Source organism: Phragmites australis, chromosome 8, assembly GCF_958298935.1.
Source record: "Phragmites australis chromosome 8, lpPhrAust1.1, whole genome shotgun sequence".
NCBI lineage: Eukaryota > Viridiplantae > Streptophyta > Magnoliopsida > Poales > Poaceae > Phragmites > Phragmites australis.
Genome location: NC_084928.1, coordinates 27,161,310 through 27,233,398, shown reverse-complemented (window position 1 = coordinate 27,233,398; position 72,089 = coordinate 27,161,310). Strand labels below are relative to the sequence as shown.

The following is a 72,089-nucleotide window of genomic DNA, read 5'->3' as shown; positions in this document are numbered from 1 at the left end:
CATACTCCATACCCTCTTAGAAAGCAATATGCTAACCAAAGCTCCATCCACATAAACAATATATCATTCACATGTTTGAACCAATCAACTGATTGCCATTCCATCACATCATTACGCTACATGCCATGAACTTCTTGATGATACAAGGATTCCCACCATTTGAGATTGCACTCATGAGGTCACGAAAATAAAAAATATCCCAACACGTCATTTGCCCACACTGAATAATTTGATCCTCCAAACTTCAGCTTCATGAAGTGTTCCTTGCGCATTAAGTGTCCTTCGTGCATGTTTCCTACATTTAAATGTAGCAACATAAGTTATGCATGGAAGACATATGGAGCTGAGGTGCCCCCAAAGTCCAACATAGATAAAATGGTTACAAAGTGACAAATTTAGATCATAAACATGTTTAACATGAATTTATATTATTTTAATACACATAGAAAATAAATTCTACAATAAAACATAGTAGAAAACAATTTCTAGAATTAAATACATACTTGCAGAATTTAATCATGCTTAAACATGTGAATTACAATATGTTTAAAGCCTTAAAACATTGAAATATAGATTCCATGGTTTTGTTTGCAATATTACATCTAGAAGGACCTATTTTTCATTTGCTAGGGACTTACGCATAAATTTTGAGGAAAAACAAGGGTCTATAATTTTGGCTCCTAAAGGACCTATTTGCAAATTCCAAATGTCTTTTTAGAATTTTATAGAACCTTGAGGACCTTTTTGCAAAATTATCGATCAGATTAGGCTCCCACCCCCGATCCAGGATAATTTGGTCTTAATGGGCCTTCGACTCATTAGGATACAACCTATGTGGGCTTGGCCTACCCGTGTGGCCCACCATCCCGTCACTGGCTAGGGTTTACAACCCTACCCACCAGGAGGTGACAGTGACGGTGTGTGCATGTGGCCACTATCAGTGAGGAATGATAGCAGCGTCTGACCAACCCACCTGGCTGAAGGCGTAGTGTGTGGTGGCGGCATCGCCCACGACGCCTGTCCCATCGGTTAACCCTCAGAGCAGAACGTAGCATCGACAGCTTCTACTCGCTAGCCAGCCAACCGATCTACACGAAGGCATGATAGCAACCCGGTTGTACGCCTGCCGCATATTGGCTAGCCCTAAGGGCATGGCGCAGCGGTGGCAGAGTGTCCCGACGCCTGCACACACTGCCGCCTGCCCAAAGGTGTGATGTGGCAATGGTGGTGCAGCTCGGTTCCTGCACATGCATGCTTGTTCACTCGAAGATGCGTTGTGGTGTTGTTGACACGGCTGCACACACATCGGTCGGTGTTCCCTTAGGCATGTCTTAATCTAGTGGCAGCGCAATGGCCCAACAATTGCCTACCATTAGCGATGCTACCATCCGCCATTGCAGATTTGCGATGGAGCTGACGGTGGCGCCGACCTTCGGTCTCGCCTAGGAAGTTGATATTTAGGTTGTGGCGGCCTGCCTTTTAGCGTAGCTGACCAGTTGCCTCACTGAGACGTGGGCGGAGGCGGCAATGCTATCGGCGTCGACTTGGTCGTCTTGCATGGTGGGTGGTGTAGCCGGTCCCATGGTCCGCGGCAATTCACCATGGCAGGTGGCAACTAGGGAGGCACACCGGTGAGCTCGCCAAGACAAGACTAATTCGGTCGACGCCCTATTTTCTTTTCTAAAAAACTTTAATAAAAATACTAAATTCAAAATGAATTAGTACGTGGGAACTTACGTGATTACGAGCATTCATGCTGACAATATGTTATAATAATCACGTTACCGTGCACTAATCACGCAAGAATTTCAAGTAACAACACATAGAAGACGTACGATATAGTCCGGTACTAGTACACATTATTGATGATTATGTGCACAACTTAAGAACCTATTCTCTTCTTGTATAGGAGAGAAGGGACCTCTTTTTACATGGATGAGCATATGAGACTAAATCTCCTACCACAAATAAGCCTTATGGGCCTGTTTAAGCTAAGTGTCCATGTAAGTAGCTCATTATATAGACATGCATTATAACACTAGCATTTTCTATAGCAATCGTGCTCTTCCCAATAGTCCTTAATAACTAGTGAACATTCCTCATCTTTAGTCTTATGTTAGGTAGGCACTAGCTAATTAGAAACGATTCCGTGGAACTTTCATATACTAGCAATTACATAAGTGTTTCACACGTGTGGAATCAATTCAGAAAATATTAGATTTCTAGGTATAAAAGATAAATAATAGAATTTGAAATATATGAAAAACAAATATTGGATGTTTAGGTATGAAAGATAAATAATAGAAGATTAAATGTATTTTTAGAAAGAGAAACGGAGTCTATCTTTATATAGTGACTGTTTAATTAATTCAAATAAATAGTGAAAATCAATCAGATCTACTATAACGTATATTTTATAAGAGTATAGATAAAATACACAATCACCTTAATTCATACATTGTGAATACACTGACCCAAACAAAAATCTCTTCTGGAGAAACATATTACTCCAGAAATTCGTCTAAAACATTACAGAAGCACCGTTCCCACCGACCATCCTCAATGCGGGCCTTTTTATATGGGTCAAAAGGTTAACATGGAAAAAATGAGCTCAATTAACGCGTTGCGCCATTGATTGGAGATCGAACTAAGGCCTTCGGTCCGAACTTCCTTGCTTCTTCGCTTTGCAAGCACATCATATCCAACAAAAGCCCAAAAAGGTATTTTAAGATCAGAACGTACGACGACCACGTTCTTCTTGCAGAGAATAAATAATCAGGTGGAAACACTGAATCCAACGCGCTCTGAGTTCCGACTCTTCCTTCGTGCATTGCGTCTAGGAATCAAGATTCAAGATTCCCGGATGAGGCTCTCGTAGATCTCCCAGTGAATTTAATCGAACTCAGCCTTGCACCATCTGAAAACGAGGAATTTATCCAAATTTTATCCTCAGTAATTACTTTACTGTTCAGATGAACCTCATCAGCGGGAAGCCGGGAACGTCGCAGGAAGGTGTGCGCTACACGCCGGTTGCACGGCGCCGTAGATAACGGGGCAAAAAATTAAAAATAGAAAATATACATCATTCTATTTATTAAAATAGATAATATAACGATATATTTGTAAATATAGCACTCGTATTTAGTATCTTAAACAAACCGTGACCGTATATCCTCTAGAACAACAGTATGAGATTGCTAGTTCATACGTAAAAGATTCATAATATATGATTTCAGACCATTTAAGTCATTAGCTAACTTAACCGAATTTTTTATGTGCTGACAGTCCTGAATTATTACAAGCCTCTCATACACAACTACAAAAATGTTCTCTATTATAAATATAAAAAATCATACCGTATCTGCTAAATAAATATACATATAATAAAATAACTATTTAGATATATATACCATACATAACTAATTACGCCCCACGATAAATAATAAATAAATTAACGAATGCAAATTAAATAGTACAGTGCTTAACAATGCTAAATATTTTAGTAATTAATAATACTAATTAAATGATTAATATTGAATTCAAATGAAATAATTAATATTTAAAATTAAATTAAAATATTAATTAAACAAGCTTACACCACTATCCATCCATCATACAAATCGCATCAATCCCTGACCATATCTCTGGCCATACAGCTGTTCGGTGTGTACCACTATTTTAATGGATGAAATTAAAATAATAATTAAAAAATGCACACCACTATTAATTAAAAAATTCAATATTGGTGCATTGTGATTTTAATCGAATCTTTTTTCCAATCCAAGCTTTTTAAAATCTTTCTAAAATTTATTTTTTTTCCTTTTTTTTGTTTTTCTCTCATTGCACCAACACCCTACTTACACATATGTAGAACATGCATGCACGAGACCATCACCCAACGCCACCACGAGCATAAAATGCCACCACTAGGCCATCATATTGTTAAACTAATTAAATAATCTAATTATACTGACTAATCAAATTCACGCTAATTATTATTATATAAATTCACGTTAATTACTATTACACTGACTAAGTAAATAAACAAATTCAAATAATCAAACTAAGCAAATAATTAAACATATGTAATTGAACAGATTAAACGATCTACTTACTCTGATTACTATTATTGATGTAATTATTAATTAAATATATAATTTAAGTACTTACTGTAACTCGCGCTACTGCTCCTCCTCATCTCGGGCTGATTCTTTTCTCCTCACGTTGCTGCGCCATTCTTTTTCGAAATCCATTTCGAAAAATAACTACTAATCCTACTCCTCACCTTGCGCTACTTCTCCTCTCCCCGTGCTGCTGCACCTCCTCATCTCACGTTTCTTCTCCTTTGCTTGTGCTGCTGCTCATCTCCTCTCTTCTCACGTTGCAGCTTCTTACCACCCCGCTCTCATCTTATAGCAAACACACGGCAGCGCGGGGGCTAAAAGCCGCGGGGACAAAATATGACGTGAAGGGACCGACAAAACAAAAGCGAAAGCGAAAGCACCGAAAGCACAGATAGACGCAACGTTCATTGTATTTCACACCTTAGGTGCTGAATACAAGCATATCCATTGTTTTTCGATGCCTCAGGTACCGGAATCGATTTTTCGGTGTTTAAAGTACCGAATATAGATACTAAATTTGCAAATACGCTGATATATTATCTATTTTGACAAATAGGAAGCATATGGTGTCTATTTTGTTTTTTGCCCAGATAGCGGGGAAAATATTCGGGGCAAACCCTCTTCTCAGTGGAAACGTGAAAACCCCTAAAAACATATTTAGATGCACCGAAAAATTCAAAAAAAAAACATCACAAATGTACATGAGGTGGTGACACACATGCATATAAAATTCAAGACTAAACTTGATTTAGTTCATGAGATATGAAATTGACAAATCGGGAAGATATGCACATTTCTATCATCTAACTATGTTTTTTTAAGGAGTTTTCACGTTTCCACCGAAAAGAGGGTTTGCGCGGAATATTTTCCCAGATAGTGGAGCTGGCGCACGATGGAACGAATGGAACCCCGTTGGGCTGTCACTTGTCAGCCTCCTCTGCTCCGCAAGTTTTTTTATTTTTATATTTTTTTATTAAAAACTTAAATAAATAAATTTCTCGCAGGAGAATTTGCAAAACTAGGTGCCTGCAGCCCTCTCAGGGAGCTGCAGCCCTCTGAGAGGGCGATTAGAGGACCTAACCGCTCCCTGAGAGGGCGGCAGGCCTAACCGCCCTCTCAGAGGGCGGCAAGGGGGCTAACCGCCCTCTCTGGGCTGAGGGAGCGGTTAGGGCATTTTTTCCCTCTAAAAATGTAATTTTTTGTGTAATTGAAGAAATAAAAAGGAAGGGGTGTAAGTAAATTAAGAGTTTAAATTTGGAGTAGGTTATGTAATAGTCAGATAATAAAAAATCAGCAATTAGTAGTCGCAGTATTTTACGTGGGTATGGGGTGCGAACGAGGACAAACATAATATTAAACATAGGATGAAAACATTACAATACACTGTAACCGCGATGACACGATGAGGAAACAAAGGTAGCATGTACGGTTCGCACTAAGACCTACTTATTAGTGCGCCGATCCTAATCATAACATGCTTTAGGGAGGGAAAGTATGTCGGGTTACATTAGGTACTCTCTACTGAATGCATCTAGGATACTTTCCCTTTCGGAGGGCATCGGGACCTGCCGCCTTAGCACGGCGGGCTCTCTCCCGCTTCCTTTCCCTCTCAGCCTCCCGAGCCTGAGCCACGGTACGGTCGTGCGCCGCCTTCCTCATACGCTCTTCTTCCTCCCGCTTGAGGCGAAGTTCCTCTTGCTGTTGCTCGTACTCCCAACGTGCGTACTCTTCCCTTCTCCACCTCATGTTCATGTCGACCCACTACTTATGTGAGTCATTTTGCTCATTGTCAAGCCACTGAATAAAATCACAGAGCGGTGGAGGGGACTGAACAAATGGAACAAGATGAGCAGTTAGTAAAAGAGGGTGCGAAATCGGAAGAGATGAGGTGGATATCTGTTACCGTACCGGTCGATAACCAGTTGTTGCATGTCGAGGCTTGTCATACTCGTAGTTGGCACACATGAAGAAGCGCAGCCCATAGGTGTATGAGATGTCCTGCGACTCGCGGAGCTTACAAAGGTCACCACATAAGCACATTGGTGGTTCGAGACCTTCAGGTATGGTAGTCCCCCAATATTTCTTTGGTGGGCTTGATGGAGCTGAGGAAGACATTGCACTTGAGAGATATGAGAAATGAGTGATGCTTCAACGTAAGGAGGTTCGACTATTTATAGTTGGGGGAGGCAGGAGCACTGGATTTGCTCTTGAAGAAAGGAGTGAGGGCAGGGGCGTAGCTGGTGGCAGGAGCATCGGATTCCATCTTGAAGAATGGGAAAGTTGTGTCATTGATCATGGTCAAAGATTCCACATTTATTAGTACCCGTGTTGTCATTTATTGTTTGGAAAAAGCTGGGTAGTGTTGTCACGTCTTGTTTAAAGCCTGCGCAAGGAGGCATGTGTTGTCAAGTCATGGTTAAAGTTTAGTAGTGTGGTCACTTCTTCATTGAACGTGTCTGAATACGAAATGCATTTACGACATGCTAAGTCGACCATACAAAGTAAACGTGTCTGAATACATAGGAGTACATCACGAAGCGAATATGCATATGTAAGTTACATAAAATGTAAAATTCTAGTGCTGCCTCCCTCGTTGCCGTCGCCCGTGCGCCCCATCATGGTCCCGATGCCGCTGGCTAACCCTCACGTGACCCCTGGAGTAGGTGAGGGGGTCGGGTGGACCGACGTGTCTAGTAGGCCTAGTAGGGACCACCGGTGTCGAGGCCTCGTCCTGCGTGGGCTGTGTCCGAAGGGGAGCACTGGAAACCTGGGAACGCTGGAGGACGTCGTAATCAGGTGTGCCCCCGAAGAAGTCACGGACGAGGTCGTATGCGGCGTCCGGGCCAGCCTCATCCTCCTGACTAGGGTAGGAGGACTGTGAAGGCTACGCATGCGTCCATGTGTACTGGCTGGAGGGGCCTACGAACAAATAATCACGTTAGATACGAATAATGTGGTATTGAAAGTAGTAGTAAAAATTGTATAATTGTACCTACGTGGTACGACGGTGCAGCAGAAGAAGGCCACGCTGTCGTGCCGTAGTATGACTTGTACGTTGCGGGCGGGGTCGGGCGTGCCGTAGAAGAAGACGGACCGGCCTCGTCACCGAAGTAACCTGAGCATAATATTAACTTATTTTGCTGAAAGTATTACAAACTAGGATGAAGGGTGCCGCCAGTATCTGAGGGTGGATGCACAGGGCTCGATCTACGAGGCTGCGTCGAGACTTGTGCAGGCGGACCTAATGAAAGTTTAATAATAAGTAAAGGATATTGTTCAATATTATTCAAAAGTATAATTCGTACCAAGTTGCTCCGAGCCTCCATGACGTGGTAGAAGCAGTCGTGTGGGTGCCGACACGGATGAACGACGGTGCACGTCTGACGGCCGAGACGACTCGGCGTGGACACCACTGGACCTGGGAGGCACCCCTGCTACATCTGTGGTAGATCGGTAGAAGGTAAGCTTCAAGGGACGCGCTGTCTTGTCGAAAAACCGCTTAATGAAGCTCGCAACATCCGACGCACTTAGGTGGTGCCCTTGCCAGAGGCGGTCCATGGCACCAGCTACATCCATATGTACATAATAAACGATATCTGCCTGCGGATACGAACAGAAGTAAACAATTACAGTATACGGTTATATTCGTTCAATATGGACTACTGACTTCAAAAAATAACTTACTGCTAATGCGGCGTCCTCGTCCCAATGCACCGGGTATGCCTCCATTGTCGACGCGATGTGGGGCCAGACACCCTCTGGGGTGTAGGTGACACGTGTGCGTGTACGTGGAACGTACCACTGTAGGTACTCGTTGAAGTTCCGAGCCTCCTCCACGACATCCTGTAGCACTTGGGCCTATGTTGCCACGTAAGGGGCCAAGCGCTCTACCCAGAGGTTGCCAGCTGGCTGGCCTTTCCGTGTATACCTGCATTTGAACCACGGTAAATGTAAGTCACAGTAAAACGAAGGTTGCGAAAACTATAATTTTGCATATGTACCTGTGGACTTGCACGGGGACGGTACGGATGTGGACAAGAGGGAATGCCTGATGACGGCCAAACTACCGCATGACGCGGTGCGGTGAGTACTCTTCGACGTAGATGTCGAAGATAAGCGGCGCCTTCGTGAGCCAGTACTCCTCGTCATGGGTACATAACGGTGACAAACCCAATCCTGCACGCCCCTGCACGGCCAAGATGCTGTATGACTCCCATACCACGTCGTCCGGACGTAGCCTGTCGAACTGGGTAGAAAATGCTCGTACACGCTGCGAGGCTGCTCGTGCGCCCAGTGTGGCTACGTGACAAACATCAATACAAATCTTTAGAGGGAAAATGAATACGAAGGAAATTGTTAATGTAAAATACGTACCCAACGATGGCACCACATCGAGGCCATAGTAGGCGCGTCCTCGTTCGGCTCACCGTACCATTCCTCTGGGTACGGGGAGCGGTCCACCACCGGCCTGCATATGGAGAAATGCTCGTATGACCATAGCTGCAGAAGAAGTGGACACCCGGCGAAAGTGGCTAGTGGCTCTTTCTTCGTGCACGCGTCGCAGAGCGCCCGATACGTCGCAGCAAGAACAACGGATGCCCAACTGAACTGCGGTACATCCTCCGCATCAGCGTCCGCTATCAACCGGGCGTACGGCACAAGCGTCCTGGCAACCAGGTGGCCTTGGCCACTAGTGAACATTACCCACCCAAACAACCAAAGCAGGAAGGCCTCCAAATGCCTGGAGACCGCGTATGCGTTGGCATGTGGGTGTATGTACGCCGGCTGCAAATATGATTGGTGTCAAAAACGAGCATTACTACATACTATATTAGTATTTGATAGGTTGTATGGTACCGTACCTGGAACTGTAGGATCCACTTCTTCGTTGGCCCTCGTGCATCGGACAAGAACTCAGGCACGTAGGGGGGTGCGTCCGCCTTTCGCTCCACCGGGCCAAAGCGCTGATGCATGTCGCTGATCCAGTCAGCCTGCATATCGATGACCCCAACCGCAGCTCCCGCGCAAGGAAGGCCTAAGAGGTAGGCTACGTCTTGCAAGGTTGGGGTCATCTCGCCGCACGGGAGATGTAATGTATGTGTCTCCGACCTCAATCGGTCGACCAGTGCTGCTATCAGCGACCGATCAAAGTAGAAATGACGGGCCGCAACCTCGGGGTTCTCCATCGATCGGGCCTCGACCAACCGGCAAAGCGGTAGGAGTCCGGCCGCTGCCAACCTATAAGTGTTGCAGTATATCAATAATATGGAACAACATCAGTGATATGGCGATTTCGTATCAAATTATCGAAGTACCTGTGCTTCCATCGCTCGTCTATCGTCAGCAGCTCTCCAGGGCCCCGTGGTCGAAACACTCCTAGCTCCGTCTGGTGCTCGACGGATAAGAAGCTGCGATACTTCTTGTCCACGGCAGGGTCTAAAAGCTCGGGGGTCGCAGGGTCAGCCATATCTGCATTTGAAAGACATGTACATTAATACATTGTTAAATAAATACAGTTACAATATACTTTGAATGCAAATTAACTATATCACTATATGCAACATTAACGAATATTAAAATGGTACAAAACGAGCACAACAAACGAGCATAACGCACATAAAACTCACCTAGACAACAGGTGCATCACCTGATGCATTTTTGGGACAATACTTGTACGTGTGACCTATTTCATTGCACTGACTGCATCGCTTCATCCTAGGGCCAGCCTCGGATTCATCCATATCGTTGCGAATCCGACGAATTTGTCTTTGGCCAGGTGCGTTCTTCATCTTTTCCAAATCAGGCACATATATTCTTGTAGGCCCTGGATTACTTGTAAAAGTGTCAACAATGCCGTAACCATACAGCTTCTGGTTCCAGGTGTTGAGCATTTGATCTTTCATAAAATACTTTGACACATATTGCCTGGGAAGCATATGGTGCTCCGCACACGCAGCTATGACGTGTGTACAAGGTTTGTGGAGTAATTGTGGCTTCTGACAACTACAGATGCATGTCCCACTCCTTAGCACACACTTTTGAACATGCCGCTCACGTCTACCCCCCTCCGACCCTTATCCCGACACAGGACACTGAACCTGTGCTCCGCAGTGCCCTCTTGATTTGCGCGATGCATGTGGGCCTTCTTATTAGCCTTCTCCATGTACTCACATAGCATCTGTCCGTAAAGCATACGATTGTCCTCCATTACAACCTTAGCAGCTGCATACCGATCAATAAAGTACTTACATGTCCCATGCAAAATGCCTTCTACAATTTCAACTAGTGGTAGGGACCTCATTCCTCGCATGACCCAGTTATAAACCTCTGCAAGATTTGTAGTCATTACTCCGTACCTTGCACCACCACTGTCGTACAACAGAGCCTATTTTTCATTTGGCTCATTACGTATCCACTGTGAGAAGCTCCTAATAGATGAGCCTGATCTCCTTACAATCTGCGAAGTATCGGTTGGAAGAGGTTCGAGAGCTATTGGTTCATCACCGTTAGGTGCAGCCTCCGCAGTTTGTTTTAGAGTCAGTTCATCAAGTCTTGTCCATAGTGCATTGAACTTACGTTGCTAGTTTTGACTACACAACTTCTTGAAAAGCTTCATTAACTCTTTGTTTTTAAACTGTCTGTAGAAGTTCGCACCCATATGATGCATGCACCACCTGTTTTTGAGGTCGGGCCACTGTGCTGCTACACCCCGTCGCACGCTACCATGTTGCATATCCAGCAAAGCCTGCAACAATCCTGCATGTCTATCATGAATGAGACACATATCTGGTTGGTTAAGAACAATTGCATGTTTAACCCGCTCTAGGAACCAATACCAACTGTCCCCGTTCTCACTCTCCACGAAAGCAAACCCTAGTGACAGGACTTGGTTGTTACCGTCGACCCCAATTGTAGACAAAATCTGCCCTTTGTACTTCCCAGTCAGGAATGTTCCATCTAGGCATATGATGGGTCGGCAATATCGAAATGCTTTGATAGTTACAGCGAATGCAAAGAAAGCACGCTGCAACACTCTTTTTCCGCTGTACTCCACATCAGTAGAGGGGTAATGCTTGATATCATAGTAGCTGCCTGGATTTCTTCCACAAATTATGGCTAATTGACGAGGTAGATTGTGATATGAATCTTCATATGTTCCGAACCATGAACCTCATCTTAATAGCCTTTTGTTTCGCCCTCCATGCCTTCGCATAGTTTATTGTGTACTGGAATATTTGCTCAATAGCACGGATTATTGATTGTGGCTCATACCTTAGGTTGTCCACAATCTCTCCGTACATAACATTTGCAATGAAAGCAGAAGACAGGTTCCGGTGGCCGAACTCTATTTCTTCAATGTGACAATTATGTTCTTTAACTATTAAGCATTGCCAGTAGTCTACCTATTTCCCTCTGAATGCGTGCACCCGCCAAGGGCACTGAGGCACCAAGCACTTCACATCGTTCTCTCTTTTACTGGATTTAACAACCTTAAATTGCCTACGAAGAGACAATGACCAGAATTTCACTGCATCAATAGCTTCCTCTTTTGTAGGGTACATAGCACCCTGTGACACCTCGTTCTCATAGTACTGCCACAGTGTCCGGTCAGCCTCGCTAACCACCAACTTCGAAAATTCATGATCCCACCACTCTGCAGGAACTGGAGCATTACCCTCCTCGTCAGATGAATCCCCATCGGCAAGGCCTTCCTCCAACTCTTCATCCTCCAAATCCATATCTTCAATGATGCTAGGGATGTGCTCCCCTTCATCAGCTACACCCATCGGTTGCAGCTCTGGAACATCACCAACTTCCTCCCTGGAACCAACATTAGCCGCCTCTGATTCATCTTCCACTGCCTCACTTGGTCCTGCTACTGCTTCCGCAGAGTTCACCTCATTTTGATCTTTCAGGTACGCCTCAGCTAACAAAACAAGTGGCAGGCCACATTCACAACATATATCTATATACTGCCTCCGAGTTGATGTGGCTTCGATGGGAACAAGCTCACCAAAGTATCCATGACTAGCACGGCTGAGGACAGCTTTTAACTTCAGCTCATGTTGCTGCGGATCCAGTTGGAAAAACCGCATGAACCATTTGCACACACCCACAATGGTCCTCTCATTAGCTTTACTAAGCCCCTTCATGACATGATGAAATCCAGACAGATCTACACCATTAGGACCGTACCTAATTTCACCCTCACCATAATATATCTGAAAAATTAATTTATCTACCATCCTTGGAAATACCCGCAAACATAACCAATGTTAAGACAATAAACTATATTTCTAATTATCGGATAAAATAATTTCTAAATGCTATCCTAGGTTCGTAAATTATCATATACTGCTATCTCCTACGTCCACAGGTACAAACCCAATATAGTAAAAATAATATACTAAAAATAATATTCTATATTGCACTGCTATCGTACCATTTTCTAAATAAATTTGATAATTTTCTAAACCCTAGGTCATACATGTCCAAAACCTATGTCATATACTACTACTGCACTAATTAACAACAATAAAAAGGAAAAAAAGACTTACCGAAATTATTCTTCAAATCCGCGGCCCAAATACAGCAGGGCTTCGCCGACCTCTCTTCCTCCCCTCTCCTCTCCTCTCTTCTCCTCCCTCTTCTCAACTTTTTCTTTTTTCAGATTATAATGAATTTTTGGCCTATTTTTCGGCCTTTTTATAGGAGAGGGCGGCCGGGCGAGCAGCGTAGCGCAGCGGGCGGGGAGGCCCCTTACCGCCCCCTGAGAGGGCGGTAAGGACCCCTACCCGCCCCTCAAGGGGTGGTAAGGGAGCGGCTCGGGCGGGCAAGCCGTACCCGCCCTCTGAGGGGGCGGTTAGGCCTACTGCCCTCTTAGGAGATGGTTAGGTCCTGTAACCGCCCACTCAAAGGGCTACAGCCCCCTGAGAGGACTGCAGACGTCTAGTTTTACAAATTCTCTTGCGAGGAATCTATTTACTTAAATTTTTAATAAAAAAATATAAAAATAAAAAACTCCTGCTCCGCACGCCAAAACAGACCAGGTTCCACCGTGAACCGCCCACGAGAGGCACCCCGCCAAAGCCTGCCGCCCGCGCGCCCATGCCCACCAACCGCGGCCGCGTGCCGATCCCCGATGCGCCCCACCCACCACGGTCGGCGCCGGTCAACTGTGCCCTCGTTCGGCCATTCCCCGCGCGCGCTTTCTGCATATAAACGCGCTCGCCCGCCCCACACAGAGTCACAGGGACTCGTGCACCAGGCACGTACGGCAGCAACCGTCGCAGTGACGTGCATGCGCCGAGGGCAGCTAGCTCGCACGTCCGTGCACGCAGACAACACTTAGCCGGCCGGTCCGTCAGGTCAGTTCGAGGTCGAGCAACAGAATTGGCGTGACCAGGCCGGCCGGTGGGGGTACGTAGATGGAGAGCGCGATGGAGAAGGTGTGGGAGTCGGGGCGGCGGATGAGCCGGAGCATCGGGCGGGGCATGGGCATGGAGGCCTGGGGCGTCGACGAGGCCTTCATGCCGCAGCAGTGGGGCTCCCGGGGCGCCGGGAGCCGCAGGAGCCGCGTCGACGACGACGAGGAGGCGCTGCGGTGGGCGGCCATCGAGCGACTCCCCACCTACAGCCGCGTCAGGACGGCCATACTGTCCTCGTCCACCGAGGCCGAGGCTGCCGAGATGGACGCCGCGCCGCGGCAGCAGTACAAGGAGGTGGACGTGCGGAAGCTCGGCCTCGGCGACCGCCAGGAGTTCATCGAGCGCGTCTTCCGCGTCGCCGAGGAGGACAACCAGCGCTTCCTCCAGAAGCTCCGCAACCGCATCGACAGGTACTCTCTTCACCTTCACTGCTAATCTTCTGCTCCACACGACCCTCGATCAGCTTGCGTTTCTTTTGCTTAATTAGCAATGGTGGATTATACACAGTTCCCTGCTGTAAGCTAGCTGCTCGTGACCTTTTCCGATTTAGATGGAAACTTTGCTGTGTAGGCTAGGCTCTCTGTGCACACACAAACGTGCTAATTTTTGAGTGGCCATAAGCACAAGTATTATCCGTAGACAATTCGAGAGGGACCTGGCTTTCCAAGTGTGTACTGTGAACACGTTTCGAATGGCAGCTACACACACAAAAAAAAAGAAGAAAGAAAGAATATATATCATGTACCTTTATCAGATATCGCAAAAGGAAAATAGTCTTGGATTCAAACTATTTTCCACCCTGCTTTCAGAAAGAAACGACCTTTTGCTCTTCATGCATCGATTAGAATATGGTTCGAGGGCCCCTTTGTTATCATTTACTTCTAGAATATTATATTGTGGTTTAGCACGCGCCGAGAAAGCGATTTTTGGCAGATGGGAAAATGGGCACCGAGAAAGCCATTTCTTTCTCCCTGGCAATTGCGAAGGGTTTAAGAGGCAAATGAGCTGGGTGCCAGTGGATATTTTTTTTTCTTCTTTTTGCTGAAAATTCTGCTTAAGTTTGTGAAACAAGACACGCTGCTCAATTTTCCCAAACGAAAAACAAAATTGTTGCAGAGTGGGCATCGAGCTGCCGACGGTGGAGGTGCGGTTCGAGCAGCTGACGGTGCAGGCCAAGTGCCACGTCGGCAGCCGCGCGCTGCCGACGCTGCTCAACACGGCCCGCAACATAGCGGAGGGCGCCCTGGGCCTCGTCGGCGTCCGGCTCGGGCGGCAGGCCACGCTGACCATCCTCAAGGACGTCTCCGGCGTCGTCAGGCCGTCCAGGATGACGCTGCTGCTGGGCCCGCCGTCGTCCGGGAAGACCACGCTGCTGCTCGCCCTCGCCGGCAAGCTGGACCCGGCGCTCAAGGTCTCCCTGAGTACTACTAGCAGCTGATTCGCAGCTGAATATTAATGGTGTTCCAGTGCACGGTTGGTTATGGACTAAATTAAATTCCATAAAATTTGCGTGCGCAGTCCACCGGCGAGATCACGTACAACGGGTTCAGGTTGGGCGAGTTCGTGCCGCAGAAGACGGCGGCGTACATCAGCCAGACGGACGTGCACGTCGGCGAGATGACGGTGAAGGAGACGCTCGACTTCTCCGCCAGGTGCCAGGGCGTCGGCACCAAATACGGTACACACACACACACCCCCCTACTTGCAATGCACTGCACTGCACTGCACTGCATTGCTTTCATCCAATCAATCGTGGATTGGCATACAATCTGACGATGGAATTAACCATGAACAGATCTCATGACCGAGCTTGCGAGGAGGGAGAAGGAGGCCGGCATCCGGCCGGAGCCGGAAGTCGACCTCTTCATGAAGGTAGGGAGGGACAGAGCAGAACATTGCTAGTTGCGTTATAATCAGAATGCACAAAAGCTTTTCGCGGCAAAACGCCAATTAAGAAACTGGCCTGAAGAAGCTACAAAAATTCTAGTTACAGCGTTTAAATCATCTGGTCCCAAAATCCCAATAAGCCGGGCATGGGCATCGCCTGCTTCTAACCACGGAATCCTTTCCTCCGTAAACGACGAAACATGTTTTTTTAGGAAAACTGGAGGGACTAAGTCCCTACAGGTTATATATATTTATAAACTATGAAACATATTGCTACAATCAAAATGAAATGGGAATTCCGTGGAACTTGCAATTATCCAATCAGGGATAGATAGCCAAGTATCCGTGAAAGGTTCATAGCAAGTACTTTAATCATAAGCAGGAAGTCTAATAATCCGAAGACATGATGTGTAATAATAAGAATACACCCAACACTGCTTTGTTTTGAAGTTTACGTCTCTTTCTTTTACGCAAGTTCTGATTTATTCATATCCATGTGTTACCAGGCCACTTCAATGGAAGGAGTTGAGAGCAGTCTCCAAACGGATTACACTCTCAGGGTAGGAGAACTACGACTTTCTGAAGTTGTTATCTCGCATTACTTTACTTTTCTGAACTTTCACTTTCATGGGGGGTAAAAACGTTTATTGAAATGGTCATGGAAAAGAGAAAAAAAATCCACAATGGAAGTTTTTTCTTTTGACAAGGACCTCTGGGTTGAGCGCTTCAATACCGAGTAACTTCTTTCTATTTTCTCACTCAAGATAAAAAGAATCACCTTTTTTAGGGGAAAAGAGTTACTTTTTCCAACGAAACTGACGGTACCATCGAGTCATTGACACCAGATTCCAACCACGACATTTTCCTAAGCATTAGGTCGCCAAAAAAATGTTCTTTTTCCACTGCAACAACCCAAATGCTGCTTCCAATCAATCATGGGGAAAAGGAGGTGCAGACATGGTCGCACACGTAAACACTGCATGGCCTTGTGGATTGTAGTGCCATGGTTAGGTGAAGAAAAGAATGGAACGGAGACATTTCTCCAAGAATTTCGATCACCGAGTCCACTACTCTGACACACTAGCGAGTAGTTGAGGCTGAGCCAGAGAGCAGTGACCAGGATAAGTCCACTACTCTGACACACTAGCCTTTGGTTTGCTCACTTCTCCTCCTTTTAATCACTATAAAGCCAAGGCTGCTGCTTCTTCACATGCTTGGGGCCATACTTCCACTCCTGGTGGGGCCTTGTTGCAACCTTGGGGATGGGGGTTGGTGCAACAACCTGACCTCACGGCAATGGCACACTGGCATCACAGGATCAGCCCACCTGTGCGCACGCCCACGACGTGTTCGTTGAAATGCGCAGCCAAAGGTTTCTACTGTTCCAGCTTTACTCTGTTCATGGGCAGGAAGGATGGATGGTTGGTGAAGTTTGAAAAAGGAAGTTTTGTCCGGTAACAGTAGCTTTCAAGACGATAACCGTGGTTTGAAACTGGCTAATGGGGCTTTCAAGAGTAGTCGATGTAATTGTCTTGATTGCGATGGGTGCAAGCGCAGTGCTAACGGGATGTTTGGCCGGATTGTTCTTGAGAGCAGATACTGGGGCTGGACATATGCGCTGACACCATCGTCGGCGACCAGATGCAGAGGGGGATCTCCGGCGGCCAGAAGAAGCGCGTCACCACTGGTAAATTGCTTCGCTCAGCGTTATGTCATGCTCATCACATGTTGATACTGAAAAAATAGTGGGGCTCGTTATGCCTGTTTCTTTCTGGTTTAGGCTTATAGCCTGGTGGGTACAGATGCCCGAATGGACAACGAATTTGGATTTATGTGAAAATTAGAAGGTCTTTTATTTTCTCCTCTGCTTCAACTCTCTTGCCGTCCTTCCGAAGAAAAAAAAAGGTCTTTTCATTGGCAACGTATTTTGTAAAAATTACTGCATTACAGGGTTACACGAGTGAACGTGATAGTTCGAAAATGACCAAAAGTGCATGGGACAAAATGCGACTGAAAATTCCTGTACGGACCGCTGATTAAAAAAGGGCTAATGATGATGGACACAATAGCAAGCTGGTTTTGCTTGTTGAAGCCGTTGTTGATTGGTAAAATTCCTGCATAATTCAACGGCGCAAGTACATTCTGGAAAGCAACTCAACGTTCAGTTTGCGAAATGAAGTGGCAACGCATAAGTATCATTTGAAATTGATTAATATGAAACCACGAGATTTTCTGAACATTTTCAGGATGCATGGTGTTTGAAATAACTGTGCTCATTTGGATAATTGGACTGCAGGGGAGATGATCGTCGGCCCGACCAAGGTGCTATTCATGGACGAGATATCAACTGGATTGGACAGTTCCACTACCTTCCAGATTGTCAAATGTCTCCAGCAGATTGTGCACTTGGGCGAGGCCACCATCCTTATGTCCCTCCTTCAGCCGGCCCCTGAGACCTTCGACCTATTCGATGATATTATCCTACTGTCAGAAGGCCAGATTGTTTACCAGGGACCCCGTGAATACGTCCTTGAATTCTTTGAGTCCTGCGGATTCCGCTGCCCTGAGCGCAAGGGGACTGCAGATTTTCTTCAGGAGGTAACCTTGAGCACTGTTCTAGTAATCACTTGCTATGTCTCTGAGTTTTACAGTTTATGAATTACATAGAGCTTTTCCTTTGGCTACTTTTCAGGTGACATCAAAGAAGGATCAGGAGCAGTACTGGGCTGACAAGCAGAGGCCGTACCGATACATTTCAGTCCCAGAATTTGCGCAGCGGTTTAAACGGTTCCATGCTGGGCTCCAGCTTGAGAACCACCTCTCGCTGCGGTTTGACAAGAGCCGTTGCCATCAGGCTGCTCTTGTATTCTCGAAGCACTCGGTGTCAACCACAGAGCTCCTCAAGGCATCCTTTGACAAGGAGTGGCTCCTCATCAAACGCAATTCATTTGTGTACATCTTCAAGACCTTACAGGTTAGCAAACCTTTTTGGAAGTCTCAGTCTCACCACCTGTCAAAATTCCCAATTCTGTCAACTGACGTCATCTGTCTTTGTGAACTCTGAAGCTCATCATTATAGCCCTTGTCGCATCAACGGTGTTTCTCAGGACTCACATGCATACGAGAAATGTAGATGATGGCTTTGTCTACATTGGAGCACTGCTCTTTGGTCTGATTGTGAATATGTTCAATGGTTTTGCCGAGCTCTCTTTGGCCATAACAAGGTTACCGGTGTTCTACAGGCACCGGGACCTCCTTTTCTACCCTGCTTGGGTCTTCACGTTACCGAATGCCATTCTCAGAATCCCCTTCTCCATTATTGAATCTATAGTCTGGGTTCTTGTCACATACTATACCATAGGATTTGCTCCAGAGGCTGACAGGTACACATGAAGTAGAATTTTTTTCCTGTTTTCTGTTTCAGGAAGCAGCAGTTTATAACTGCTAAATGTGGTACTTGTGTGCAGGTTTTTCAAGCAGTTGCTGCTGGTGTTTTTGACCCAACAGATGGCAGGTGGGCTTTTCAGAGCAATCGCTGGACTTTGCAGATCCATGATCGTTGCTCACACTGGTGGAGCACTGTCTCTTCTTATCTTCTTTGTTCTTGGAGGCTTTCTCTTGCCAAAAGGTTCATTGCCTGTCTTTTCCCTATTCATTCACACTCTTCTGCAGATCAATATTGTAGCTTTGCTGACTGGCTCTTTCTTCTTTGCCATCCCACTGTTAACAGCTTTCATCCCTAAATGGTGGGTCTGGGGTTATTGGGTTTCACCTCTGATGTATGGATATAATGCTCTAGCAGTCAATGAATTCTATTCTCCTCGGTGGATGGAGAAGTTTGTACTGGTAAGCTCATTACTGTGCTAATTTTTCACTATTTAACATATATATTTTTGTTGACAAGGTGTGCGTGTGCATGTTGATAGGATCAAAATGGTGTTCCCAAAAGACTAGGGATAGCTATGCTTGAAGGCGCAAACATCTTTGCTGACAAAAACTGGTACTGGATTGGAGCAGCAGCGCTCTTTGGTTTCAGCATCTTCTTCAATGTCCTTTTCACACTGTCACTCATGTATCTGAATCGTAAGTACCTAAACTGCTTAATTCCTTGCTGTTCATCCTTAGGAAATACTTGCTAATCATAGTTTTTGTGGCGATATCTAATTCACTTGTGCTTTAATTGTTAGCTCTCGGCAAACCACAAGCTGTTATATCAGAAGAAACTGCAAAGGAAGCAGAAGGCAATGGGCATGCAAGAGAGACAGTAAGAAATGGCAGCATGAAATCAAAGGACGGTGGCCATAACAGTAAGAAACTCTGACTAAACGTCATAGCTCATAAGTGAATCTGGGAAGACAAGTGGCAGTTGCTAATCTGAGGATTAATGCTTTGATTATTTCAGAGGAAATGAAGGAGATGAGATTGAGTGCTCGTTTGAGCAATTGTTCGTCAAATGGGGTTTCACAAGTCATGTCCATTGGCAGCAACGAAGCTGGTCCGAGAAGAGGAATGGTTCTTCCATTCAACCCTCTTGCCATGTCTTTTGAAAATGTGAACTACTATGTCGACATGCCTGCAGTGAGTTCACCCTCAACTATTCTCAGCAGTTTTTCCTGTCCCATTTCTTACCTTCCTCCTCAATGTGTTTGTGAGTTCAAACATGGAAAATCAATGGAGAATTTTCTTGTTTGCCCAGGAAATGAAACAGCAAGGAGTGCAGGATGATAGGCTCCAATTGTTGCGCGAGGTTACAGGATCATTTAGGCCTGGAGTGCTGACAGCACTCATGGGTGTCAGTGGAGCTGGAAAGACTACTCTTATGGATGTTTTGGCTGGAAGAAAGACTGGGGGTTACATTGAAGGAGATATCAGAATTGCCGGTTATCCCAAGAACCAAGCAACATTTGCAAGGATTTCTGGCTACTGTGAGCAAAATGATATCCATTCTCCTCAGGTCACAGTTAGGGAGTCTTTGATATACTCTGCCTTCTTGCGCCTTCCTAAAAAGATTGGAGATCAAGAAATCACTGATGATATCAAGATTGTAAGTCGTGTCTTTTTGCCTGTCGCTAACACTACATTTAGTTGTTTGATGTCTTTTCTTAAAAGATAAAATCGTTGGCTACTAAGACAGAACGGATGACACAGTTTGTTTTGCTTGTTATCATTAAGACCACTTAGCCTAGGTAAAGTCAGTTATATGTTTGAGATTTGATAGATATGACAAGAAACAGTACATATAATTAACTTTTTTGTTTTTAAACCAAAGTTACAAATCATAATTTTATCAAACTCACATGTAGCATGTCTCAATGATTGCAGCAATTTGTGGATGAAGTTATGGAACTAGTGGAGCTTGACAATCTTAAGGATGCTTTAGTTGGCCTGCCAGGAATTACAGGGCTTTCAACGGAGCAAAGAAAAAGGTTGACAATAGCTGTGGAGCTCGTCGCCAACCCATCGATCATCTTCATGGATGAACCAACATCAGGCCTTGATGCAAGAGCTGCAGCAATTGTCATGAGAACAGTGCGGAACACAGTTGACACCGGACGGACAGTGGTTTGCACAATCCACCAGCCAAGCATTGACATCTTTGAGGCTTTTGATGAGGTGGGTATGAGTAGGTTATACAAGTGATTGTTCCACATTTCCAGCAATTAAGTGTTAACTAGAGTTTCTCACTTATGTGCAGTTGCTGTTGCTGAAAAGAGGAGGCCAGGTGATCTACTCTGGGCAATTGGGTCGCAACTCCCAGAAAATGGTCGAGTACTTTGAGGTACATAAAGCTCCATGCCAGATTAACTTTTGTTCATTTATGAACTTAGAAAAATGTTGAATAACCAAAAATAAAGTGAGTTATACTAATCTGTTGTTCAATTATGCAACTAGGCAATTCCTGGAGTGTCTAAAATCAAAGATAAGTACAATCCTGCAACGTGGATGCTCGAGGTCAGTTCAATTGCAGCAGAAGTGCGACTAAAGATGGATTTTGCTGAGTACTATAAAACATCAGATCTGCACAAGTAAGTGATATATATCCTTCTTCCTAAAACAATCTCCATATCATGATTTCTCAACTGGTCTGCGTATACAGTTATTTTTCGAGTTCAATAACTAATTCCTTGCGGAATTCGATGGTATTGTTTCCAGGCAAAACAAGGTACTGGTGAAGCAGCTGAGTCAACCAGAGACAGGAACATCAGATCTTTATTTCCCTACAAAGTACTCTCAATCCACAATAGGGCAGTTCAAAGCCTGCCTCTGGAAGCATTGGCTGACCTATTGGCGCAGCCCGGATTACAACCTTGTTAGATTTTTCTTCACTTTGTTCACTGCGTTGCTTCTCGGCTCCATCTTTTGGAGGATAGGCACCAAGATGTAAATTTTCTACCTCTCTTTGTCTTTGACCACTTGTTCCTAATGTACTAGCATCTGAATGTTTTGGCGCCTTCTGTTGCAGGGGAGATGCAAACACTCTCAGGATGGTTATTGGAGCAATGTACACAGCTGTGATGTTTGTCGGCATCAACAATTGCTCAACTGTGCAGCCAATTGTTTCGATTGAAAGGACAGTCTTCTACCGAGAGAGGGCTGCTGGGATGTACTCTGCGATGCCCTATGCCATTGCTCAGGTAAAGAAAGATCAAAGAGCTATTAGAAAACACAGTGATAACTAAGGTGCCATTTTCTTTCCGGAGTCACTCAAGTTTTATATATGCTTTTGCAGGTTGTCATGGAGATCCCCTATGTGTTTGTCCAAGCGACGTATTACACCCTCATCGTATACGCCATGATGAGCTTCCAATGGACAGCTGCCAAGTTCTTCTGGTTCTTCTTCGTGTCCTACTTCTCCTTCCTCTACTTCACCTACTATGGCATGATGACTGTCTCGATCTCACCAAACCATGAGGTTGCAGCCATCTTTGCCGCAGCTTTCTATTCTCTCTTCAACCTCTTCTCAGGCTTCTTCATTCCAAGACCGGTTAGTTGTTTCTTCAATCAAACAATTCCTGTACTCCTTTTCTGTAAGAATAAAAGAACTAATGTTTCCTTTCCTACTCTTGTTTCAGAGAATTCCCAAGTGGTGGATCTGGTACTACTGGATTTGCCCATTGGCATGGACTGTTTATGGGCTCATAGTGACACAGTACGGAGACCTGGAAGAGATCATCTCAGTCCCCGGTCAACCCGACCAGACAATCAGTTACTACATAACACATCATTTTGGATACCACAAGAATTTTATGGCGGTTGTCGCACCGGTTCTCGTGCTCTTTGCGGTGTTCTTTGCGTTCATGTACGCGGTCTGCATCAAGAAGTTGAACTTCCAGCAACGATAGGAACAAGATCTGGCGGGAAAACGGTTGAGAGTTTTTTGAACCGACTCTTCTTTTTGCCTTCCATTTTTAGGTCTATTTTTGTATTGTCAATGTACATATGGCTGTAGTTTTTATATTCCATACATCGCCAAACGTGGCGAGGTTTTATACGGTGTTTTAGCCATTTAACTGTGGAACATTACAAGAAAATTATTATGAGCAAAATTTGTTCATGGCCTTTTCATTCACTGGGATATTTTATCAAACTATTTTTCAAGGGCACGATGATAGATCATTTGTACATGGAGAACCATTTTCTTATACTTGTAACTCTTAAGTCCTTCCTAGTTTTTAACTTTATGTAAGGTCAAAAGAGGTTTTCTAGTACTCTCTCCTAGTATCAAAGCCAAATTTTTATGAAATATGGGGTAAGCTTTTAATGTTAAAAATACAGAAAAATGGAATGATTAAATATCCAATATAATTAATCATGAAAAAGGTTGTTCAAGTTCATAAGTGTTGATTAATACAGTTGAACAAATATAGAATATACATCAAAAGGATTTCATAGACTTTGTTTTTCGCGATTAGTTCATTGAGACTTACAGTACGAGAGTTTGTTCATTATTGAAGAGGATTGTAAGGTATAGACTGTTTACAGGTGTTAAGCAGTTGAGGATGAACTTGTTCTCATTTGCAGTTGTGTCAAGGAAAAGCCTTGCCCTTCTCGGCATACTTGTCAAGCTTCTCAATCCCTTGCTGACTTAGAGAGATTTGTTCAGCCAAAGCTTCCGTCACCATGGACGAACTTGCAAGTAGTACTAGTAAAATCTAAACCACAAGTATCATCTTCTCACTCCGGGATCAAAAGCTTCAACCACTCAGACATCCAAGGCTGGAACGCCAGGGGCGAAGCCAGGATTTAAATATGGGAGGGGCCAATTAGACATAGAGGGGGCCAATTAGATCAGGAATTAGATTAAACTACAATTAACATGTGCTGATTAATACTTTATTAGTTGAATGGCAGCTCTGTTAGGGGGTGCCAGGCCCCCTCCGGCCATGCCGTGGCTTCGCCACTGTGGAACGCCAATATGATCAAATAATGAGCTTCATCCGTTTTGTTCCGCTGCTAGGTGGGCCCGTGTTGTTAGAACCGTGTAGATTTGAAACGAAGTGTGGCTTTGCAAAATGCGGAGCTGGCAGATATGCGATTTTACGAAGCTTGCAGATTTGCAAGGTACATGTTGCTTTATTAAATATACTTATGAAATTATATTCCTATTGAAGTCAAATTATGTAATACTATAAACAACGACAAATCTAGCAATATGATTTTCATTTTGCTACATAGATTGTTTTGAAAATACAGACGATCAAGGTTCAGATGAAAATAATGGAAGGGGTACTTTATTATGCTAAATTTAGCAATTAACAAAGACATGTTGATTGTTCACAAAAACCAGAAAGCATCGCTTCTATTCAACAATTAACAAATATTTATTGCTTGTTTTAACAAATCAACAAATTTTTGTAGTACCGTAACAATACATATGTACAAGAAAAATTACATCCTCACCGGATAGAAAAGAGAATCTATCTCTTTCTTAAAAAAACTATCCAACTATTTTTTTTATCGAACGAATCCAACTGATGTATAAAGTTCATCAAGTGGCATGAAATGCAGAGTGCTGTACAAAAACATAAAACTAGTGCTGGAGCAAATTGATCAAACTTGAGCTATGTCCATCGCTTCGTAGTACTGGACGTTCTTGGTGCAGATATTGCTTGTGTTGTAGCGACTCTTCCTGCTGACACTGCAAAATAATAGCTACAATAAATTATACTATTGTATATATTTGTGATCATGCATATAAGGCTTGAAAGCTTATCTGTGACTCAGAAGTCAGAACACATTGAACTTCACATTATCAAAAAGTGCTCCATTATAGGTAACTGGTAGGTTTAATGCCACGGCCATTCCACCCGAAACTTACGCAATTCAGCAATGCCAATGGTTGGCAATCTACCGACACTTCATCTGTTAGTAAACTGTCTTAGCACATTGCCTCATTCATATGGTTTGATTTTTTTCCACACCTGAATCTACACTTGTTTTGTACGACCAGATCAAACGTTTTTGGAATATAGTGAGTTACTATAGTACATTCTGCTACAGGTTCCCAGTGGTAACCCGTCAGGTATTGGAGTAACTAGTAAGCAATTAGGCAAAGCTTCAAAGGTCGGGAACACCATGACTAAGCTAGAAACTGTTAGGAATATAGAGTTCTTATTCATTACGTATATGTTATTAAAGTTCTTATTATGTACTCCTTTTTTACTCTATATATTACCCTTAAGGGCTAATATTAAATATAAGTTGTTATTTCTAATATGGTATCACAACCATGTTTTTCTCCTCAGGGTGCCGCAACTCGCCCAAGAACCCTAAAAAAAAAATTTGATCGGTTTCTTCCACGTCTGATCTAATCTACCTTCTACTTGTCGCTTGGCTGCCTTGCTTCTTCCCTTGCTTCTCGGCTGCCCGCTGACTCCCTCTTGTCGGTTGGTCACCTGCCTCAAGGGATCTGCCTGCGTCGTGGCTTCGTGGTCGTCGTGCTCACAGCCCCTGCCTCCCATGTACCTGATATAGCTTACTCCTAGGCAAACTTCATTTAACATAGCTTTATCTTGTTCACTTCTATGAAATATTATTGCAAATTGGAATTCTATTTGGAAGGTTGAAGTAAAACTTTTTGGGAAGCATTTAAAGGCATCGAAGCAGTGTTTCTATCATTCTATGCTTAACTCAAAAGAAACTGTATAAAAATTAGTAACCACGCCTCATTAACGTCCTCTTGTTACTTGGACAAGGAATGACCAAAACACACTTATTTAACTTTCAATGGCATTTTAGTTTGTTTTCCTCGAACACGTAGGAGAGCTGCGTGTCATTATATTAAGAAGGAGAAAAAACAGAATACAGAACCGAACCAACAGCCGGGTTAGTTTTTAGTTACATGCACGCCACAGACTTAACCTGCGACCACAACAAAACACTCAAACTAACAAAGAGCGCAACCCTATCATTCCTGTCGCTCCCCAATGTCTAACCTCATCAAAGACGTCACTCAACAGGGACACCATATCGGGCTGAATGCCAACAAAGACGCAACGGTTACGGTGCTTCCAAATGTCCCAAGACACCAAGATGACGAGAGGGTTGAAACCCTTCCGAGCCTCCTTGGGAACTCTAGTTTGCACTTTCCGCCACCATTCCTGGAAGACGAGCTCAAACCCATCCGGCGCCAAAGCCTGCAGGCCAACGCGCTGGAGAGCCCTAAACCAGACGTCTTTGGCAAACACACAAACTGCAAGTAGGTGTTGGATCGTTTCGTCCGTCTGGTCACAAAGCGGGCAGCAGGAGGGATCCTGAAGGCCTCGGCGTGCAAGGCGGTCTGTCGTCCAGCATCCATTGAGCGTGGCCAGCCAGATAAAGAACCTGGCTTGCGACGGCGCCCAAGTCTTCCAGATCCTCTTGTACGGCTCGAAGGCAATGGCACCCATGAAGAACCAGCGATACGCCGAACAGGTGGAGAAAGTGCCAGAAGGCGAGGGCAACCACAGATGCTGGTCGGGGAGTCCCTCCAACAGGTCCGTCCCCTCAAGAGCATCCTAGATCCGTAGGTAGTCGACCAAAGCCAGTCCAGAGAGGCCACCATGGATGTCCCGAATCCACGCTCGATTCTGTAAAAGCCTGAAAGACAGTTCGCCTGGTGATGGCACACTTTGTAACAAATAGCAACAGTTGAGGTGCCATGTCCAAAATGGAGCGACCATGGAGCCAATGATCCGACCAAAACAATGTGGACCTTCCGTCACTCACCACGGTAGACACGAACACCACGAACAGGGCACGGGTGTTGGCATGAACTGAGACACCAAGCATCGCCCATGGCTGATCGGGATGTGTTTTCTGCATCCAAAGCCACCTCATCCAAAGTGACCAACCGAGCACGTCCAGGTTGTGAATGCCTAGGGCACCAAGCTCCCGCGGCCGACATACCCGCTGCCAAGCTACAGCACAGTGGCCACCATGGACATTGCGACGTCCCTTCCACAAGAAAGCCCATCTTCGCTTATTGATTGCTTTAGTCACCCATATGGGCACATCCAAGGCCAGGAGAATGTGGAGAGGAATGGCCGTGAGCACCGCACCAACCAGGACTACTCTGCCAGCGGTATTCAACAACCCCGTCTTCCAACTGGGCAACAGATCGTCAATCTTATCCACAATCGACTGCAAATCAGCCTTGGACAGCATGCAGATCGACAAGGGGACTCCCAGGTCTTGCACGGGAAATCCGAAACCATGCAAGGCAACGCGGAGCGCATAAGAACAAGGCTTGTCTCAGGGCACCTAATAGGGATCACCGAGCTCTTGTGCATATTAGTATACAAACCAGAGGACTCTCCAAAACAATGCAAGATACCTTTGGTGATATATATATCCTGGGCCGATGGATGAATGAAGAGCACCACGTCATCGGCATACATGGAGACTCGATGACCCAAATTCCTATTTGCCAGCGTAAGCAAGAGACCATTGTGTCCAGCTTTGTTGAACAAGGTGTTGAGCACATCTATGACAAGGATGAAGAGCATCGGGGATAAAGGATCACCCTGACGGAGGCCCCTTCGGTCCTCGATTGCCTCACCCGGGTAGCCGTTAAGAAGGACACAGGTGGACGAAGAAGCCAACAAGTTGCAGACCATGGCCCTCCACCGCGCACCGAACTCCAGATGCTCAAGGTTCTCGAGCAAGAAAGGCCAAGAAACAGAGTCGAACGCCTTCGTTATATCTAACTTGATGAGGATCCGAGGCTTCCCTTGACCGTGTAGGAATTTGGCCATGCGCTGAATGAGAAGGAAGTTCTCATGTATACAACGACCTATGACAAAGGTAGACTGGTTCACGGACACAATGGGCTGCAGTTTAGGCGTAAGTTGATTCACCAAGTGTTTGGTGACGAACTTGGCGAAACTATGCACCAGGCTGATCGGGCGGAAGTCGCGGACCTGCACTACGCCCGACGTCTTAGGGATGAGCACCATGAGAGCCGAGTTCAGGAGGTGGAGCTTCCTGGAGTCCCCCCTGTGCAGCGCATGAATTGCCCATAATATCCTCCTTAACGACCGGCCATCAGGATTTGTAGAATCGACCCGTAAAGTCATCCAGCCCCGGCGCCTTGTCCGGCGGCATGCCTTTGATCGTATCCCACACCTCCTCCTCAATGAAAGGTGACTTCAGGACATCCAAGTCGAAGGTGGAGTGATGGAAAGATGGCAAATTAAGGTTGAGCTAGCATTGGTGCGGCTTGCCAATGAGGTCATGGAAGAACTCCCAAATGGCTGATTCCTTATCTTCATGAGAAGTTAGCTCCCGATCTCCCACCTTAAGCATAGCAACGAAGTTCTTTCTTTTGCGAAACCGCGCATGTAAATGGAAGAAGGAAGTATTCACATCTCCTTCTCGCAGCCAAGTGAGTCGAGACCGAGAGCGAGCGATGGATCGCTGTAGAGATGCCAGTGCCAAGCAGTGGCTCTTCAAACGACGGCGCAACCACGCCTCGGCTCCAGCAGAAATTTGGAGTAGGCAATCAGGGAAGAGGCTCTCCCAATCCGCCGTGCAAAACACTCGATTGAGGTGGACCAACATCGGGAGACATGTTCATTCAACGATGTGAACCGTCGACCAAGGAGATTGATCTCATTGAGCTCGACGTCGTCCAGAAAGCGACGAAAGCGACTCATCATGACGTGGTCTACATTAGCATTGTTCTTGTCCGTCGCTATGTAAATTAGGTTGAAATCCCCTGCCACTACCCATGGCCCTGCGCAGACAGAATGCACAACGCGCAGCTCTTGTAGGAAAAGAAGTTTTTCCACATCGAGCTGGGGCCCATACATGGTGGTTAGCCACCAATGCTGCCCATTAACCCCCTCAAATTGCACTGAGACGGAGTAAGAATCGACTCGTGAGGAGATAGCATTGCCCATCCCATGCCTCCAAGCCATCAGCACGCCACCACGCGTCCTAGAGGCTGGCAGCGCAACAAAATGGTCAAAGTCAGCCCCAAGGGCATAGAGAAGGATGGAGAGGGATAAGACGGCGACCTCCATTTCTTGCAAGCAAAAGATATCAGGTTTCACCACTTCTACGACCACACGCACCGAATTGCGGCGCAAACACATGTTGAGACCACGCACATTCCACACAAGGATATTAGAGACATCCATAGGAAGAAATAAACATGCGACCACGATCCAAAACAACCATACAAAGCAACCAACACACAACGGTCAGGAACTCATCCGATCACACTTCTCCGTCGTCCGGCACCGTCCACCCAAAGAGGGCGGCCAGGGTCACCAGGTGGGCACAGGAAAGGGGTTTGGAGAACAAGTTCACATAATCATCTTGCGCCGCCTGGTTTATGCCTTCCCCATCAACTAAGATTCCCAGTTTTCTCATGAGCACCATCTGTGCGTGTCGAACGGCGTTGGCTGGGGCCGAACGATCTTTGCTGGACAGCCTAACGCTCTGCCGGCTAGGCACCGCCAGTGCATGAGATGACCTGGCCCGATGCATGGATGGAGCTGGCGCCGGGAGTACAACGCCCGTGGGCAAGGTCACCATAGCAAAGAATTCCACGACATCTGAACGAAGTGGCGAGGGCGAAATGGACGCATGTGGCACTATCAGGCAACGCCTCTGGTAGACAATGGCACATGTCTTCGGTGGGTATGTCCTCGGACACCATGTCCGCTCACCCTCATCCCGGGAGTGTGCGCCCACAGGTAAGTCCTGGACCCTAACCATGGGAGGTGGATGCACCGGAGAAGAAGGGTGAGGCAAAGAGTCCAAACACACACAGGTTTGGCTAGCCACAACATCCCCTGAAGCGAGCACCACAGGGAGAAGACCGGAGGGGCTCGCAACCAGGGCAATGGCAAACAGCTGCATACCCCGCTTCATGCGACCCAGAAACACCTCATCCAACAAAGGCGCGCGAGCAACTCTTATGGGCCAACAAGATTTGAACCAGGGCCCAAACGTTGGAACTCGGCACACGACCTGCCCAGTTCAAAGTTTTGAAAAACGACGTCGCAGGGAGGTGGCGGTATCCAAACAGTCACAGGTCCTGTCACACGGAGGGCCATGCAACAATCCCGCCCCTCGCACAAAGGTAGCGACCTGCGCACATCCTCAAGAACAGTAGGGCACCGAGATTGGGTCCTGTTCCGTCCACGCCGAGACAGTTGGGCACTGAGATGCGGGGGCCGACATCAGCGGCTCCATACAACGCAGAGAGGAAGGGCGTAGGACACCCTCATGGACCATGGGGTCAAGATGGTCCGGAGATGATCCCAACAGACCATGGAGACCAAGCAGACAAGGTTAGGCGCATGGCCCGTCACCGCCCATGACTCTCCCAATGCCCTTTGCACAGGCATCTTTACAAGCGCCAGAGACATGGCTTTTGCAGGCGCCAAAGTCATAGCATTTGCAGATGTCAAACCACATGACTGAACGGTCAGGGAACCAAACTGAAGTGGGCCTGGCAACGACCAGGAAAGCGACTTCGTCGGCAGGCGGCTGGGCCTGCTGGAGCGCTCCAACGGCGGTGCCTCAACCCGTTGGAACTCGCTGGGAAGGGACCGAGTGGCAGGACCCGAACGAGTACCGACGACCCCGCCCCATGCTCCAACGCAAACATCGCAGCTGACCGAAGGGTCAGGGTATCTCGAAAGCTTAGGCTAGGGGGTGGACCAACCCCGCTGATCGAACACGGGGTAGTTGTTGCCATCGCTGTCCCAAGCATCAGGCGGTGTGCCACCACCGGAGGAGTCTGAAGGCAAGCACCAATAGTGAACTTCTTCGACGTGGATGGCGATCTTGTAACAAAGGCAGATTTGCTTGGACTGGATAATCTCCTCCAGGCGTAGGAAAAGACTGCGTTCCTCGTACTCCTCCACGGGCTCCGGAACGAACAGATCGACTACAGCAGGAATGAGATCCGAATCACCGCACCAGGCTACGACGCAGAAACGACGAAGGTCGGCATTTTAGTTCAGTCGGAGGTATATTTATTATTATCCAATATCCAATATATGATAAGATAAAATTGAATGCAGTAGATCCTCCAACCTTTTTCAGTGGTGTATCACAAATGTCATCAGTATTTTTCCCATATGCCTGTGTTCTTAAATGAATTTATGGAGATTTCCGGTACTTTTTACAGATATCAGATTATACTCTAGAATAGGAATATATTTTCATCAGATGTGTATGGCTGTATATATATATTTTTTTAGAATCATTGCCTTAAGGTATGCATATGAAGAATCCAAAGAAAAAAAAAAAGATTAGCAAGTGAACTGACTTGGAGATCTAGGAGCTGGAGGATCTCTTAGTTTAGGCCACAAGCTAGAAGTTTGAGCTGTTTTCGGTGTTGTCTTCTGAACTCGAGTGGCCACCTTAGACCTGTATGAGGACAAATATGTGCTTATAACTCAAAAATAGTTAAGACAAAAGGCCAAAGAAACAAATAGAGTTAGCCAATTTTAGCACCGACTCTGATTGCATGAATACTTCTATTAAATGCTAATAATATGTAATTTAGGTTGAAAAGAATGATAGTCGTTAAGAAAACATATCTATATTATGAAAACATAATGTTATGAATTTTCACTATCAATAACTGAGAACACTTACAATCGATCGTTTGGAGTTCTTGGTGCCTTCTCTTGCTCTTTCAGAGTGCTAGATGTTTTTTCCTGCTCTGGGAAGAGCGTCAACTCAACCACACTGCTTATTGAACCATCGGTCTCTGTACCCATGGAAAGACCACTGTCTGATATATCGCTTAACCTCTCCTCTGAATTAGCATAGCCAAAGGAAGCTAGCTCAGGGTTAGCAGAATTTTGACCCATCTCACCTACAGAGAGCATGGGAGGTCCCATAATGCCCCTCTGCGGTCGGATATCATCAACAGACTGCATAGAACCAGATTCAGAGTGCCTGTCACTGATGTCAGAGAAGTTATCAGCATCAGAGCCAGCCCTACTGCCAATGCTCGTTACCTTTCCACCAGATGCCGTTCTTCGATGTTGGATTTTGCTTCCTAAAGAAGCTATGCCTGGAGAGGAGGATGAATGTTTTAATGGGGAATCGGCACGTTTTATTGTCCTGGCCCTTGGAGTTTGTGTCTTGAGTAATTTTAATCTGTTGATTTCCTCATCTTTCTTTGCAATTTTATGTTTGAGCAGTGAGAGCTGCAAGGTGCAAGGGATATTAGATATCAAATGATGTCTGAAGTGCTGGTCAGAAGAATGGTATTTGCAATTTTGCATTCACTTTGAAAGAAGAAAAAGAAAAGTCTAATTGCATCTCATGCGGAGCTAAATCATATTTTTACACGATCATTTTGTACAGAGGAATGATGGTGGAGTATAGAAAATAGACATTGGTAAATGGTAATCATATATATTGCCCTCGTATGAATAAGAAAGAGATAGGCAAAAGGAAAAGAGAAATTTGTCACCTGTTCCATAAATTCTCTGATATCGTTGCCCTCTTTATTGGCCTTTGCAGCACCTAGTTCCACTCCGGAAACCCTTTCAGCAAACTTTAAAGTACTTATAGTCTCTAAATACGATGAAACATCTGGGTTCATCTGCACAAACATCAAGGTTTTTGCATGGTCGCCTGCAGATAATTTTTTTTAGTTAAGTGACAACGTACCATGTAAATCAATGGTATATAGAACAATCAGCAATGGTAAGCACCCAAAGAACTTTGCAGGACTTGCGTAAGTTTGCTGTTCCGGTACGGTACATGAGCATTTTTCTGTGATAGAGAAAATATGACATCTCCCAGAGCAGACAAAGATTTGTTGATGTGTTGTGCTTCTTTGAGTCTATCGCCTGTAGCAGCAGAACGGTCCACCCTCTCACTCCCAGCAAGATCAACAAGATGTAGTGCGCCACGCAAAGTAGCTCCAGTTTTCAGATCTACACCTCGAATGTGTATAGTGACAACACTGCACAATTAATCAAATTAATCCTGTTTTGAAGAATCAGAAGAAAAACATAACTGGATTATGGAACATGACAATTAACCTGTGAGATCTGCTGCTTCTTTCGTTCAATGCAGTTGAACCCACTGCTCTGTTTGCAAGTCCTGTTCTCATTAACTCGATAACATCGGTCGTTGATTTAACAGGATGCAACGTTGCATCAGGAACAGCAAGCCCGTTGGGTTGGCTGGTATTCAAAATCCCCAGCGTGTGCAAGTTAAAGGAAAAGGAGAATGCTCTTAACATCAGTTCAATTTGTAAGCATGCGAAGGTTTAAAGGGATGTGTTAAATTTTTTAACTTAAATTTCGGAGTAATAACTTTGTGCAGAGGCCGGAATAATTTTATTCCTTCATCTAAAAAAAAGGGATGTGTTAAAACAAGATGATCATATAACCAAGTTTCTACATATGTTCACTTGAACTGAATTAACTAACTAAACTAGTTCATAGCCAGGCCTAGGTTCCAGTTGTATGTATACTGATCACATCAGAAGAGGAGATTAATACGTACGCATAACAAATAAAGGTGAGTATCATAAGCTACATGCAGAAAGTGTATGCCATAATTTGTGAATCCAACAAATGATTCCATCATTGTAATCCTACAGGAAAAAAAAGGATATTTCTTCTCTGAACCATTGCTGCAAAGGAGATCACGGATTTGTTCGTTGTATATCTCAATCATTTGAACGCTAATTTCATACATGATTGTGTCACCACGATTGTGTGAGATATGGAACAGGTCATTCAGAGCTCTGTAATTGACACCCTGTTCCTTCTCGGTTGCATTTTCAGGTCCAGTCTGCCATATTTGCAGAAAGAAAAGGCCACAATGATAAACTATAATTTATAAAAGCTCATTTTTTTATAAAAGAAGCAAATCAAATGAAGATTATTATATGTAGTGCTTCGTACCATTGTGTATGTTTTCCCCGATCCAGTTTGACCATATGCAAAAATGCAAACATTATAGCCATCAAGAACTGATCTGATTAGTGGTTGTATATCCTTGAACACCTCATCTAGAAAAAGGGGGAAAAAGGCATATGCTGTATATTAGCACTGAAAAAAATATGATCCTTGCCAGATACAATAAAGTTATAAATATCAAAAGCACATGAGATATTGCATAGGTCACATTTTCATTTGTACCTTGAGAAGCAGTGGGCCCAAGAACCTTGTTGAATTTGAACGACTTGCTCCCTTCCTTTCCCTGTCGTGTGGGGTTCCCTATAATCAGTTCACCATTATCACCAACATATTCAATCGTAGTAGATTTCTGATCCTCCCCAGGAAGAAAAGGTCTTATCCGGCAATAGACTCTTATATTTCCTGGTCAACAAATAAGCACTCTTAACAATTGATACAATTAAGGAGATGACCATATAAAAAAACTTATCTTGTTTGGACAGTCACCTTTTAGCTCCTGAATCTCATTGAACAATCTTCTATTTTCTTCAAGAGCGGCATGATAATTTTCAGCATCATTTATCAGCACATTAAGATTTTGTCCTGCAGAATTTGAATGGAAATGCAAGTTAAATGGCAATTACAGTAATTATATGTGGAATAAAATCACCAGTTGCACCGATTCTTACCAAGGCCACTAAGTTCTTCAGACCATCTTTTCTGGCAGTTTTGGATTTCATGCCTAATGGAAACAGAAGACAACCTCAAATCCTGATAGGGTAGAAGTTTTAATTTTAATTGATGACTTATGAAGCCTTAAAAGAAACACCAAGAACAAAAAAGTAATTTAACCAATCAATACCTGGATATTCTGTATTTGCAGACCTACAAATTGGTTCACCATGATTTCCTTCAGCTCCCAAGTTTCGATTCTTGATTTTAACAATTCCTCAAGATCTCTTCCTCTCTTTCTAGAACCTTTGAGCAAGAGCTCTACTTCTTTTATTCTATGTTCGAACGCTTCATTTGCCTGCAAAGCTCTACTCTCCAGTTCTTGAATATGTGTCTTATGAGCTCTTCTTGCTACTGCAAGCTCTTGCCTGAGTTTTGATATTATATTGTCACTGTTCTCCTTGTCCTTTAGGAGCTTAAGCACGTCTTCCTTGGTAGATTCTAACAGGCTTTGGCTCTCTTCATACGACGATTTCACAGCTTCTAATTCGAGCTTTAGTTTCATAATTGTATGGTTACTGCCTTCTTTTTCCTTCATCATCCTAATGATTTCATCGTTATACGTAACTGATATAGCTACATGTTCCTCTGCTGATTGATTTCTGTCATCAACCTTGCCTGTCTTCAAGCTAACCTTATCTTCCTTCTCCTTCATCAGCATAACCATTTCTTCCTTCTCTTTCATCAATCTAATTATGTCTTCCTTGTCTTTCAACAGTCTAGCCATATCTTCCTTATCCTTTATCAATCTAGTTACGTCTTCCTTGTCCTTCATCAAGCTTGACATATCTTTGACGACTAATTGTCTTTCTTCAATTTTTCCTTTCTCCATCTGTAGAGCAAAAGTGTATTATAAGCAATTTAATCAACTGTAAGTTCAATATATAGCTTCTCAAATATGTGGCGGCCATGCCTGTGAGGAGTTTTGCTTCTGCTAGAACGTGGATTCTTTGAGAAGTTGTAGGAAAGAGGCTTAAGCTTTTTCACACAAAGGGGGATAAAGTTAAGCCGCACTCTGTTCAGCAAAGCTTAATCTTGTGGTGGCTTTAAGCTGAATCTCCCTAGATCGCGATGGACTATCAACGCTCTAACGGGTTATTTGGTTACAAGCTCTTTTGCAATAAACTCGTAACCACTCTGAAGATAAGATACACACGTGTTGACTTGCTAGAGCAGGTCACCAGGTCATCCCTGAAGAAGTTAACTACTCTCTCCCGAAATAAACATTAAACTACCAAATTACCACTTTTACGCTTAGCTGAAACAGCATCTGCACATACCTAGTAATCTTTACTTAAGAAAGGTGTATAAGGTCAATACGAGTCAGATTTTATATTAATGCACGTGCTTAATGAGCCCGTACATATCAAATTAGCAATAGTGGTAACTGTGCTTAATGAAACTTCTGGAGAAAAATATCACTTCACTGTATATAGTATTAGGGATTTAGTATACATATACATCAAGATGGGCCACCTGGGCCATGGACCTTATGGGCTACATATAAATATATGTCTATTGTATACATACACATATACTTAACACTTAATACCATCCATAGTTTAACTTCATACAACACATTTTAAATGACAGTACTAAATTATCGTCTTTTTTCTAATTTTCTATGCAGTAAAATGTATTTATATCCCAGGTACAAAGAGGGGCAAAGCTTTTGTGTATACTAAAAGAAGCGCTACTTTTATGAGGATTGAAAGAACACATCCACAATTTAGATCAAATGAAAAATTCGAGAGCAAATAGCAAAACTCGATTAAACTATATGCAAAGGATAGTAATCTGAACAAGCAACCGGTTTTCAGAAGAAAAAACAAACCTTCAACTGGAGCACATGATCTGCAGCAACCTGAAAAGCAATATAGGAAACTATATAAGAAAGGAGATTGGTTATTCATATTAGAAGGTTTCAACAGTAAACTGGAACTCATATTAAGATCACCATCACCAAACTTTACATGTGCTTTTCCGTTTGTTGCACTTGAGTTTACTTGTGTTTGTCCATTTGTCCCGCTTGCTAGTGCCTCTAGCACTCTTATCCTTGATTTATATTTCTCTTCACGTGCTCTCATAAGGTTATTTTGCTGCATACAAGTAACGATCACAACAGGAATAATATGATAAATAAGTATGAATAAGTTCTCCTTACATTTCTTATGTGTTCCGCCTGAGTAGAAATGCGCCGTTCAATCTCCACTATGACCTTTCTCAGCAAGCAAGCGATATGCTGTGCAAAGAATGTTATCTTTTTATTCACGAAGATGAAATAAGTTTAAAACAAAAGGTATCGAAGTTTTCAAGTATGAAAAGAAACAACTAACTGCATTGCTTTTGAGTAGCCTACATAAGGAATTTCTTCGTTCTTCTTCTCAACGATCTCGTCAAGGATGCCATTCACAAAACTCAAAAGTGACTGGGTAGGGGCATTCTGCAAAATTGATACCATGATGCAAAGAATTAAAAAAAAACCAGAATTTGTCCCAAAATGATTATCTCAAGTACATCTCATAAAGAATTACTATATTGCACTTACATCCAAGCTGGTGGATTTCATCATCTCCAAAATTTTAGAAGTAGGCATATCAGAATAAACTCCTTGTCTCAGATGGAAGACTTCATGAAAATTGTGTCCAGAATGTCTTGTTATCGAAGATAGTTCAGACCGTGATATTGGAGATGATGGTTCTACAATAAGAAATATATTTTAAGTGATAAGCGATCTTGCTTCATATCAAGCTCCAATTGTGAGAACTAAGGATCAATAATCGTATGAATTTAATTATGTGCACAATATGTGGATAAAGATGGCGACTTGCATTCGGAAGGTGGCTTCCGAGGAGTTTGGGGTGATGAGGGGAAGTAGAAGCGAAGCGAAAGATACCTGGTGGTGGAACGAGGATGTCCAGAAGGCTATCAAGGAGAAGAAAGAATGTTTCAAACGCCTACACTTGGACAGGAGTGTTGACAACGTAGAGAAGTACAAGGTGGCGAAGAAGACCGCAAAGCGAGCAGTGAGTGAAGCAAGAGGTCGGGCGTATGAGGACCTCTACCAGCGGCTAAACACGAAGGAAGGGGAAAGGGACATCTATAAGATGGCCAAGATCCGTGAGAGGAAGACGAGGGATGTCAACCAAGTCAAATGCATCAAGGATGGGACAGATCGACTTCTGGTGAAGGAAGATGAGATTAAGAATAGATGGCGAGAGTACTTCGACCAGCTGTTCAATGGAGGAGGTGAGAGCTCTTCCATTGAGCTGGACGACTCCTTTGATGATGCCAACAGGCGTTTTGTACGAAGGATTCAGGAGTTTGAGATCAAGGAGGCTTTAAAAAGGATGAAAGGAGGCAAGGCAATGGGCCCTGATGGTATCCCTATTGAGGTGTGGAGATGCCTTGGAGACATAGCAATTGTATGGCTAACTAAGCTTTTCAACCTTATTTTTTGGGCAAACAAGATGCCCGAAGAATGGAGGCGGAGTATATTAGTACCAATCTTCAAGAATAAGGGGGATATTCAAAGTTGTACTAATTACCGTGGGATTAAGCTGATGAGCCATACGATGAAGCTATGGGAGAGAGTCATTGAACACCGCTTACGAAGAATGACAAGCATGACCAAAAATCAGTTTTGTTTCATGCCTGGGAGGTCGATCATGGAAGCTATCTTCTTGGTACGACAACTTATGGAGAGATACAGGGAGCAAAAGAAGGACTTGCATATGGTGTTCATTGACTTAGAGAAGGCCTACGATAAGATACCGCGGAATGTTATGTGGTGGGTCTTGGAGAAGCACAAAGTCCCAACAAAGTATATTACCCTTATCAAGGATATGTACGATAATGTTGTGACAAGTGTTCGGACAAGCGATGGTGACACCGATGATTTTCCAATTAGAATAGGACTGCACCAAGGGTCAGCTTTGAGCCTTTATCTTTTTGCTTTGGTGATGGATGAGGTCACAAGGGATATACAAGGTGATATCCCATGGTGTATGCTCTTTGCAGATGATGTGGTGCTAGTCGACGATAGTCGGACGGGGGTAAATGGAAAGTTGGAGCTGTGGAGACAGACCTTGGAGTCGAAGGGTTTTAGGCTTAGTAGAACTAAAACTGAGTACATGAGGTGCGATTTTAGTACTACTAGGCACGAGGAGGATGAGGTTTGCCTTGACGGGCAGGTGATACCTCAGAAGGATACCTTTCGATATTTGGGGTCGATGCTGCAGAAGGATGGTGAAATCGATGAAGATGTGAGCCATCGAATCAAAGCCGGGTGGATGAAGTGGCGCCAAGCTTCCGGCGTCCTCTGCGACAAGAGAGTACCACAGAAGCTAAAAGGCAGGTTCTATAGGACGGCAATTAGACCTGCGATGTTGTATGGCGCAGAATGTTGGCCAACTAAAAGGCAACATGTCCAACGGTTGAGTGTAGCGGAGATGCGCATGTTGAGATGGATGTGTGGCCACACAAGAAAGGATCGGGTTCGGAATGAGGACATACGTGATAGAGTTGGTGTAGCACCAATTGAAGAGAAGCTTGTCCAACATCGTTTAAGATGGTTTGGGCATATACAACGCAGACCCTCAGAAGCGCCTGTACATAGCGGAAGAATAAAGCGTGCGGATAATGTCAAGAGAGGTCGAGGTAGACCAAACTTGACATGGGAGGACTCTGTAAAGAGGGATCTGAAAGACTGGAATATCACCAAAGAACTAGCCATGGACAGGGGTGCGTGGAAGTTAGCTATCTACGTGCCAGAGCCATAACTAGACTTGCAAGATCTTATGGGTTTTATCTCTAGCCTACCCCAACTTGTTTGGGACTGAAAGGCTTTGTTGTTGTTGTTGTTGTTGCACATTACTACACTTTGACCACTAAATATGCTTTGTTCTACATTTTCTTTTTGCAGAAATAATGGAACAGCCTGCATAATTTTCCCTGTAGCCCTCAAAGTGTTACTGATGAAAGCTTTGACATGTAGATAATATCTCACCTGACGTAGCCGGACTTTTGGGGACCTTTTGTAGGTTCACTTTCATTTGTTTCCTCTCTTCTCCAAATTCAGAGTTTTGTGTACCATGACCATTCTCCTTTATGGGAAACTCCATGCTGTGCATCCTATCCTTTTCTTCAAGGCTACAATGCAAGCCTTCCCCAACATGGGAGCCAAACCGATCCCTTAGTGCAAGAAGACAGACGATCACAGCCGACATTGGGCCCTAGATGGATGCCAATAATGTCAATCGAATGAGGACTGGTAGATAAATCTTTATATTGCAGAAAGAGCTGGAAACACCAGCAATGTTTTGTCGCAATATTGCACAACAGACAACTATTGTCAGAACATCACCATCGTACTTCCAATATGGCATCACATTGGAACATGGCTAAAGTTCATATTAAAATATTATAAACTTCATCATTGGAGAACTGATTAATTAGAAAGATTGTGTCCAGCTCGACAATTAAGTTGCCGTGAGAAGTTTGCATACATAATATTCGCAGACTCTTAATTCATTTTAGTCCAGAACTAATTTCTATGGACTATGGACTTATCATCGATTTCATTATAAACTGAACCTCAGATAGCAACAGGAAGAGGTGGAAATATTGAAACATAGAGTATGTGTCATTTGGTTAACAAGCATCATGCTAGTTGAATCACATCTCATAATTTTGAGAAATCATTTTTTGTCTTGAGAATAGGATAGTAACGTAAGCCGCATCCAGCGTCCACAACCAGTACAAGTAGAAAAGGACAAGATTATTGTGTCATCTGGCCAATCAACAAACCGAACAATCATAATAATCGACCACCTACAGCGAAAACAGAGTTCCATCTTCTTCGACGGGAAGCTCTACCCACAGCAATCACTTCTAACTAAAATCTTCTTTGACTGAACATTCTACCGCACAGCAATCACTTGTAAAATCCCTATCTGCGCGTGAATGGATAATCCAAATTCCAAAATATTGTCACACAAAAGTCACAACTAAACCCAAGCAATTGCTGGTTCAATGGAGAACACGTGCACGTACCCTGTCGAGGTCCGAGGCGGCGAAACTGGGAAGGCCCATCCGCTCCACAGCTGCGACGAACCTCCCGACATCGCCCCCCGCCGCCGCCGCGGAGGCACCTCCCTGCAGCAGCGACGATCAGGACCGCGCAAAACCGAAACAGAGGCGCGGCGGTACATAGGGATCGACAACCTACCTCGTCGGGCGTAGAACCGAGCCCGCGGAGCGCCGCGCAGAGCAGCGCGCCATCGGCGAGCGCGGCCCTGAGCTCGTCGTCCGAGGCGCGCGGCGGGGGGAGCGGCAGCCCCGAGCCCGCGAGCAGCGCGCGCAGCCACGTGACCGCCTCCGATCGCCGCCGCCGCTCTCGCCTCTCCGCTGCGAACAAACAGGAAAAGGAACCAGTCCGTTGTAAACATCGCGCGCGGCTGAACAAAATCTGTGAGGATGAGGGTACGACAGCCAGCAAAGAGGGGTCTTACGGGATTGGGCGCCGCGGTCCGCGGCGCCGGCGGACATGGGAAGCCGAAGTCGAGCCGCCGGGCGCCCGAGAGGTGGGGGATTCGAATTGGGCCCGGAGGCAGAGGCGGAGGCGTTTGACCCACCCGAGGAGAGGGGAGCGCGCGCGGGAGACGTGGGCGAGTGGGCAACGTGCGGGGCGGGGAGACGAGATGGCTGCTCTTTCTTTTTAACATTTTCCTTTCTGTCCTTTTGCAATCTTTATAATTCGGTCCTATTTTGAATTAAGTGGAGGTGTCTGCAAGTTCACCATTTTTATGAACTTCTTCAAATACTCCTCTCTTCTCCCCGTTCATTCCGTAGGCCATCGCCCAACCGCCTCACACCCACATCCTACGTTCCTTCCACAAACCTCCTCGCATTGTCAGAACTCTAGTACCTCCTCATATGTAAATTTCATTTTGTTCAGGGGGAATTGTGGTAACTGGAACAAAAAGGAAAGGTGGCAGCACCGAAAGTACGTGTGGACGGTGGTTGTTGAACTGACTCCAGCAACGGCCACCGGCCCATTTCACCATCAAATGGCGCGCGGTGCCCGTGCCCGATTTGACGGCCCGCAGTTTTTCCGGCGACTCACACCTCGGCGAATCACCGCCAAATAACAGGTGTTCACGGAAACACTGGTGTATCATTTTAAAAAGAAATCTACGTACAACTTTAAGATCTGGCGATAAATTATTAGATATATGATCTAGCCTTTTATAATTAAGAAAATTTTGAAATAAATCTTAAAGGCCAAACTAAATAAGACAGTAGTATATCTTTTTAATTTCACCTTACTCGTGGAGATGAAGGAAAACTAATTTAAAAGAAGTTATCTTATTTATCCGCTTAGCATGTGTGGATGAGAAGATTAAGAGAACACGTACACTCACTTGTCTCATCGATCCATAGCCGAGACAGACAAATAACACGAGTGCGTGACACCCGCATGAATGATTCACTGAAATTAGACGTGGTGGTTCAATTGACTCTAGCCAAGGATGGAGTTAAGAGGATGCCCAGGGGCCAGTCCCCTATACATGTATTAACCACTCTCCATATGCATCTATTAATAATATAAAAATTATATATATTCTCCTTAAAAATAAATTAATAATCCAACACTTATAACCGATCAATGGCTGATCTTATTATATACTATACATGCATGTAAACTTTAGTTATCTATTAGTCAACCTATACGCTCGATTTCTAACTCATGTTATTATACTCTTGGCAACACCTCTTTAATTGAGGAATTAGACCTACTATTAATATTGGTAGAACCAACATAAATCTCATATTTTCTAGACGAGCAATATATTGCTAAAGAACTTAAAGCTCACTGGCATATAAACTCTTTTTGTCTATTATATATGTTCAAGTATTATATGTCTTTTTTAACACAAATTTACTATCTATGGTTATTGTGAATTCATGTAACGAAGTGTTTTTTTCTTGCCAAACTTTACTAAGTTTAAAACGTTTAGCCTTAATTATCATGATTTATGTTCTATTACTCTACTATTTATTGCTCTGAGTTATAGTTATTTCTAGCTATAGAGATTTTTAGTAATTTTTATAGTAGATTCATATCAAACTAGCAAAGACAATATCATAACGATCAATTGATAGATATCATTATCCATTATATGAAAGATCGTACATTTACTAATGTGAGTGAATTTGTATATAAACAAAAATAAAGATATTTTAAACTGATAATAGAAAAAAGATTCATCTCAACACCTATGTTTTATTCTTCTAAATCTGAATCAAATTTATTAAGAGACCCTATTGTCCAATCCTGCGCCGCCCTTGACTCCAGCAACTGCCACCGGCCCATTTCACCATCGCGCGGCGCCCGTGCCCGATTTAACAGCCCACCTCTTTCCCAGCGACGCAAACCTCGGTGAACCCCTGCCATGCCAGCACAAGTCAGGCCAACGACTCGTTCATTAGGATAATATTCATATGATCATACCCATGTTATAATTCAAACGTTAACCTGCAGGTCTCTTACTCTCTTTTGGTGGGCAAATTCAGATTTTAACTGAGCGTTTGTTCCTGTGTTAAATTCAGATTTGTAAGATCGAGAACGACGACTAAAGAGACGTGAATAGTCGTATAAATAAATTTCTTATAAAATTGATGACATTCTTCTATTTTTTTAACCTAATGCACCTTAAAAATACATATGAAAATAAGAGAGATAAGAACATATTGCAAGACTTTCAAAACTAACACTGCTCTTTGATGGATGAGAACTCTAGGTTTCCACTTAAAGTCATATCAAGATTCATAGCGCAAGAAAGCAATCAACTAGAACATAAACTTTTAAACACAAGAGAGCTAGCCATCAGAAAAAAAGATTCTTCAAGTTGGTGGATCCAGAGAGTTAAAATAGTTTAAGATCAATTCATATGAGAAGATTAACCCTCTAGTAACAGGAATAACACCTCTTATATGACCCAAAAGGAGCAGCACCTAAGAAAAACAAAAATCAACAAGAAAACATCAAAAACTTCACCAAAACATAGGAGCTAAAAGCAGGAGACTAAAAGGAGATGAACTCAAGAATATGAAAAACACTCTATTTATTAAGCTCAGAGGGACATTCTCTTTTGGCAGATTACAAAATATTTTTTTTCACAAAAGCTCTCACCTAAATATAAGCTAAGCACTCCTCTCTCCTTCTCCACACAACACAAGTGGAAGACTCTCAAAACTCTCCAAAAACTCTCTAAGGCTCTTTCTCTCAACCAACAGTCATACTCCTCTATTTATAGGTCAAGAGGACTTGCTTAACTCTTAAACAATTTTTTCTCTAAACTATTTTTCCCTAACAATGCACTCCTACTTACCACCGGGGATAGTTTCGTCTAAATTTTTCTCCGTCCATCCAATGGCCATGATGCCTTTATGACTTAGCTTAGCCTCAACACTAGTTTCATGATGATGTCACATGCATTCCATTCTTCCATATTTTTTAGGCCAAACCGTGAAACCATATTGCACGCTTCTCAAAGCATGACTCACTATCGCTTGCTCTAACCCCAAGAAAACATCCCGATGTCGACACGTATACTCCTTCTTGCAATCTCGACCGCTAGCAAGTCTTTCCCACTCCTGATCCCTCTAGGTCGCTTATCACTTGCACCGGTATTCCTTTCATTTGACTTTGTCAACATGACGTCTTCATCCTTCCTTCCATGCTTTGTTGGACCTTTATGTGCACGGCTAGTATCACCCTTGACTTCGCCCGACTTCCTTGATCGTTCGGCACCAAGCATCCCGCTTAGCTACAATCATCCATTGTTAGCCGTCAAGTTGCATCCATCACCTGCATAATACAAGACAAGCAAATATATATCTCCAAACCATCTCTAGTTAGTTCCAAATCGAAATCCTCAACCTAAGACACATCCCAAAAAAATCGTGAACGCCGGATGATCCGGCGTCCACACCTCCTGAATACCGGACCATCCGGCGTGTTCAACTCCTCAAGCTGGCTGTTTGGAATCCTCTCTGCAAGAAATAGTCCGGCGTATGCAATTTCTTATCGCCGGACCATCCGACGTATTCATTTCCACCAAACAACCCTTTTTCAATCTCTCTGCAATAAATGGTCTGGAGTATTCTCCGGCGTTCACATCTTCCATCGTTGGACCATCCGACGCATGTAATTTGTCACATCCTAAAATGCTAATTACGTAATTAAGCAGGCATGATCATCGTCTCATGTGTTATACGCATTTTTCTATCGAAGTGAGTTAAACATATTTCAAAAGTACGTGGCTATAATTTAGAGCTAGTTAGAAAGACCCTAAGTGCCTTGGAGTTAGTGAGGTATGCAAAGAGGGGAGACTTAGAAAGATTTCAGCAAGAAATCCCACTCATGGTCTGACCGGGCCTCACTGTGGTCTGACTGCCAAGTGTGCATCCATGTGGGCTTGCCGCGTGAACTTACCACAGTCTGACCGGGAACATTAGCGATCTGACTACTAGAGCACAAAGGCTCGACTTAAGTTAATCGATCACTCTCTCTTACTCTCTCTATCTCACATTCACTCCCTCACTCTCTTCCCCACTCCACCTTAGATAGAGAAGGAGAGCTCCACCTCGACGTCCACAATGACTGTAGATTGACGGTGGGAATCTCCCTAAGCTTCCAGAGGACTTCCCCAAGCTCCTTCCCTTTTCACCCTCATCGGAGGCGCACTCATCCAACCTCAAGCCTGTACGCCACCCCATAGCCTGATCTTCAAACCAGAGATTCTCCGAAGTGGATTGATCCACTAGGAAGCTGCTATACACTAAGGTGAGGAATCCCCTACCGTTTCCCTGTAGTTTCTGAGCTTGATTCGACCCTCATGTCGTTTAGACCTAAGTTCAACCTAGCCTAGATCCAATCCATGGGGTATTTTGAGTTTAGCTCAATGAATGTTTTCCAAATCACTTTAAAAGCACTCTATTAGTCCCATAGAGCATTTGGGTACCCTTCGTCCTTGAAGGTTTCTCTGGAGTTCTCACCGACGACCCCGCGAAGGCATTGCCAGCAAGGTCTGACGGTCTAACCATCGATAAGGCTAGTCTGACCGCCAGTTAGGGTCGAAGAATCTGAGTTGAAAACCCTATACAGGGGTTAGACCATCATTAGGGTTGGTCTAATCATTAGTCGGTGGTCTGACCGCCAGCACAATATTGGTCTGACCGCTAGAGGCCAAAACCTTATGCACGCCGGTGGTTTGACTGCCAGTCTAACATCAGTCTAACTGCCATCCTCTGAAAGCTAGATGGACTTAGGTTAGCTTATCCGAGGTTTCAAACTTTGAAACCCTAATCACTTAGCGATCTTTTGCAAATATTTTTGAAGCACGATGCTCTAGTATTATTCAAGTATGCATCATGTGCACATTTTTCCATCATTTATTATTTATGCAATGCATTCTTATTCCATTTAAAGAGCGTTACGACGATGATCCAAGCGAGTGAAGGCAATGCCAACCTTCCGGAGTTTTACGAGTGTTGTGCGTGAAGTATCAGACAAACCCCAGAGTAGCAAGGCAAGCATCTAAGAATATTGCACCCCTTTGATTGAACTATGGAGTCTAAATTGATAAATTATGCCTTATGTATGTTTGCATGTATTAAATTAAGTTTCGGGCTTATTTGGGTAGAACCTATGTTGGTTGCATGATCTCTACCTTGAGTTATTGATTATCCATATCTTTGTAGCCTTGATAACATTGAGTCGTTCAAAATGCTTAGCAATGCATAGGTCCTCGGTAGAAATCGAGCAATGGTTCATCTGTTGTTCGCAAGCTTATGACTTACTTATTGTTCACAAATATTAATTTTGATATTGACGGTTGGATGAGTGGTGAGGTTGAGGCGAGATATGACCGGTGCTAGGGGTGTCTTTTGCCCTGAAGGAGTTCCTCGGGGTAGTTCGGAATAGGAGCTTGGACACCATAGACCGCTTGTTGATCTAATAGTAAGGTAACCACATGTTGATCTAATAGTAAGGTAAGCCAAATATCATACGTCATACCGACACTTGCCTTGCAGCCCTATGACGTGTAAGAGAAAAAGAAAAGGAGAAGTAAGGTGACGGAGAGCCGAAGGTGTCTAGGACACGCTCGTAGTAACCCCGATGCCATAGGAGCATTGCAAGTGGGTGATTCCGGGTATAAAAAAGTTGACACAAGCATCCCCTTGGGTGAGCCTGTGTGGTCACTCAAACCGTATCATTCTTGTGTCGTGTGGATAAAGTTATACCCCTTGCAGGGTGTAAAAAAAAATTGAATTGCCGTGCTCTCGATCATGAGCATGCTCCTATCCATTTGCATCGGTCATAGAGTTACAAATATGGGACGGTTGGTATGGTTTTGTTGGGCATGGTTGTCGATGGTCGTTGATCACATGCGATGGTTCCATTTATATTTACATTCATGTTGTTTACATGTTTAGAAAGGTTATTTTGGTTAAGGATTGGCACTCACATATATGTATCTAGATTGCTTACTCATATGAATTTACTTAACATTGTGGTCTTTCCCTTGCTAATGGCTTAATGCATAATTCTTGGAGTCGGTTTAACTATATGTACCCTATATGGATTAAATCTTGCGAGTACCTTAGTACTCACATTGCTCTTTCAGGCACTTCTGGTGAGAAGGAGCTCATTTTTTGGCTACTTCACGCCCACCGATGTTGGTGGCTAGCTTGAGTAGGCAACTACTCTGGATTGGTGAAGCTTTTGGGGTTTAACATGAGGACATGTAGCTTCACTCTTCTTTTTTATCTATAGTTTTGTTTCCGCTGCGTAGTTGATCTAATATTTTGTATAAACTATTGTAAATGTTAGAATGCTTAAGAACTTGTAATTTAATGTTAATTACTTGCTCTTTTTTAAGCTTTGTAATGATATTATATGTTGGAAAGATATATGTTTCGATCTTGGGTACGAAAGACGTGTTGAGACTACCGGGATGATATTCTGATTAATCATTGAGGTTGTAATTACGAATAATGATCATCTTGATAATTAATTAGAGTACTATTTGGACAGTTCCTCACATAAGTTCATCAAAAACGATTTTCAACCTCTCTGCAAGAAATTCTCCGTTGTTCATAGTACCTATCGTTGGACTATCTAGCGTATACTTTAACTTTTTTTCTGAGTTGAAATGCTCTGATGTGTACACCATCTGAACACTAAACTATCCGGCACGTTCATTTTTCTCCGGGTCGGATCATCCGGTGTTTACAATTTTTCTGGACTCAGAAATAAACACGCAAACTCCATTTCCTCTGCAACTTTGGTTAGTCATGATCATAATTGCAGTATAAATATATGATCATGCAATCCAAAAATTATCAAACCAAATTAATACACCTATCAATCACTCATCATGTATAATCCAAGACATATTTCAACTTGATTTCCCAAGATTTTTACAGCAGTTGATATATATGCACCTTTGCCAAATTGTAGAACAATTTACAGCTCCAAGCAGTTGAGAGGGGGAGCAGCTAGCCTTGCTAGGTTCGGAGTCACATTACCCGTTTCGCAATACCAGTCCTTGCCGGTGTTTTTTCTACATCATTTCAAAACACGAGTATTTTTTTAATCACTCCCAGATGATCATACATTATCGACCAGCGTCATTATATTGCTGGCAGCTCATCTCAAATATAATGTAAGATTAGCACGTCACGGAGACGGGTATTTTTCTAATCTCGAGATTAGTTGACTATCTATGGCAGTTTTTCGCCGATGGAAGCCACGATTAGTCTGCATGATCGCCCTTATTTAAACGGGGTCCAAGAGAAAGAAACAGGTGGTGATGATTTATAATGGAGCAGCTGGCTGTAGTGATCGAGTAGTGACCACCACGTAGTCACGTACGGCATCGATGGCATGCATGCACGTCAGCTGGCTCCGAACTAATCTTCTAAGCAAGCAGGTTCAATTCATCGATGGATGATGATGGCTCCCAAGGAATCAATCCATTCATTCCCTGAGCAAAAGCATTTTGCCTTTTTATCAGCTAGATTAGCTTGCATGCATGAGCCTCAAATGTTATATAAGTTTTGTTATTGATAAATATACATGCTACAACAAAAATGGCTATTGATTCAAAATTGACATCAATACCTATTTTTAAACCGATAATGATAATTCATGATTATCGCTGCTGGTTTTAAAACCGACGGTGATCATACATATCACTGCTGGTTTGTGTTACGAACCGACAGTGATAGATTTTATACTTATCACTACCGGTTCCAGCTACGAACCGCCAGCAATACTTAATTTATAATTAAAAAAAATAAAAAATTAAACATTCAAGCATTAACTTAAATGAGATTAGCATTACTAATTATCATATTAATAGAGTTTATACTAATTACAACAAAAGTTGCTTTCATGCAGATGACAACGCAAAAACCCTAACGCGCGCAAAAATCTTAATGCGCACATCGGCTAACCCTAAGCTAGCTAACTATTCGTGTTCGATATGAAACTCGACCCACGAAAGAAAGTCTTCGGCCTCACCGTCATCATCATTGTCCTCGTCGTCGCCGTCATTATCGTCGTTGTCGTCCTCGGTGTCGATGTTGTCTTCCTCCTCATCCTCCTCCTCCGAGCTTGTTCGGGCCTTCTTAGCCCTCGGCAGCTCATCAATAAAGATATCCCACACCTTGTCGTCCAAGGAGGGGGATCCTAGCAAAATGCTATAGTTCGAGGAGGTCAGGGGAGCCTCATCTAATGACCCGCCCGGCGAGGCCTCCTCCCTGGATGAGGTCGTGGATGTGGGAGGCATCCTCAAATAATGCGGTGGAGGCGGCAGTGGATCCATGGATCACGCGGAGGTGGAGGCGGCATGCGGTGGGCACGCGCGCGCATGAGAGAGAGAGAGAGAGAGAGAGAGCAACAACATTTAAAGTCGCTGGGAAGCCAAGCAGCCGGGTGCCTGAAGCCAAGCTATTGCGCACATGAAGAAGTACAGATTTTTAAGTATCACTGTCGGTTTGTAAAGATAACTGACAGTAATAGACATTATCACTACCAGTTATAAAATACATGTCTTTTGGTGAGTTAATATTACTGTCAATTCATTTTACAATCCGACAATAATATTCAAACTATCACTACTAGTTTGTGTTACTATCTGATAGAGTTAATCAGTATCATTGTCGGTTCTTGGTAGCTTGACTTTTTTATATGTGGCTGAAGCTTACGAACCAACAGTGATATGTTATCACTGCCAGTTATTTTTGAACTAGCAGTGAAGAGGGCGTGGATGACCATTTATGTGGTTGTGATACATACAAAGTGAAGTAGTTGCAAAGATTTAAAATTGCACTACTATAGAATATGCTTTATATGTTGGTTCGTCACTGTCGGTTACTTACGAGCCAGCAATGATAGAGTATTGCTGCCGGTTCGTATTAAGGAACGACACTAAAAGTGCATTTGAAATGAACTAGCAGCCAAACTTGACTATCACTGTCGGCTCTAACCACAAACCGATAGTGATACTATCACTGTCGGTCCTTCTTATGAACCGATAGTGATGAACTGACTATCACTGCTGGCTCTAGCCACGAACCGGCAGTAATAGTTTATCAAGTATCACTACCAGTCCATGTTACAAACCGGCAGTGATAATAGATGATACCTTATCTTAAAAAATCTTAAAAAAATCATATCTTTTTCATACAAAGTCAGATAGGGACAAACTTTATATAAAAATTGTAGCACTTGACGAGATCTACAACTTTGTAGTTGAAAGCTTTTTCATTTGATATCATTTAGATGTAAAAATAATCGTTTGAAGTTTCAGACAGAAGAGATCAAAATGATTGTTTATGCTATTGTTATCACAATCACTTATGTGGTGGGATGGTAAGGATGTATTGCGTGAGCTGAGTGATCATAGATTCGAATACCACGAACCGCACGCACGCATATTTCGCATGAAAAATCACGTGAGTTATGACTTGCAACTGCGCGCACGTAGTGGGCCTTGTCGAGCAAAAAAAGTTTTTTTTTGTTTTTTCAGGCCAAAAAATGTCGATTCGAGCATGGACTATCACTGCCGGCTGAAGGGTTTAGCTGGCAGTGATGACCAACTATCACTACCGGTCCTCGGCTTCAAAACCAACAGTGAAGGCCACTTTAGAGCCGATAATGGCACCTTTTGTAGTAGTATTGTGAGATCATGTATAATGAAAAATTGGTTTAAGTGATGAAATTGGCAAAGTAAAGTGATTTATCATGATGGTATAGGTGTTTCGTTGATAATATGTTGTTTAGATGTGTTCATGGTAGCATAATAATATTTGTAATTTTGATATATGCAATATACTAATATGAGTGGTGTTGTGTGGACTAACATTGAGTCAAGTTGGAAAGAACTTGTGCTCAAAAAATAGTTTCATTGTTTGTTCATGTGTAGGTGTGTCTTCAGGGCAAATGTGGTCGATGACGGTGGATCGGAACTAGGTTTAGGGATGCACTAAGGTTCTAGCGATCAAGGATGTCATGCAAATGTTTGGGCTAAAGAATAGTACATGTGAAGACGATGTTGCAAGTGTGTGATTAGATGTGTCACGGGAAGAGCGGATGTACGTGAAGCCATAACACGGAAGAGCAACCAAATGGTGTCACGATGGAATGTGGTGCAGGCGCAATGGCTGATCCACAAGAACGAGGGTAGGGGGATTTGAGCCCCTATCCCTGGGCACACTTGAGAGCCCCAAGCCCCCCTATAATTTATGGGCATGGAAGATGAAGAAGAGAAGAGGAGGAGAAAGAAGAAGAGAAAAAAGAGGAGGAGAAGGAGGAAGATGAAGAAGAGAAGAGGAGGAGAAAGAAGAAGAGAAAAAAGAGGAGGAGAAGGAGGAAGATGAAGAGGCAGAGCCCCCTACTGTGTAGATGACACAATCGACATGGGCTAGGAGACCACGTTGCATGCATAGTGCATGTGTATGTGCTATATGGGTGCATATATACTTCTATACTCCCATAAAACACATGATTTGTGGCAAATCCGATTGATCTTCATCGTCCACCCGAATTGATCAAACGGTCACCGTGCAAAGTTGGATTCGGTTCCTCTTTTCAAAAATACATTTAATCTCTCATTATTTATCTTCCATTCCTAGACGTCTAATATTTAACTTTCATACATTCCAAAATACATTTAATCTCATAGTATTTACCTTCTATACCTAGATGTCCAATATTTATCTTTCATACATTCATCGCCAGGTTTCTTCAGAGGTTGCACCACCTCCCGCACTTCATCTACTATCAGACCCATCCAGATCGCACTGGGCTTAATCGATAGGACCAGCTGTCTATAAAGATAAGAGCTAACACACATCTGTTATTTGATGTGTTGAGTGCTAACACTCATCTAAAAACACCCATCGCATCCACTATTCGATTAAAACGAGAGCAATTCCAGCAGTCTCGATATATGCTCAATAACACCCAAGATCACAGCACATACCGCTTACAATATAGTTTCATCACAAGATATGAATAGAGTGCAAAGGTTTAACTTATATTGCATACCTTGTTCACAATTCCAGTTTCTACTTAGTATCAGAGTTTTTGTATGCAAGGAAAGTATTAAAAACAAAAGATCAGTGGTGCCATTGCCCAAAACGCTCTACTGAGATTAGCTCGATTAGACATCATGTACTCCTACCCATCGCTGGTATCGACAGGATAGAAATATCCATACACTAGTTTGTCGTTACCTACAACAACTTAAGGGCATCACGCTGAGTACGAAGGTACTCGCAGGACTTACACAATATGAGTACATATGAGTTTCAACTCCAAGGATAATGCATTTGATTGAATAGCAAGGAATAGCCACAAAGTTAAGTTGATTTAGTGAAAAGCACTTGAATCGATATAACGACATGAACAACTGATATTGATCGACAATAACCAAAACCTCCAAGAATGTAATCTTGTTCAACTCAAATAAGCATCAATAGATGCTTCTCCTAAAAGCTCACATACTTTCCATACCACAACGAACGTAACTCTACGATGATACCCAATGAACATTAAGCGTGCTCATGAATGAGAACAGGAAAACTCATTACACCTGACTCGGACACGTGCCTATGCTATCGATGTTTACCTAGCTCCTTCCAGGTGCCTCTAGGTGTACCTAGCCCCCATTGGGTACCTCTAAGCTACTCGTCGTCCCAATTGAAACTTCTCCATCTTGATCTCTTTTTCTTACACACCATATGGTCATGAACTAGACAGTGTAACAAAATAAGATAATTGTCTCATCCTTACCATATTCAGATATGTGGTAGTACGAAAAAGTGCTTAATCCAAATAACACCACAATCGGTGCTTAATCAATGCAAGTAGTTTATGTAACGTGGGTCTCCTCTCCCTAACTACCCCTAACTCCCACTCACATCTCGTCTCCGACTCACAAAACTCATCACCCCAACTTGTCATTCTCATGAAACAATAATTGAATCCTATAGCTCGCGAACAACGGTGACATCCACCGCTCGACTTCTACCGAAGACCTATGCAAAGGATAAGCAATTACCGCATCACTTTTAAGTTAGACCATGACACATGATATCCAGGCTACAAGGATCAGGATTAACAACTTTGTTAAGGTAGTTACTATACAGCAAATAGTATCAACCCACATTCCCGACATCAACTCACTAAATATGCATATATGACATATAGCAATTATCTAGAAAATTGACCAACTATTCACCAAAATATATGAGAGATATGATAAATGCTTGCCTGGAGCTTCACTCATGAATTTCACTAGTTCGTCTTCAAGTTCAAGCACACGACTCACCGAAACATTGTTTTCTAATTGAAGGAATGATGCAACACAATGACTATGGATGACATGCAATGAAAGATGTTCTACAGTGCATGAAAAAAGTGGAGATGTAATGCATCATGTCATGAGTTTAAAACATCAATGATTTACTTAAACTGGATTATTGTTAATCGTTTAACATTTTCCTAGATTAATTAAGCTTAAACCAAAAGTTAATCCTAGAAAGAAAGTTAATTATGTTTAACATGAGGGCAGGTATTTTCAATAAATAGGGAATATTATAACAAGAGTAACGAAGTTGGTTTCACCAATTTTGGACTTACCAATAATTAATTAGGAGTTATTAAAGCTTAAATAAATTTCATTAATTGTATAAAGTTTAGCACATATTTCATGGCTCCTAATATTTTTAACATGTAGAGAATGATAACACAAAGCTAAAAAAATTGGTTTCACTATTTTTAGAGCAATATTCATTTTCTTACACATTTTACAAGCTTTCACTGATTTAATAATATAACAATAGTTTAGTTTCGCTTTTTCTCTGGATTATTCAAACACTAGAATGCCTAAAAACTTTTTGCACTCAAAGCCAGCTAGCCACACCCATGAACTGGTGGGATTGGGGCTTGGCTTGCTATGACTCGAGTCAAATGACCTTGAGGCCATGGCCGACCTCGGCGGCACGCGCAAGAGCGTGCGGTGGTGCTACTTGCCACCGGCGAACGGCGGCGAAACTTGGCCAGCCGGAAGCACCTATGGGACCAACATGTGGCGGGGAAACTTCCTGGGCAAAGCCCAGACAGCGAACCTAACTAGAGCACGGCCGGCGACGAGCGCCCAAACTCGGCGGCTCTCAGCCCACGCTGCGGACCGCACCACCGACGGGCCTGAGGAGAGCCAATGCACGCAAAAGTAAGGAAAGGGCGTAGGGAAGCTCACCAAGGGGCCAGTTGACACGAAGAGACAGCAGTGAGGTAGCTCGACTTTGAGGGATGGAGTGAAGCTACCGGAGATGAAGAAGATGGCGGCACGACCGTCAATTCGGCAGGAAAATGTGCCAAATCAGAAAAGTCAGTCTCAATTGTCAGAAAAGTCGGCGGCCGTCACACGAGCAGTGCTCGGTTGGAAAGGGCCCATGAACAGTGACCGAAATAGAAGAAATATCTCCTTTTAGTTTATGTGATCCAATGGGAGACTTTGTTAAGCTCCAAAAATTCCAGAAAATTGATATGGAGATACTATAATTCATATACAATCAATTTTGATTGGTTTGAACAAAAAGCTTGAGCAAAATAAAATAAAATTCCTCAAAGTTGCAACATTTTCTAATTTGCACAGATTTTCGAAGCTTCAATTTAATTCAAAAAATCTAAGAAAATTCACTAATATTCTTTACATGCCGTGGACTAATTTCTAAAAATATTTTGAGCTCTAAGTTTCATAGAAATTGTGTGAGTTTCTTAACAAAGCATCATTCCTCATTAAACTTAACAATTTATGTTTAACTTTAATTATTTTAATTACTTGCTCAAAACTTAAATTATGATACTAATTATGCTCATGAATGCTTAATAACAATTTTATGAAATTTGGGATGTTACAACTACAACTCCGGGTTTCTCCAGAGGGTGTCATCTCCCGCACTTCGCCTACAGCATCGGCTTTCTAAAGAGGATACGCCACCGTTCGCACGTCACCTCCACCACTGTCTACCACGAAGGTCGTCTCCGTTGTGCTATCTTTATACCAATGTACTATACAATAATTGTTTTTGTCCCCTCACACATCTGTCACTATCTTTGATCATTCTCACAGCATTGCTACGGACGGCCAATTTTGGACGATACAGTCCTCTTCACCCACCTATATAGGTACTCGCCATTGTTCTCTGTCCTAAAATTACATGATCATATTATAAATTTTATATATACAAATATCTTTTTTGTTATGCTATATTCTTTTATTTTTTATAATTGCTATACGTGTACAATTGCTAGTGCTGTAGCAGGTGGCTACAAGATGCATGCACTTGTTAGTGTAATTAAAAATTGATGGACGTGTATTGATTATCAGTGCACAGGACCGACCAGGAGGCTGGTGTGCACCATGTGTTTGGTGACATCAACTAATGCATGTATAATCTTATATAATTCAATAGTTATAGTAGATTTAGACGATATCCACTGTTTACATGTGTTGATCAAACAATTACCATATAAAGTTAAACTCCGTTTTTCTTCTAAAAATACTATCAATCACTTATTATTTATCTTACATACTAGATGTCTTCTTTCATCTTATAATTCATCTCCTCTCTCAGGACAATCGTTTTGAGCTGCTGTACAACACCTTCAATCTGGACGATCGATGAGGCGGCCACGGCGGGGAGGTCGACACCCCTGCACCGAGGACCAGGGTGATCGGTGAATGGTTCGTGCGCACCGTGCGATTGCCGCCCAACGCCAACACCAACACCGACATTGTGCATGGCTCGCTCGAGAACGGCGTGCTCACCATCACCATCCCCAAGGACAATGACTGCAAAGGCATACGGCAGGCTCATCCCGATCACCAAATAATTAAGTCACTCTGCCTCCATCATCGCCTACATCCACAGATACGACGATGTATTATTTCATCATCCAAAAATCATTGATCATCAAACCAAGCATATATACATGCATGCATGCATGCATATAGTGCCTATGTATATGGCGTGTGATGTATGTTTGTTTGGTGTTGAAGTATGCTATATTTGTGGTTAAATAAAGAATTATCATTATTATTATATATAGTATCTATATTTCTATAAAATAGATGAGTTAGTGGTAGATTAGGACAATCTCATCTTATATGATCAAATGGTCAACAATTAAAGTTAGTCTTCGTAAAAAATTTGTGACCATCACAATAATATTATTAATTTCGTATACGTGGAAACATGCGTTGTGACAAGTTACAGGAGACCGACTTGACTTTGGTGCACAGGAGATCGTGTCCTGTTTGGACTCTGTGCATACTAAACTGATTCGCTCAGGGGCATGCATCCACAGCAGTATAAATAAATGGCCTTGGACCTGGTGTCGTGATCAATGGAGATTAGAGATATCCTTGGAGAGCATGGTAGAAGACACGGACAGAGATAAAAGATTAGACGAGATTGGATAGAAAATCTAGTATTTGGGATTTTGTAGAAATCTTTATAGGGATGTTAGGTAGATGTATCTTATGAACTTATTACCTATACAATAAAGATAAAATTTCATAAGATGACGAGCTATTGATTTGATTTCTCTTCACGATCATTTTTCTTATCTTCCGCTTTTTTATTTACTTTTGGTGGATCTTTTGATTTGATGTAATTTTTCATGATTTGATCCATTCAAAATCATCAATATCTGAAAAGTTTGAGTTGTTAAATTATCGTAATTCTTGCTTAATCATGACATTAATATTTAATCTATTTTTGTCGCCATATGTAACCGTCTACTTGCAAGAGTCATAACTCTTGATTTAAAAATCCGATTGACCTAATTCTTATTGTGTTAATTTAATAATATCTAGTTTCTACTATTAAAAAATTTGAGGACAATCGGATTGACAGATCTTACTATAAATCATTTTTAGTGACTTAATAACAGTCTGCCTAGAACGAAATATGAGATTAATTTAGATTTTTTATTAGAATAAATTAAATTTTAAATTTTGCTTCCACAATCATTCACCCCTCTTGATTACCTATTTAGTAAGTAATAGATTTAAAAAATCTGGTCCCTCGGCTAAACCGACTCACTTCTTAAAACATGTCAGTTCTAAGGGAGAAATTGTGAAGACCCTCAAGTTAAATTCTACTAGTAACTTCTACCATCTGTGAGCTCTAGAGCTTGGTTCGAAAATTTGTTTAGGCAACGAAAACTGCTGTCCATTGATTTTCCAAAATTCATGAAACCAAAAAATTTGGTCAAAATTCGGTAAGAATTTGGATAAATTCACACGATGAAATTATAAATCGAAGACAAAAACCAACCAAATCGAGTCAGCGAAAACCGGTTGAATTCCACCGAAAATCAAGCGAATTCTCTGATTCACCAATCACATTTTCCGCATTTTGAACGAATTATTCGAATACCGGTCGAATTTCCTGATTTACCGAGTGTATTTCTCAAATTTCAGTGAAGTTCAACAAAGGAAAAAATAGTTTAATCTTGTAAAACCAATAACTAATTCATCTGAGCTTTAAATCAAGTAAAACAAATTTTGTTGGTTTCCTTGTAACATGATCTACATGATAAAAATATTTATAATTATAAAAAGTTGAATATTTTCTATGAGAAAATATATTTGTTAAATCTAGTTAAATGCATAGTTAATTCTTTGCTAATAAAAAATCATGAAACCAATCTTTTTAGTCTTCTTAAATGATCCGATGTCTTTTAAAAATACATGAACTCATGTAATAGTTATTGTAACATGCGGTATTGCGTAAATTTATTGTAACTAGACTAATTAACCCGTCACACCTCCAAAACTAGTGAAACACTTTTATTAGTTTACTTATACTATGCTTTATATAGGAAAAATAATGGTAGACATGAAAAATTTAGTTGCAGTACTGTTTTTTAACATATTCACTTTATGCTTATGAACTTTGTAAAAATCATAGAGAAATTAATTAAACTCTAATGAAGTGAAACTAGTTTTATAGATCATCTTAAGGTATACCCTACAAACAAAAATATGTGTTTGCATATTAATATTTTCCTTAACGTGAACCCTACTAAATGAGCTGCACACTTTTTAAAGCATATTTTTCTGTTTTTTCAAACTTCCTCTCCATAAAATCTGATATAAAGAACATTATTTTTGAATTTTTCACAGAAGATCTTACAGTTGTCTCTAGTAATTTTAGAATTTTTTTTTATGATTTTAAGTTTTTTAATTCAAATTTGGAAACCAATTAAATTCAAAATTTGATGCAGACCGAATTAATCATTTTTCACGAATTTTCGAATTTCGACGAATTTTCGAACACTGCTCTAGAGCAACCAACTTGGAACATACTTACCGACATGTCCAAATAAAGAAAAGAAAAGAAAAGCATGGAAGGTACGTGGGCTTCTTTTGACTGGCGCCCTGTGCATGGACAGAAGCACGCGAGGCCCAAAACGCTAAACTTTGGCCCATACAAACCCCCGTCTCGAGGATCACAGTTTTCCTAATAGAAGTGGCATAGCGGTGCTCCAAATTCAAATTAGAGAGGCCTTTACATGGCCCCTTAAGGGCACTAGTGTTTCCAAGCTTTCAGTAGTTTTAATGTTGCGATTTACAAACGAGGAATGTCAGCGAGCTTATTGGGGATTTCAGTATTTCACACCGATTTAGTTGGAGACCAAACATTTCTTCAGAAATTTTCGAAAACAAGTCCTCAGTACTTGCAAGTCTTCCTCCACTGACGAGGAAACTTCTGTTGGCACAAACCAGCTGCAGCTTGCAAAGCGTTGCCATGATTGTGCTGAAATCAACATCTATTTCAGTGCAAAAGGACTGCACGATACCACTGCACATAGCTGTAAAAAAACTACAACTTGAGTGTTGCAATGATACAAAATAGCACTACCCCGTAGAACTTTGCGTAAAGTGCACAGATATTTCAGTGCGAAAGGTACTGTTAGTGATATGCTCTAGTGGGATTTATATAATTAAATGTCTATTAAAATTTAGAGTTATGATAGATCTTAATATGATTAAAGACCTATTAGTATGCTCCATATAAGAGGAGGGAGAGACCGTGGGCGTATTGATTTGACCACCAAAATTCTGGCTGCCACCTTTTTCCAAACTCCCTATAAAACCCGAGTTGGACGCGGGGCTATCACACCGATTTACGACGTTCTATCCCTGTACGTGTGGATACTGTGGAGGCACAGCTGCCATTGCTGCGGTGCTGATCGGCGACAAGGACACTACGATGAGATTGACTACTTCATCTTCGTGGTTGACGAGATCGATTACTTCCTCTTCGTGGTCGCGGTAGTGATCGACTGCTTCCTCTTCGTTGTCGCGGTGGTGATCAACCACTTCCTTTTCGTGGTCGCGGAGGTAGTCAAGGAGCGACATACCTGCTCGAAGCTAGTCGAGGAGTGCGACGCACATGCTCAGAGCTGCCTCTTCTGCATTGACGTGCACAACAATGGTTCAGTCTACTCCAACTCATTTTCCGCTACACTACACGTCTTGTGGTAACAATCTATGGTCCCCTACTCGCATGATCTCTGGGTTAAACACGGTAGAGAAAATTTTGTTTTATGCTAGCGTAGCCTACCTGTTCCTCAACAGTGATATCAGAGCATACATACGTAGTTTTTGATCTGAATTGATCACATATAGATGATATGTTGTAGTAATAGATTTGATCTATTGGTGTTCTTAAGATCGAAAATGGTTGATGCGTGGTTTGATGTAATTGGGGTTGGATGAGGTGTGAATCGGTGGAATCATATGACTAAAAGATTAGCTTGCTCTCCCACCTGGTTGCACATGCGACTTACCCCTACTGGCTGGAATCACCATCGGGGCTAATAGCGCGATCGCTACTTGGCTGAAAGAACACCAGATAGAGGTTGTGTGTGTTGTCGTCGTTTCCAGAAAACCTCATGCGATGATCAATATGATTGATCTAGTGAAAATTAAGGCATTGTAAATGACTCAGAATCGGCTTAATACGATCAACCCGATGAAATTTTCATAGCGATTTCATATATGTGATCTATGTATTTCCGAGAGATTGTTATAATAACATGTTCACATTGCGATATTAGAATTCAATTCTACGCTTAACTTGTTTTTGTGAGAATGATGTGACTGGTATGACCTTATTATGTATGCGATGCATGTATGTAATTTTGTGACCTGCGTGTCATGGTTAATTGCAGTCTAAGGTTGTCATGTTATTGTATAACAGTCTGCGTTTGACATGTGATACTTGATATTATCATGTAATTCATTGCTAGCTATTAGGTGTAGTAGCTTAGTATATGATCATGGAACCTTGGAGCATGATGGCTATAATGACATGAAGCTTAACGATGAAGATCACCATGGGAAGGGTCATACTATGTCACAGTTAATCTGATTATCTGTGGTGCTTTTTATATTCCTATCATACTATTATTTTATGTTTTTATATGTGGAGGATATGTTTATTATGATAGAGTAGTTTTCCTAAGAAAAATTAAGAGTAATTGATATCTTTCTAATAGATGCACCTATTAAAATCTGATCATTGTGTGGTAAGTCTATCAAAGTATGGTACCTTCAACTATCTTATTAAATAGGATGGATGCCGGACATCTGTAGCATAATGTTGATTTACTTAACAAAGCTATCAAAATAGTTTTGTGCTTTGGGGCATGGTGTTGGGCGCCGGTGCATTCGATGTCATCCAACAAACAAGAGTCACATAGGGATATAATTAGCAAGTTGTTGCTTACCTACGTTACTAGGTTTCTAGCGGTGATGCCAAAGCTCACTAGAACTTAGATGAATATGGATCTTGGAATACTATATGTTGTTAGAGGGAAAACGGTTGTAAAACATATAGTGAAGTGTCTTTTGTTAAATTGTTTAATAGAAGATTCACATAAACTTAGAACTGAATTTGCGTGTTTATTTTCCATTGTAGATCATGGTACCTACTGCTAGTAACGCTTTCAGTTTTAAATTGCGATCGATTCTTGAGAAAGAGAAGCTTTATGGACCAAACGTTATTGATTGGTATCGTAATATGAGACTTATTCTCAAGCAAGAGAAAAAAGAATACGTTCTAGAGGTTCCCTATCCTCTTGAACTAAAAGAGGGTGCCACAGCCACTAAAAGGCGGGCTTATGAGAAGCACACCAATGATACAATTGATGTTAGCTGTCTCATGCTTGCCACGATGAATTCTGAGTTTCAGAAGAAATATGAGAATACAAATGCTTATAATATGATTGTGGGACTCCGTGGCATGTTTGAGAACCAAGCTAGGGTTGAGAGGTATAACACCTCAAAGTCCTTGTTTGCGTGCAAGTTGGCAGAAGGTAGCCTAGTCAGTCCTCATGTGATCAAGATGATTGGTTACATTGAAAGCTTGGAAAAGCTTGGTTTTCCCCTTATCCCAGAGTTGGCTATTGATGTGATTCTCCAGTCACTCCCTGCAAGCTTCGAGCCATTCATTCTAAACTTTTATATGAATAACATGGAGAAAAGCATGGCTGAATTGCATGGGATGTTAAAGATTGATGAGGAAAGCTTTAAAAAAAGCTCTAGTCATGTGATGATGGTTCAAAAGGATAGTAAGAAGAGAAAGTGCAAGACCAAGGCTAAGACTTCAAATGAGATCTCAAGCTCTAAGCCTAAACTTGTTGGAATGTCTAAGGCTAGACCTGCTGCTGATGATGCTTGCCACCACTTCCATAAGCCTGACCATTGGTGAAGGAACTGCACGCTATACTTGAAAGGACTCAAGAAGAAGAAGGGAAATGAGACTTCTACTTCAGGCATAAATGTTATTGAAATTAATCTTACTACTTATCCTAACAATTCATGGGTATTTGATGCCAGTATGATTTATACTTGTAAATCATCGCAGGGACTAAGAAAGACTAAAAGTATTGCAAGAGGCAAGGTGGATATTTGTGTTGGCAATGGAGCAAAGGTTGCTACGCTGGCTGTTGGCACTTACCCATTGTCATTACCATCAGGATTAGTTTTAGAATTAAATAATAATTATTATGTTCTGGCCTTAGGTAGAAACATTATTTATTCTTCATGTTTAGAAGAAGATAGTGGTTTTGAAGTCATAATAAAGAACAAGTGTTGTTCAATTTATTTAAATGACATGTTCTATGGTCATTATTCATTGGTTAATGGACTCTATATTCTAGTTCTTGAGGATGTCCCTGTCTATAACATTAAAGCCAAGAGGTTTTAGCCTAATGATTTGAATCCCACTTATGTATGACATTGTCGTTTGGGTCATATAAATGAGAGACGCATGGAGAAGCTCCATAAAGGCAGTCTCCTAGTTTCATTTGATCTTGAATCATTTGACAGTCTCCTACTGAATCTCAACAGGATGTGCAAGATGTTGTAGAACCTGTTGTTAAGCCACAAGACCCACGTAGGTCTGAAAGGGCACGTCGCACAATCGAACGGTTCACGCTCCTAACCATAGGGCAACGTGTTATATTATTGTTGGACAACAATGAGCAGAAGAACAATACAGAAGCAATGGCTTAGAGCCATAAGATCTGGATTATAATCCATGCAAGAGAATCAAGTTTGGAACTTGGTTGATCCGCCCGATGGTGAAAAAACATTGAGTGTAAATGGGTTTTTAAGAAAAAGATATACATGGATATAAACGTTCATATCTATAAGGCACAATTTGTGGCTAAAGGTTTCAAGCAAATTCAAGGTGTTGATTCTGATGAAATGTTTTCACCCGTCGTAATGCTAAAGTCTATTCAGATCCTCCTAGCAATCGCTGTATATTTCGACTATGAGATATGACAAATGGACATCAAAATGACTTTCCTTAATAGCAACCTAAGTGAGGATGTGTACATGACGTAGCCTAAAGGTTTTGTCAATCTAAAAAATGCTAGGAAGATATCCAAGCTTCAAAAATCCATCTATGGGCTGAAGCAAGCATCTCGGAGTTGGAACCTTTATTTTGATGAAATAGTCAAAGGATTTGGATTTATCAAGAACGAAGAAGAATCTTGTGTTTACAAAAAGGTTATGTGGGGAACCATCCAAACAGTATTCTAATTAATCACTAAGTCGATCACTACACGATCATGACTTCAGCGATTAAACAGAATACCGCTCCGGTAGTCTCGGCACATGTTTTGTGCTCAAGGATCGGAGCTCATGCCTTCTAACATATACATCACAACATAGCTTAATAAAGAGCGAATAATAAACATTTATATTACAAGTATTAAGCTTGCAACTGGTTTCAACAATTTACAACAAAAGCGAGCTAGGAGGAGACAAAACCCCTCAACTCCTAACCACAAAAGAACTACGCAGCGAAAAGTTAAACTTATGAACAACAAAAGAGAATGGTGTCACATGCCCTTAGGCACCATCTCAACATGCCACCTTCAGAGTAGGATGCACTACTCTTGCCCGCCACCCTGATCGGCAGGCACGAAGTAGCCAAAAACAGCCTCTTCTCCAGCAGCAGGAGTATCTGAAAGCGCAAGCATGAGTATGGAGGTACTCGCAAGACTTAAACCATAAATAGCACATATACATTGCTCGACTCTAAGGATTATGCATTGATCATTAGCAAGGATGAGCCACAGGTTAGGTAAAACATATGCACTAAGCATCCTAGACATATGTGTGAGCGACTGAAACATAACCAAAACATATAAAACTACCCTGCAACTAGCAACTGAACAAATGTAACTGTAACTAACATGTGTATCAATAAGTAACAAGTACCAACACCACCATCTCCCACATACCGAACCACAAAACCATACTCGAAACTCTACGACCGATGCAGATGGACAGAAGCATGCTCATGACCGAGAGCGCGGTAGTTCGAACTGTTTATACACCCTGCAGGGGGATACTCTTAGACCCACACGACACGAAGACCATTCGGCTTGTGCCACCGGCAAAAGTGCACATAAGGGGGTACTCGTGACAACCTTTTCCAACCAGCTCCAACTGTTTGGATCATGCATCGCTCGGCGCGGCGGTACTAGAACTACTCTCGAAGCAAACTAGTACTGCTACAAGTCCGCCCGCTCACACTGTCGATGTCCACGCCCAAAAAGCCACAACTGCGAAGGTATTCGGCTCACCTTACCATTAGATCGGCATGTGGTGAGTAAGGTAAGTGCTAAATCCAACAACACCGACGATTGGTGCTTCACCGGCGCAAAGCGGTCTACGGTGTCCGGTTTCCTCTACCGACCTACCCAGGGGAACTCCACATCCGGGCAGGACAAAACACCTCATAGCACCGCACACACCTCGTCTCATACTCAGCACTCATACAACTATCCTAATCTCAACAAGTGTATGTAATCATAAGAAGGCCCTATGCTCGTGAACAATGGGATGCGCCGTCGTTCGACTTCTACCGAAAGACCTAAGCATGGCTAAGCATATAAGTCAAACTCATACCTAGACATTGACAATATCTCAAGGCTACAAGGAATGTAAATACACAAGTATTCAAAGTAGAAGAATGCAATCGGCATAGGTTCTACCCATTGGTACCCGACATTGACTCACTAAACATGCATACATACATAAGCATATTTCATAAATTTTAGAGTTATCCAATTTCACAAGAGGGATCAATATGCTTAGTTGCTTGCCTGGATGCATTGACTCAAATAGGTGGAGCACCTTGGGATCACCCTCGGCCTCCAGGATTGACAGATCGGCGATCTTTAAAAAGGATCAACACGTGCAATGCAATGAGTATGAATAAAGTGCAAAAAGGTATGCCACAAAGCTTAACAACATGCTAGAATCATAAGACATGCAAATCAATGTAGTACTAAATGATCTAAATGAAAACCAGAAAATAACAGCCATCCGGAGTATTTGGGCTCGGACCCTCCAGGTGACCCTTCGGAAGAGATGCTCGGTTGCTACTTTTTATTTGACAGGCCCGGAGTATCGGGGTTCCAGAGTATCCGAGCCATCCTTTGGTGAAGGCTCTCGGTTAGCCACTATTCTAACTTAACTCGGAACCTCCAGGTTGGTCCGGACTATTCGAGATGTACTGGACACTCCGAGTGAGATCCGAACGAAGCTCTCGGCTACACGACCACATAACTACCCGGAGTCTTCGGGTTTGACTAGATTATCCGAGTTATATAGACTTGGGTTCTTCTCGATTTTTCCCTTAGGTGATTTGACTCACTTTACAAATCTGTGCTACCTAAATGTGCATATGCCCTATCCAAAAGGTTCTAAACCGATCTCGCACCCTAAACCTTAACCAATTTTGAACACAATTTAATGGACTATTTCTACTGAACCCGGAGTCTCCGGGTGAGTACGGATTATTCGGGCCAGCCTAGAAAACTGTTCTTGAGTGGATTTTGGTTGATTCGAGTTGCAATCTTGTCCAAGCCTAAAGGGAACATGTTAGGGATAGTCTAAGGGTACTAGAACTTACTCATCATCTATCAACACGACTCTAGAGCCCATTTTTTACCAAAACCCCATTTTCATTCCAAAAAGCTCAAGAACGCCAAGAACTTCAAGAACTACTCGATTCTTCCATGAATATGAAAATGGATTGGATAGATGAGTAGCTCATAAGATAGAGAATGCAATGGTACCACATGCATACCTTGAATCCTCCACTTGAGCTCGGATTTTGGAAGAAAAGAGAGAGTGGGCTTGAGTGGGAGAGGGAGAGGGGGGGAGCTGCTGCTGCTGTAGCTCGGTGGGGACGTGGGGAGTGAGGAGAGAAGAGAGAGAGAGAGAGAGAGAGAGAGAGAGAGAGAGAGAGAGAGCAGGTGGGGTGCTGCCCACTTGAGAGAGGGAGTGGGTGAGATGGTGGGGCCCACATGTTAGAGAAAATGGGTATTTTCAATGCAATTTCTATTATTTTCTCCCCCATTTTCTTTCTCTTATCTAAATGATTTTAAACAAAGTGTATTAGCGCTCTGAATTACCATTACGCAAAATTAAGTATAATGCTTAAGAAGCATGATTTTGCTTAAATGCGTGTTTAAGAATTTGGGACGCGACAGGGTAGTGGGAGCGCACTTGTGTTTTTGGTCTTATATGTAGATGACATATTGTTGATCAGGAATGATATTCTAATGCTTGATGCTGTCAAATTTTTGTTGCGAAAGAGTTTATAAATGAAAGATATAGGAGAGGAAACATACATATTGGACATAAAGATCTATAGAGATAGGTCGAGAAGGCTGATCAGATTAAGCCAGAGTACGTACATTGAGAAGGTATTGAAATAGTTCAATATGCAGGATTCCAAGAAAGGTTTTTGAAGTGCCCTAGGTCATCCCCGGTGCTTAAAACCTTTATTTTACCAGTCCTTGGATCAATCATGGTAAATAAGAGTCTTACAACAGGTGGAATCATAGTCATACAACAAAAGGAGTGGTGAAATAACTCCACCAGGTGAATAAAATATGCAGCACCAAGCAACAGTGCACAAACAACAAAGTCTATGATATCAGAGAGCACAGCAGGGACAACATGATGAACACGCCACTCCACAGGAAACTTGGGTGCAAATGCGACCAAGCCTACTCGTCAGCCTCACCGTCTACGTCGGTGAAGTCTAGGTTGTCATCTGAAAGCACAAGTAAGGGTGAGCACAAACGTACTCAGCAAATCGCAACCTTTGCCTACAGCAAGGGGTAAAAGTATATGCATATGATTTTGACAAGGATAAGGATATAAACTTACTTTGCGGAAATGCCAAGTTTACTCATGCAAGGTTTATTTTCATATTGCAGTTTTGGAAAACATCTTATCATTATTAATTGAAGGGGTTTTTTGGTTGTGGTTGAAGTTCACAAGGGCTCAAGTTTTAATGTTGCTGGACACCCTGTCCACGGCAACCCACAGCACACGACCGTACCTATTTCCAAAAATAGGCACACCTTGCCCACTCACACTCCAAGGAAATAAACACAACCCATGCTAGTTGTTGTGACCGAACCATAATTTGTCCATGACTGTGGACATGACTATTCGAATAGTTTTACCTGTGCAGAGTGGTACGCTTTATCCATAAGTTGAGTTTTGGCAACAAACCACCGTTGTGGTAGTGCGATTCAACAAAGTCATTACCCACCACAACATCATCTCACTAGCCGCCTATGGGAGCTAACCAGGGGTTCCTGACCTTTAACTAGGCCTCCAACCGGATCGCCAAGCCTGCACCTGCTTGCACCTTCTCCATAGCCTCCTATTGCACACTTGCTTCTGAATGTCTAACAGACTAGATGGTGGGGTTTAAACTAAGACCTGCCTCATACAGGGTCGAGTGGCTACTGTGAAGACTAGGTAGGATGACACACCAACTTGGTCCTTAATTGAGCCAAGGTAAACATCTCCACACTTAGTCTGCAACACAGGAATACTCAAACTCCCATGGTATTCCCCGCGGGAACCCTGATTTGCCCCAGCTCTAACCAGTTCTCAAATGTTGCCATTATCCAATAAGTCTTCCCATCCCAACAACTCAAACAATACCAAGCACCAAGTTTCACCTATTTCTCAAAAATATTTGTGATTAAGCATGAAGTAACATCAAATATTACAACCCTAAGCCTACTACTAACAAGGTAATCGTCTTAGTGTAAATAAAGTAGCTGAGACGAACGTCCTAGGGTTAACAAGGTTATACTTAGGTTGCTAACAATTTGGCCAGCTAATCTACAATAGGTCATAACTATAACAACATTTGAAATTAAGTCGACAAGTAATACTTCATGCAATTATTCTATGGAAAACGGTTGCTACGAGTTGTGGTGATAAAATTGGGTACAGTATGATCAATGAGGGAAATGGATTGAGACTTGCCTCCATTAAAGTCCTCGTGGAGGTCCTGTTCGAAGTCTTGCGGTCCTGGCTCCTCCTCCTCCTCCTCCTCGAACTCTCCAGTTTCTAAAACGCAAGTGAACAAACAATGCAAGCACACAAATAGATACAATTAAAATATAAATAAATTTGGAACAAATATGAAATTTATACGAATAGATAGAGTTTGAATTTAGATTAATATTGGTAGAAGAATCATCAAAATTGGAGTTTAAACGGAGGAGATATGTGCTTTGGAAATTGGCTGGAAGATTAATTTGAAAAAAAGAAAGGGGAGAATATTCCATTCTCCCCTGGAATATTCTCTAAAAATTGGATTTTCGGGAAAAAGAGAAAAGCTACTGTACTGAACTGTTCACTTGGGCTGACTTAAGGGGGATTGGTTGTGAATGAGCTGCTGTTGGGCTGAGGTGGGTCGAGGGAGGGTGACGACAGACGGAACAACATCAAGACCGGGCCCACACATTGGATCAACGCCGAGAGAGAGGGAGACAATGGTGTTAATGGTGTTATGGTCAGGCGGCATGAGAACGACGACACTGAGGGATCCGCGGTGGTGGGTCACCGGAGTGCTTGCCGATGGTGGCTCCCAACCTCAGGTTGGGTCGAGAAATGGTCTAGGATGATTAGCACAGCACAACAGAAGTGATGAGGGGGCATGCCATCGATGGCAGGGTCTGGTGGCAGTGCTCGCGTGTGCGGTACGGTGTGATGCTTTGTAAAAGAGCAGCAATGCCAGCGGTCTAGCACGACGGACTTGGCATGATGCGGGAAGGATGGGCTCGATAGTCAAGGCAGCGGAGAAGCATTTATTGCACGTGTGCTTGGCCGGTGGTGTTCTATGGCGCGATCATCGTGAGCGGGGTGGTATCAGAGGAGAGCGACGGTGTGAATCGGCGTCTCCGGCTTAGGTACGGGGCGGTGGAGTTAAGCGGGTGGTTGGCAGGTGGCTGGTGGCTGGGAGTGGGAGGAGGAAGAAGGGAGAGGGGCTGGGCCCGTGCAAGCGGGCTGCAGGGTGAGAGGAGAGAAAGGAGAGAGGGAGAGGACAGGCTGAGAAGGAAAAAGAAAAGGGGAACAGGCCAGGCCGGGAGGAGAAAACGGGCCAAATCGGGAAAAGGAAAAAGGAAAGAGAGATGGGCTGCTAAGAGATTGAGCCCAGTGAGAGAGAGAAAAGAGAAAGGTTTTGGAATTTTGGTTTGGAAAATATTTGAAAATGTTTTGAACTGATTTTTTGAAAAGATTTTGAAATTCGATTCTTGACTAAAACTAGGATGTTACAGTTTTCTGCCAATGTCACATGGTATTAGTCTTAGCAAGAGTTAGTGTCCTACAACACCTGATGAGCAGGACAAGATGGGGATCACATATGCTTCAGCTATTGGATCCATCATGTATGTCATGCTTTGTACGCGCCCGAATGTCTCATATGCTTTGAGTGTTGCTAGCAGATACCAATTAAATCCAGGTGAAGGTCACTAGGTAGAAACTAAGAATATCCTAAAATACTTCAAAAGAACTAAGGATATATTCCTGGTCTATGGCGGTGAAGAGGAGCTAATTGTAAAAGGTTACACTAATGCTAGCTTCCAAACCAACAAGGACGATTTCAGATCGCAGTCTGGATTTGTGTTTTGCCTTAATGGAGGCGTGGTGAGTTGGAAGAGTTCCAAGCAAATACATTGCAGCTTCTGAAGCCGCAAAAGAGACTGTTTGGATCCGAAAATTTGTTTTTGAGTTGCATGTGGTCTCTAGTGTGTCTAGTCCAATGGACCTCTATTGTGATAATAGTGGAGCCATTGTACAAGCCATGGAGCCTAGGTCGTACTAGAAGTCCAAGTACATACTACAACACTATCACCTTATCCGAGAGATCATATATAGAGGTGATGTTAAGATATGCAAGATGTACATGGGTTCGAATATTGTTGATCCAATTACGAAGCCTCTCTCGTAGCCCAAGCATGAGCGCACATGAGCTCTATGGGTATTAGATACTTACATGATTGAATCTTGTGCATGTGAGAGATGCCTATGTTTATGTGCTTTTGAATAATCGTTTATTTGGTCCCTTAAATAATTATCATTTACATTGATCAGCAAGTATGTGACTTATTTGTGGAACTCTTTGTTCTATTATGATGTTAATTCTAAATGATCATTAATCTCGTATCATTATGTGGGATAATAACGATTCATAGATTAGCGCATTGATTGATAGATGATCATGTTTCACGGATCATAGATATGAAGATATCAATCAATATTGTGAACACATGTTAGAGAACATGGTGTTGGATTGACCCACCTTGAGACACTATTGGGATGTTATTTATTGTAGCATTAGTTGTAGTCTTGAATGATGTACTTGCATAATCCTTTGACCTGATGTTGTCATTAATTCTCAGAATATGAAGTAACACATTTATGGGCTTCCAAACGCTACTTCGTAACTAGATAGTTATAAATGTAGCTTTTGGGTATGCTATGAAACATGTATTGGGATGTGAGCGATCAAGATGGAATTTGCCCCTCGTACATAACAGGAGATATATCTCTGGGCCCTCAATATGAATGAATTAAGAAAGTGCATGGTCATGCCAATATGATTAAAGAGTTGATCACAAGATAGTAATCCACTACAAGATCGAGTTAATAGTCGAGCTATCACAAGGGTGACACGTATCTCACCTTGAGCTTGATTGTATCGTGTGGTAAATGGATTGGTGTATGAGTACATCAAGGTTTTGCCGATATGATATTTGTGTGCATTCGAGAGTTAATATGTCCTGCTAGGTCTAGGTACCACTATTGACTTGCAATTCAGAAATAGTTTTTGGGTAGCGACCATTTACACATGAACCTAACAGGTCACACACTTAAAGAGATAGAATTTAAAACTTGCATGATCGACTCTAGTGCAAGTGGAGATTATTGGTGATATACCCTAGAGATGATTGGATATGCAAGTGGGATTTAATATGATTAAAGGTCTAATAGGATTTAGAGTCATGATGGGTTTTAATGTGATTAAATGTCCATTAGCATGCTCTATATAAGAGGAGGGAGAAAATGTGGGCGTATTGATTTGACCACCAAAACCCTGACCCCTACCTCTTCCCAAACTCCCTACGAAACCCTAGCTGGGCGCGGTGCTAGCACACTAACATACGATATTCCATTCATGTACATGTGGATACCATGGACACTGCTGCCGTTGCTACGATGCTGATCAGTGACAAGGATACTACAATGAGATCGACTACTTTCTCTTCGTGGTCGACGAGGTCGACTACGATGAGATCGACTACTTTCTCTTCGTGGTCACGGTAGTGATCGACTACTTCCTCTTCGTGGTTGCGGTAGTGATCGACTACTTCCTCTTCGTGGTTGCGGTAGTGATCGACTACTTCCTCTTCGTGGTCACGGTGGTGATCGACTACTTTCTCTTTGTGGTCATGGTGGTGATCAACTACTTCCTCTTCATGGTCGCGGTGGTGATCGACCACTTCCACTTCGTGGTCGCGGTCGAGGAGCGACGTACCTGCTCGGAGCTAGTCGAGGAGCACGACGAACCTGCTCGGAGCTAGTCGGAGAGCTACCTCTTCTGCATTGACGTCCACAATATTGGGTCAGTCTACTCTAACTCTTCTTCTGCAGTGCTGCATGTCTTATAATAATGATCTGTGATCCCCTACTCGCATGAATTCTTAGTCAAACGTGGTAGAGAAATTTTTTTTTATACTAACTAGCGTAGCCTACCCATTTTCTAACACCTACAACATGCTACTGGATATAGCCGCAATGTTCAGTTACTGTAAAAGAGCTACAATTTGCTTATATTTACAGCTTGCCAAGCATGCATTGCAATAATAATAATAATACAAATAGTACATCGTAAACCTTTGCATAAAGCGCATAGATATTTCAGTGAAAAAGGCCAAATGTGCCTATCGAATTCAACTTCCTAGTCGCTACGCTGTACTCCATAGCCAATATTCATCAACTTGCACCTTGATTACACAAAAATCTAAGAAA

At 42.8% G+C, this 72,089-nt stretch overlaps 3 protein-coding genes across 5 annotated transcripts; 1 reads left to right on the top strand and 2 right to left on the bottom strand.

Annotated features, from left to right (window-relative positions):
• Positions 1-7,690: 7,690 nt before the first annotated feature.
• Positions 7,691-10,390, bottom strand: LOC133927699 (protein MAINTENANCE OF MERISTEMS-like). Its single transcript, XM_062374127.1, has 6 exons — positions 9,752-10,390; positions 9,440-9,593; positions 8,987-9,362; positions 8,499-8,909; positions 8,039-8,052; positions 7,691-7,724 (listed from the first exon to the last, which is right to left on the bottom strand). The coding sequence occupies exons 2-6, from the start codon at positions 9,589-9,591 to the stop codon at positions 7,691-7,693; spliced, it is 987 nt and encodes a 328-aa protein (XP_062230111.1). The 5' UTR covers positions 9,592-9,593; positions 9,752-10,390.
• A 2,880-nt stretch (positions 10,391-13,270) lies between these two features.
• On the top strand, positions 13,271-23,009 carry LOC133926880 (ABC transporter G family member 42). The gene is made up of 22 exons (XM_062373023.1): positions 13,271-13,962; positions 14,669-14,963; positions 15,071-15,230; positions 15,348-15,424; positions 15,946-15,999; positions 17,036-17,126; positions 17,736-18,037; positions 18,132-18,413; positions 18,506-18,822; positions 18,907-19,067; positions 19,170-19,285; positions 19,366-19,522; positions 19,627-19,746; positions 19,842-20,017; positions 20,136-20,483; positions 20,762-21,052; positions 21,135-21,218; positions 21,332-21,465; positions 21,593-21,820; positions 21,903-22,074; positions 22,170-22,424; positions 22,513-23,009. The coding sequence occupies exons 1-22, from the start codon at positions 13,553-13,555 to the stop codon at positions 22,780-22,782; spliced, it is 4,500 nt and encodes a 1,499-aa protein (XP_062229007.1). The 5' UTR covers positions 13,271-13,552; the 3' UTR covers positions 22,783-23,009.
• Positions 23,010-24,237: 1,228 nt separating this feature from the next.
• Positions 24,238-41,248, bottom strand: LOC133926878 (kinesin-like protein KIN-14M). 3 transcript variants are annotated; one of them, XM_062373021.1, is made up of 22 exons: positions 41,058-41,248; positions 40,775-40,953; positions 40,600-40,701; positions 39,554-39,779; positions 37,094-37,245; positions 36,905-36,988; positions 36,710-36,787; positions 36,519-36,644; positions 36,380-36,409; positions 34,676-35,377; positions 34,503-34,584; positions 34,321-34,416; positions 34,057-34,236; positions 33,820-33,926; positions 33,527-33,706; positions 32,947-33,110; positions 32,614-32,867; positions 32,370-32,533; positions 31,909-32,100; positions 31,541-31,821; positions 31,209-31,309; positions 24,238-24,592 (listed from the first exon to the last, which is right to left on the bottom strand). In XM_062373021.1, exons 1-22 carry the CDS (start codon positions 41,092-41,094, stop codon positions 24,471-24,473), a joined length of 3,639 nt encoding a protein of 1,212 aa, XP_062229005.1. In that variant the 5' UTR covers positions 41,095-41,248; the 3' UTR covers positions 24,238-24,470. The 3 variants fall into 3 exon arrangements, with proteins under 3 accessions (XP_062229005.1, XP_062229004.1, XP_062229006.1); XM_062373020.1 differs by having other exon boundaries at positions 31,541-32,100; positions 32,947-33,111; positions 33,528-33,706; XM_062373022.1 differs by having other exon boundaries at positions 24,238-24,578; positions 31,541-32,100; positions 32,947-33,111; positions 33,528-33,706.
• Between the last annotated feature and the right edge of the window lie 30,841 nt (positions 41,249-72,089).

Coding starts and splice junctions, on each gene's coding strand:
- LOC133926880 (XM_062373023.1), top strand. CDS start 13,553: ATGGAGAGCGCGATGGAGAAGGTGTGGGAGTCGGGGCGGCGGATGAGC. Junction 19,068..19,169: donor AGGCTTTCTCTTGCCAAAAG/GTTCATTGCCTG, acceptor CACTGTTAACAG/CTTTCATCCCTAAATGGTGG. Junction 19,286..19,365: donor GGATGGAGAAGTTTGTACTG/GTAAGCTCATTA, acceptor GCATGTTGATAG/GATCAAAATGGTGTTCCCAA.
- LOC133926878 (XM_062373020.1), bottom strand. CDS start 41,094: ATGTCCGCCGGCGCCGCGGACCGCGGCGCCCAATCCC. Junction 36,989..37,093: donor TGAAATCCACCAGCTTGGAT/GTAAGTGCAATA, acceptor TCAATTTTGCAG/AATGCCCCTACCCAGTCACT. Junction 35,378..36,379: donor ATCATGTGCTCCAGTTGAAG/GTTTGTTTTTTC, acceptor TTTGCTCTACAG/ATGGAGAAAGGAAAAATTGA.
- LOC133927699 (XM_062374127.1), bottom strand. CDS start 9,591: ATGGCTGACCCTGCGACCCCCGAGCTTTTAGACCCTGCCGTGGACAAG. Junction 9,363..9,439: donor GACGAGCGATGGAAGCACAG/GTACTTCGATAA, acceptor CAACACTTATAG/GTTGGCAGCGGCCGGACTCC. Junction 8,910..8,986: donor AGTGGATCCTACAGTTCCAG/GTACGGTACCAT, acceptor TCATATTTGCAG/CCGGCGTACATACACCCACA.